Raw genomic sequence first — 72,089 nt, 5'->3', positions numbered from 1 at the left:
AAAAATTAGTAACTCGAAACAGGAGGTACAGAATAAATAGAGACTAGTTAAGGGTGAAGTGACGATGTGTGTTGGAAGTGGTTCCAAGATTGATATGATCATCATCGCACACTCCCTATACTTTCGGGATTAATGTAAAACCTAAATAAATGTTATGTGGTGTTTGCGTTGAGCATGAATATGATTTGATCATGTTTATTGCAATACGGTTATTCATTTAAAATCAGAGAATAATTGTTGTTCTGTTTACATGAATAAATCCTTCTATGGTTATACACCCAATAAAATTGGTTTGTTGCATCTCGACCGTAGTGATACACATATTCATAATATTGAAGCCAAAAGATGCAAAGTTAATAATGATAGTGCAACTTATTTGTGGCACTGCCGTTTGGGTCATATTGGTGTAAAGCGCATGCATGAAGAAACTCCATGCTGATGGGCTTTTGGAATCACTTGATTATGAATCAGTTGATGCTTGCAAACCATGCCTCATGGGCAAGATGACTAAGACTCCGTTCTCCGGAACAATGGAGCGAGCAACAAATTTGTTGGAAATAATACATACTGATGTATGCAGTCCAATGAGTGTTGAGGCTTGCGGTGGGTATCATTATTTTCTGACCTTCACAGATGGTATGAGCAGATATGAGTATATCTAATTGATGAAACATAAGTCTAAAACATTTGAAAAGTTCAAATAATTTCAGAGTGAAGTGGAAAATCATCGTAACAAGAAAATAAAGTTTCTACGATCTGATCGCAGAGGCGAATATTTGAGTTACGAGTTTGGCCTTCAATTAAAACAAGGTGGAATAGTTTCACAAACTCATGCCACCTGGAACACCACAGCGTAATGGTGTGTCCGAACGTCATAACCGTACTTTATTTGATATAGTGCAATCTATGATGTCTCTTACCGATTTACCACTATCGTTTTGGGGTTATGCATTAGAGACAACTGCATTCACATTAAAAAGGGCACCATCTAAATCCATTGAGACGACACCATATGAACCGCGGTTTGGCTAGAAACCTAAGCTGTCGTTTCTTAAATTTTGGGGCTGCGATGCTTATGTGAAAAAGTTTCAACCTGATAAGCTCGAACCCAAATCGGAGAAATGTGTCTTCATAGAATACCCAAAGAAAGCTGTTGGGTACACCTTGTATCACAGATCCAAAGGCAAGATCTTTGTTGCTAAAAGTGGATCCTTTGTAGAGAAGGAGTTTCTCTCGAAAGAAGTGAGTGGGAAGAATGTAGAACTTGATGAGGTAATTTTACCTTCTCCCGAATTGGAAAGTAGTTAATCACAGAAATCAGTTCTAGTGATCTCTACACCAATTAGTGAGGAAGCTAATGATGATGATCATGAAGCTTCAGATCAAGTTACTGCCGAACCTCGTAGGACAACTAGAGTATGTTCCGCACCAGAACGGTGTGGTAATCCTTTCTGGAAGTTATGTTACTAGACCATGATGAACCTACGAACTATGAGGAAGCAATGATGAGCCCATATTCCGTGAAATGGCTTGAGGCCATGAAATCTGAGATGCGATCCATGTATGAGAACAAAGTGTGGACTTTGGTTGACTTGCTCGATAATCGGCAAGCCATAGAAAATAAATGGATCTTCAAGAGGAAGACAGACGCTGATAGTAGTGTTACTATCTACAAATCTCGAATTGTCGCAAAAGGTTTTCGACAAGTTCAAGGTGTTGACTACAATGAGAGTTTCTCACTCGTATCTATGCTTAAATCTGTCCGAATCATGTTAGCAATTGCCGTATTTTATGAAATCTGGCAAATGAATAAACAAAACTACATTCCTTAATGGATTTATTAAAGAAGAGTTGTATATGATGCAACCAGAAGGTTTTGTCAATCCTAAAGGTGCTAAAAAAATATGCAAGCTCCAGCGATCCATCTATGGAATGGTGCAAGCATCTCGGAGTTGGAATATACGCCTTGATAAGTTGATCAAGGCATATAGTTTTATACAGACTTGCGGTGAAGCCTGTATTTACAAGAAAGTGAGTGGGAGCACTACATCATTTCTGATAAGTATATGTGAATGACATATTGTTGGTCGGAAATAATGTAGAATTATTCTGCAAAGCATAATGGAGTGTTTGAAAGGAGTTTTTCAAAGAAATACCTCGGTGAAGCTGCTTACATATTGAGCATCAAGATCTATAGAGATCGATCAAGACACTTGATAAGTTTTTTTAATGAGTACATACCTTGACAAGATTTTCAAGTAGTTCAAAATGGAACAGTCAAAGAAAGAGTTCTTGCCTGTGTTACAAGGTGTGAAATTGAGTAAGACTCAAAGCTCGACCACGGCAGAAGATAGAAAGAGAATGAAAGTCTTTCCCTATGCCTCAGCCATAGGTTCTATAAAGTATGTCATGCTGTGTACTAGATCTATTGTATACCCTACACTGATTTTGGCAAGGGAGTACAATAGTGATCTAGGAGTAGATCACTAGACATCGGTCAAAATTATCCTTAATGGAATAAGGATATGTTTCTCGGTTATGGAGGTGACAAAAAAGGTTCCTCGTAAAGGGTTACGTCGATGCAAGTTTTGACACTGATCTAGATGACTCTAAATATCAATCTGGATACATATTGAAAGTGGGAGCAATTAGCTAGAGTAGCTCTGTGCAGAGCATTGTTGACATAGAAATTTGCAAAATACATACGGATCTGAATGTGGTAGACCCGTTGACTAAACTTCTCTCACAAGCAAAACATGATCACACCTTAGTACTCTTTGGGTGTTAATCACATAGCGATGTGAACTAGATTATTGACTCTAGTAAACCCTTTGGGTGTTGGTCACATGATGATGTGAACTATGGGTGTTAATCACATGGTGATGTGAACTATTGGTGTTAATCACATGGTGATGTGAACTAGATTATTGACTCTAGTGCAAGTGGGAGACTGAAGGAAATATGTCCTAGAGGCAATAATAAAGTTATTATTTATTTCCTTATATCATGATAAATGTTTATTATTCATGCTAGAATTGTATTAACCGGAAACATGATACATGTGTGGATACATAGACAAACAGAGTGTCACCAGTATGCCTCTACTTGACTAGCTCGTTGATCAAAGATGGTTATGTTTCCTAGCCATAGACAAAGAGTTGTCATTTGATTAACGGGATCACATCATTAGGAGAATGATGTGATTGACTTGACCCATTCCGTTAGCTTAGCACTTGATCGTTTAGTTTGTTGCTATTGTTTTCTTCATATCTTATACATGTTCCTATGACTATGAGATTATGCAACTCCATTTACCGGAGGAACACTTTGTGTGCTACCAAACGTCACAACGTAACTGGGTGATTATAAAGGTGCTCTAGAAGGTACTTGTTGGGTTGGTGTATTTCGAGATTAGGATTTGTCACTCCGATTGTCGGAGAGGTATCTTTGGGCCCACTCAGTAATGCACATCACTATAAGCCTTGCAAGCATTGTAACTAATGAGTGAGTTGCGGGATGATGTATTACAGAACGAGTAAAGAGACTTGCCGGTAACGAGATTGAACTAGGTATTGATATACCGACGATCGAATCTCGGGCAAGTAACATACCAATGACAAAAGGAACAACGTATGCTGTTATGCGGTTTGACCGATAAAGATCTTCGTAGAATATGTAGGAGCCAATATGAGCATCTAGGTTCCACTATTGGTTATTGATCAGAGATGTGTCTTGGTCATGTCTACATAGTTCTCGAACCCGTAGGGTCCACACGCTTAAAGTTCGATGACGGTTATATTATGAGTTTATGGTTTTTGATGTACCGAAGGTAGTTCAGAGTCCCGGATGTGATCATGGACATGACAAGGAGTCTCGAAATGTTTGAGACGTAAAGATCGATATATTGGACGACTATATTTGGATACCGGAATGGTTCCGGGTGAATTCGGGATAATACCGGAGCACCGGGAGGTATATGGGCCTTAATGGGCTTTAGTGGAAAGGAGGGGAAAGGAGCAAGGGAGGGGGCGCCCCCCCAAGCCCAATCCGAATTGGGAGGGGGGCCGGCCCCCCTTTCCTTCCTCCCTCCTTCCTCTTCCTTCCCTCTCCCTCTCCAAATAGGAAAAGGAGGAGTCCTACTCCCGGTGGGAGTAGGACTCCCCCCTTGGGCGCGCCTCCTCCCCTTGGCTGGCCCTCTCCTCCCCTCCTTTATATACGGAGGAGAGGGGCACCCCATAGACACAACAATTGATCTCTTGGATCTTTTAGCCGTTTGAGGTGCCCCTCTCCACCATAGTCCACCTCGATAATATCATAGCGGTGCTTAGGCGAAGCCCTGCGACGGTAGAACATCAACAATCACCACGCTCATGCTGATGGAACTCTCCCTCAAAGCTCGGCTGGATCGTAGTTCGAGGGACGTCATCGAGTTGAACGTGTGCAGAACTCGGAGGTGCCGTGCGTTCGGTACTTGATCGGTCGGATTGTGAAGACGTACGACTACATCAACCGCGTTGTGCTAACACTTCCGCTTTCGGTCTACGAGGGTACGTGGACACACTCTCCCCTCTCGTTGCTATGCATCACCATGATCTTGCGTGTGCGTAGGATTTTTTTTGAAATTACTGTGTTCCCCAACACTAGAAGCTATGTGTTTGATCTCTCTCTCTCTCTCTCTCTCTCTCTGGTGTTCTTGATTCGACACGATCTTGATGTATCGCGAGCTTTGCTATTATAGTTGGATCTTGTGATGTTTCTCCCCCTCTACTCTCTTGTAATGGATTGAGTTTTCCCTTTGAAGTTATCTTATTGGATTGAGTCTTTAAGGATTTGAGAACACTTGATGTATGTCTTTCATGTGCTTATTTGTGGTGACAATGGGATATTCACGTGATCCACTTGATGTATGTTTTGGTGATCAACTTGCGAGTTCCGTGACCTTGTGAACTTATGCATAGGGGTTGACACACGTTTTCATCTTGACTCTCTAGTAGAAACTTTGGGGCACTCTTTAAAGTTCTTTGTGTTGGTTGAATAGATGAATCTGAGATTGTGTGATGCATATCATATAATTATACCCACGGATACTTGAGGTGACATTGGAGTATCTTGGTGACATTAGGGTTTTGGTTGATTTGTGTCTTAAGGTGTTATTCTAGTACGAACTCTGGGATAGATCGAACGGAAAGAATAGCTTCGTGTTATTTTACTACGGACTCTTGAATAGATCGATCAGAAAGAATAACTTTGAGGTGGTTTCGTACCCTACAATAATCTCTTCGTTTGTTCTCCGCTATTAGTGACTTTGGAGTGACTCTTTGTTGCATGTTGAGGGATTGTTATATGTTCCAATTATGTTATTATTGTTGAGAGAACTTGCACTAGTGAAAGTATGAACCCTAGGCCTTATTTCAACGCATTGCAATACCGTTTGTTCTCACTTTTATCATTAGTTACCTTGCTATTTTTATATTTTTATATTACAAAAACCTAAATATACCATCCATATTGCACTTGGATCACCATCTCTTCGCCGAACTAGTGCACCTATATAATTTACCATTGTATTGGGTGTTTCGGGGACATAAGAGACTCTTTGCTATCTGGTTGCAGGGTTGTTTGAGAGATACCATCTTCATCCTACGCCTCCCACTGATTGATAAACCTTAGGTCATCCACTTGAGGGAAATTTGCTACTGTCCTACAAACCTCTGCACTTGGAGGCCCAACAACGTCTACAAGAAGAAGGTTGTGTAGTAGAGATCAAGCTCTTTTCTGGCGCCGTTGCCGGGGAGGTTAGCGCTTGAAGGTATATCTTTAGATCTTGCAATCGAATCTTTTAGTTTCTTGTTTTATCATTAGTTTTGGCTATAAAAGAAAACTAGAAAAAATGGAATTAAGGTTGCCTCATATGCTTCATCTTTTTAATGTCTTTCGTGAAAATAAGGATTCCGATAATTGTGCCAAAGTGTTAGAAGAAGAATGTATTAAAATGTTTGGCACTAAATCTTTGGATGATGAGCATGATTGCAATGATGTTAGTATGAATTCTTTGAATATCCATGATGCTAATGATATGCAAAGCCAGAAGCTTGGGGATGCTATGTTTGATGAAGATGATACTTTTTGTCCCCCAAGTTTTGATGAGCAAATTTACTATGATGAAAGAATGCCTCCTATCTATGATGATTATTGTGATGACACGTATGCTATAGAGAATAATGATAACAATGAAACTTGTCATCTTGATTTCAATTTTCAACCCCATGATAGTTATTTTGTTGAATTTGCTCCCACTATTCCAAATGAGAAGAATTTTGCTTATGTGGAGAGTAGTAAATCTTCTATGCTTATGAATCATGAAAATAATGCTTTATGTGATGGTTATATTGTTGAATTCATTCATGATGCCACTGAAAATTATTATGAGAGAGGAACATATGCTTTTACATATTGCAATAATATCAAGTTTCCTCTTTATGTGTTGAAAATCTTGAAGTTATCATTGTTTTACCTTCCTGTGCAAGTTGATTCTTGTTCCCACAAGTTGTTTTCTCACAAAATCCCTATGCACAAGAAGTGGGTTAGACTTAAATGTGCTTGTCATATGCTTCATGATGTTCCTGTTATGTTTCAATTCTTATCTTTTATGTGAGCATCATTGAAACCATCATGCCTGGCTAAAAAGGCATTAAAGAAAAGAGCTTGTTGGGAGACAACCCAATATTTACCTTTACTATTTTTGTGTGTTCACATGATTAAACTACTGTAGTAATCATGTTTTATAGCCTTTTGTTTCAATAAAGTGTCAAGTAATACCTTTGGGATGATCTATGGTGATAGTTGTTTGATCTTGCTGATAAAAACAGAAAGTATGCGCTCACGAAAATAATTATCAATATACTTTTTATCCTGGTCGTCCTAATGTTTCAGAATTTTTGGAGTTAGAGAAGTATTCGAAACCTCCAAATTACTACAGTCTGTCCTGTTTTTGACTGATTCTGTTCTCGATGCATAGTTTGCTTGTTTTCTAGTTTCTATGGCTTATATTGCTTAATATAAATTGTAGAAATGATAGGGAACAGTAGGCATCATGTGAGAAAAATTATGAATCTTGTCTTGACAGTACCTAAGTGGTGATTTGCTTTCTTATACTAGCGGAGCTTATGAGTTTTCTGTTAAGTTTTGTGTTGTAAAGTTTTCAAGTTTTGGATAAAGACTCGATGGACTATGGAATAAGGAGTGGCAAGAGCCTAAGCTTGGGGATGCCCAAGGCACCCGAAGGTAATATTAAAGGACAACCAAGAGCCTAAGCTTGGGGATGCCCCGGATGGCATCCCCTCTTTCGTCTTCGTTCATCGGTAACTTTACTTGGAGCTATATTTTTATTCACCACATGATATGAGTTTTGCTTGGAGCGTCATTTTGTTTTATTAGGATTTTATTGATGTTATTTAGAGTAATGGATTGCATCTTTTAGTTCAATAAAAAGGTCAAGTATAGCCTTTACCATGCTTATTTTTCAAGTCTATATGTTGCTGTTTTAAAAACAGAAAGTTTGCTCCTATGTTTTGAATATTTGTGAATAGTCAGAACATGATAAAATCTTGAAATTTTTACCAATGAGAAAAAACAAATTATCTACAGTGTGGTAATTTTTTAGAATTTTTGGAGTTAAAGAAGTATGATTCCTCTTGCATTCTTTACAGACTATCCTGTTTAGACAGATTGCTGTTATGATTGCATTGTTTGCATATGTTTGCTTGTTTAATGATTCTATTTGAGGATATGAGTGTTAAATATGCAGAGGCAATTAGTAGGCAATGTTTAATAATAATGTTAGTGATTTGCTAAAGTAGAGAATGATAAGGTTTAGCATGGATTTAGACTAACTTATCTCATGAGTTCTTGTTGAGTTTTGTGTGGATGAAGTTTTTAATATTTAGGAAAACTGCGATATGAAAGGAATTAAGGAGACACAAAAGCTCAAGCTTGGGGATTCCCAAGGCATCCCTAATTAATATTTCAAGAAGTCTCAAGCATCTAAGCTTGGGGATGCCCCGGTTGGCATCTCACCTTTCTTCTTCAACAACTATCAGTCAGTTTTGGTTGAGCCTAAGTTTTTGCTTCTTTACATGATATGTGCTATCCTTGCAATGTCATTTTATTTTGTTTTGCTTGCTGTTTGAATAAAATACCAAGATCTGAAATTCTTAAATGTTAGAGAGTCTTCACATAGTTGCATAATTATTCGACTACTCATTGATCTTCACTTATATCCTTTGGAGTAGTTTGTCATTTGCTATAGTACTTCACTTATATATTTTTTAGAGCATGGCGGTAGTTTTATTTTGAAGAAATTGTTGAACTCTCATGCTTCACTTATATTATTTTGAGAGTCTTTAACGGCATGGTAATTTGCTTTGGTTATGAATTTAGTCCTAATATGATAGGCATCCAAGAGGGATATAATAAAAACTTTCATATAAAGTGCATTGAATACTATGAGAAGTTTAATTCCATATGATTGTTTTGAGATATGAAGATGCTGATATTAGAGTCATGATAGTTGAGTAGTTGTTAATTTGAGAAATACTTGTGTTGAAGTTTGCAAGTCCCGTAGAATGCATGTATGGTAATCGTTGTGTAACAAATTTAAAGCATGAGGTATTTCTTTGATTGTCTTCCTTATGAGTGGCGGTCGGGGACGAGCGATGGTCTTTTCCTACCAATCTATCGCCCTAGGAGCATGCGCTTAGTGCGTGGTTTTGATGACTTGTAGATTTTTGCAATAAGTATGTGAGTTCTTTATGACTAATGTTGAGTCCATGGATTATACACACTCTCACCCTTCCACCATTGCTAGCCTCTCTAAAACCGCACAACTTTCACCGGTATCATAAACCCACCATTTACCTTCCTCAAAACAGCCACCATACCTACCTATTATGACATTTCCATAGCCATTGCGAGATATATTGCCATGCAACTTTTCACCGTTTCATTTATTATGACACGCTTCATCATTGTCATATTGCTTTGCATGATCATGTAGTTGACATTGTATTTGTGGCAAAGCCACCAATCATAATTCTTTCATACCTGTCACTCTTGATTCATTACACATCCCGGTACGCCGCCGGAGGCATTCATATAGAGTCATATTTTGTTCTAAGTATCCAGTTGTAATCCTTGAGCTGTAAATAAATAGAAGTGTGATGATCATCATTATTAGAGCATTGTCCCGTGTGAGAAAATAAAAAAAAGGAGAAAGGTCAAAAAAAGAGAAGGCCCAAAAAAACCAAAAAAAATGAGAGAAGGGGAAATGCTACTATTCTTTTACCACACGTGTGCTTCAAAGTAGCACCATGATCTTCATGATAGAGAGTCTCCTATGTTGTCACTTTCATATACTAGTGAGAATTTTTCATTATAGAACTTGGCTTGTATATTCCAATGATGGGCTTCCTCAAATGCCCTAGGTCTTCATGAACAAGCAAGTTGGATGCACACCCACTTAGTTTTCTTTTTGAGCTTTTATACATTTATAGCTCTAGTGCATCCATTGCATGGCAATCCCCACCCACTCACATTGATATCTATTGATGGGCATCTCCATAGCCCATTAATACGCCTAGTTGATGTGAGACCATCTTTCTCCTTTTTGTCTTCTCCACAACCATCAATTTATTCCACCTATAGTGCTATGTCCATGGCTCACGCTCATGTATTGCGTGAAAGTTGAAAAAGTTTGATAATACTAAAGTATGAAACAATTGCTTAGCTTGTCATCGGGGTTGTGCATGATCTGAATATTTTGTGTGACGAAGATGGAGCATAGCCAAACTATATGGTTTTGTAGGGATGAACTTTCTTTGGCCATGTTATTTTGAGAAGAGATGATTACTTTGTTAGTATGCTTGAAGTATTATTATTTTTATGTCAATATTAAACTTTTGTCTTGAATCTTATGGATCTGAATATTCTTGCCACAATAGAGAAGATTACATTGATAAAAATGTTCCGTAGCATTCCACATCAAAAATTCTGTTTTTATCATTTACCTACTCGAGGACGAGCAAGAATTAAGCTTGGGAATGCTTGATATGTCTCCAACGCATCTATAATTTTTGATTGATCCATGCTATTATATTATCCATCTAGGATGTTTTATATGCATTTATATGCTATTTTATATGATTTTTGGGACTAACCTATTAACCTAGAGCCCAGTGCCAGTTTCTATTTTTCCTTGTTTTTGAGTTTTACAGAAAAGGAATACCAAACGGAGTCCAATTGACGTGCCAATTTTTGATGATTTTTTATGGACCAAAAGAAGCCCCCGGAGTAAAAGAGTTGGGCCAGAAGAGTCCCAAGCCATACATGGGGGTGGGGGGCGCGCCCTACCCCCCTGGGCGCGTCCCCCTATCTCGTGGACGACTCGGAGAGCCCCCTGACGTGAGACCTACGCCAAAATTCCTATAAATACAGAAACCTCCAGAAAATAACCTAGATCGGGAGTTCCGCCGTCGCAAGCCTCCGTAGCCACCGAAAACCAATCTAGACCCATTTTGGCACCCTGCCGGAGGGGGGAATCCCTCACTGGTGGCCATCTTCATCATCCCGGTGCTCTCCATGAAGAGGAGGGAGTAGTTCACCCTCGGGGCTGAGGGTATGTACCAGTATCTATGTGTTTGATCTCTCTCTCTCTCTCTCTCTCTCTCTCTCGTGTTGTTGATTTGGCACGATCTTGATGTATCGCGAGCTTTGCTATTATAGTTGGATCTTATGATGTTTCTCCCCTTCTACTCTCTTGTAATGGATTGAGTTTTCCCTTTGAAGTTATCTTATCGAATTGAGTCTTTAAGGATTTAAGAACACTTGATGTATGTCTTGCATGTGCTTATCTGTGGTGACAATGGGATATTCACGTGATCCACTTGATGTATGTTTTGGTGGTCAACTTGCGAGTTATGTGACCTTGTGAACTTATGCATAGGGGTTGGCACACGTTTTCGTCTTGACTCTACGGTAGAAACTTTGGGCCAATCTTTGAAGTTTTTTGTGTTGGTTGAATAGATGAATCTGAGATTGTGTGATGCATATCGTATAATCGTACCCACAGATACTTGAGGTGACATTGGAGTATCTGGTGACATTAGGGTTTTGGTTGATTTGTGTCTTAAGGTGTTATTCTAGTACGAACTCTAGGATAGATCGAACGGAAAGAATAGCTTCATGTTATTTTACTACGGACTCTTGAATAGATCGATCAGAAAGAATAACTTTAAGGTGGTTTCCTACCCTACAATAATCTCTTTGTTTGTTCTCCTCTTTTAGTGACTTTGGAGTGACTCTTTGTTGCATGTTGAGTGATTGTTATATGATCCAATTATGTTATTATTGTTCAGAGAACTTGCACTAGTGAAAGTATGAACCCTAGGCCTTGTTTCAACGCATTGCAATACCATTTGTGCTCACTTTTATCATTAGTTATCTTGCTATTTTTATATTTTCAGATTATGAAAACCTAAATCTACCATCCATATTGCACTTGTATCACCATCTCTTCGCCGAACTAGTGCACCCATACAATTTACCATTGTATTGGGTGTGTTGGGGACACAAGTGACTCTTTACTATTTGGTTGCAAGGTTGTTTGAGAGAGACCATCTTCATCCTACGCGTCCCACGGATTGATAAACCTTAGGTCATCCACTTGAGGGAAATTTGCTACTGTCCTACAAATCTCTGCACTTGGAGGCCCAACAACGTCTACAAGAAGAAGGTTGTGTAGTAGACATCAGCAGTGAGAGGTCGCGTCCGCCCTGAGCCGCCTTCATTGCGGAGCGGCACACCCTACAACGGCATGAATACGGGTAGCTGGCGCCGAGCGGAAGGCGCACGAGAGGAGGAGGGTTTTTGGTGGACCAGGGCGGTTAGAAGCGGGCTTGAGATCGGTCCGGACTCGCACAAACCTCCCCTATATTTCTCTCCAGTTTGCAGAAGAAATCGCATCCAGACCGCGCCATGAACCGATACATGACTGTGTTGGATGGCTTTCATGGTCCAGACAGTTTCGAAAGATTTGAGGGTCGGCATTAAAGATGTCCTTACTTCCTCCGTTTAAAAATAGATGAGAAGTATTAGTTAAACTTAGCTTTAGACTATGAAGCTTAGAAAACAAGTTCATTATATATACTGGAACCTGAAGAGGCATGTAAAATCCTAACAGTACCGTATAGCCGTTGTCTTCTTTCTCACCATCAAGGCACATTTCTTTTAAAGACACGTCTAACAAGAAAGAAAATGTACAATATTACTAACTAACTAACTAGAGCAACACAATTTTTTTTACAAGGGAACACATTAAAGTTAGTAATTAACCAGACAAGCTAAATACCCGTGCGTTGTGGAGACAACTTTACTCTAGTGGTTCACAACAACAACAACAACAACAACAACAACAACAACAACAAAGTTAGTAATTAACCAGACAAGCTAAATACCCGTGCGTTGTGGAGACAACTTTACTCTAGTGGTTCACAACAACAACAACAACAACAACAACAACAACAACGACGACAACAACAACAACAACAACAACAACAACAACAACAACAACAACAACAACAACAACAACAACAACAATAACAACAACAAAGCCTTTAGTCCCAAACAAATTAGGGTAGGCTAGAGGTGAAACATATAAGATCTCGCAACCAACGCATAGTTCTGGCACATAAATAACAAGCTTCCATTCACCCCCCGTCCATGGCTAGTTCTCTGGTGATACTCAAGTTCTCCAGATTTGTCTTGAAGGACTCCTTCCATTATCGTCACGCTTTAGCCGTCCGCTATGCACTGGCGCTTCTGGAGGCCTATGTTGAATATGTCCAAACCATCTCAAATGATGTTCGAGAAGCTTCTCTTCAATCGGCACTACCCCAAGTCTATCTTGTATATCATCATCCCGGACTCGGTTTTTCCTTGTGTGGTCACGCATTCATCTCAAAATACGCATCTCTGCCACACCTAAAGGTTGAACATGTCGCATTTTAGTCGGCCAATACTCAGCGGCATACAACATAGCGGGTCGAACCATCGTCCTATAGAACTTGTCTTTTAACTTTTCTGGCACTCTCTAGCTTGTCACGGAGAGTACCAGAAACTTGACATCACTTCATCTATCTGACTTTGATTTGACTAATTCACATCTTCATTGATATCCTCATTCTTCTACATCATAGAACCCAAAGGCATGGAAAAAATTAATTGGGTTGAGATTGAGATATGCTCTGGTGGGTGAATCCATGAGTGAATTGCAAAAAACCACCACATTTGAAGTTGAAGCATCCAATTGCCACCACATTTGTTGCGCGTCCCAAAAATCCACCACTTGACTTGTAAATTTTCTCAATAAAAACAAATGACCGGTTTGTCGCAGTTAACACGATTTCTGACTAGGCTGGCCCACCCGTCAGGTGCCACGTGGGCGAGGCCAGACGGCGAGTGGGTTGACGGCCGTTAGGGCACGCGCGTGGTCAAAGCGCTCGCGGCTCTGACTGCTTGGCCCATTCTCCCTTCTTTCCCCCGTCACTCTCTGTCCTGCGATGGCGGCGGCAGCTAAACCTAGCGGCGGCGAGTCAGCAGGTGGCGGAGGGACTGGAGGCGATGGTGATGGGTTCTCGGAGGTGGACAACTGGTTCGGAAGCAGTAGCTTGCCGATGCAGCGGGCTCCTTCACCGGAGCGATCCCCTTCGCCCCCTCGCCACCGGAGTGGGACATTGAGTGCCGTGCGGCGGCGGCCCTAGCATGCAAGATCAGGGCTTCAGGCGTTGGAGAAGGCCATCAGTGGGCTTCATGGTTCGGTGGCATGTGGTAAGATTTCTTCCCCCTCCACCCCTCTCTTCATTGGATTCACTGGAAATTTTAGGGTTGTTAGATTGCATATAAACCTATCATGTTACAGTAGAGCTGTTAGATTTTAGGAAATTTTAGGGTTGTTAGATTTTAGGAGATTTTAGGGCAGTTTGATTTTAGGGCTTTGTTTACTGAAGATTATTGTTTGTTTACTCAAGTGTTGTAGCTGATATAGTTAATATATTTTCTGTATAACATGTTTCAGTAGGAAATATAGCTCTGGGTTTATAGTTTTATGCATGAATGCTTTGTTTACTCCTTATTGACAGTGAAGATAGTGCTAATATCTTGTCTGAATAACATGTTACATTATAAAAACAGAATCAATCAAGCACTAATTCTCCTCAATTTTATGTAGTTTGGATGATGATATATGGGAAATAAGGTACCATTTTCAAGGGAGAGACAACTTGGAGAGGACCATTTCTTTGTCAGAAATTACTTTTATGAACATGTTAGCACTGTTAGAGACTGAAGAGGGATATACTGTAGCTGACTACATGTTCTATATGAAAGAAGAAGGAAAGGGGGCAGCAGGAATGCAGGTTATTGACAGTGAAGATAGTGTTGAAGAGATGCTAGACTATTATGCTGAGCAGAAGGTGCTCAACATAACTGTAGTTAAGGCTAATGAGCCTAATCCAGGAGAGTTTAACAGGTCAAATATTGTGGAGGAACAAGTGCCTATAAGTAATGTGGGGGATTCCAACATTATTTCTATAGATGAGGCAGGAGTATTGTTCCCTATTGCTGTTGAAGACACAGTTGAAGAGTTGTATGCTGTGCCTATTGCTGTTGTAGAGCCAGGTCAAGAGTCTGCATATATTAACACACAACAGAGCATGAATTTGAAGAAAGCAAAGGGCAAAGAGAAAGTACAGGAATATGTTGGCCCCTCTGATGATGAAGTGTTTGTTGATTTGAACTGCTGTGAGGAGGAAGATGAAATCATTGAGAAGGAAGATGAAATCATTGAGGAGGAAGAGCATGACATAGGTAATGAGGAGGAAGATGAAATCATTGAGAAGCTGAAGCAGAAAAGGAAACAAAGAGAGGATCCTATGCATCACTTTGAAGGAGACACAGAAGTGGAAGAGATGTGTCCAGAGGCAGAGGACTCAGACACAGAACCTGAGACACCTCTTCCTCAAACATTCAAGAAAGTAGGCAAAGCAGGCCCCACTGCAAGGTCACACCATGAAGCTGACATTGAGGTAATTCCTGATTTCATTCCATCTGATGATTCTGCTTGTTTCCCTGGGGACTATGGAATTAGTGATTCAGATGATGAATCAGGTCTACCACTCCCTTGTGGAAGGAAGAGTCAAGCCAAGAGGGCCAGGACTAGGATCTGGTATGATGAGAGCAAGCCAGATGCTCATGACCAACTTTGCTTGAGTATGTGATTCACTGATGTGTATCAGTTTAGAAGAGCACTTAGGAATTTTCATATCAGAATCCTTAGAAATTTCCAGTACCATAGGAACTGCAAGGAAAGGATCATTGTGCATTGCACAAAAAGGGACAATGGGTGTCCTTTTTTCATGACTGCATCCACAATTGCTCATGAGAAGACATTCTGCATCAAGAAGATGCAGTTGTTGCAAACTTGTGGTGCACATGGAGAAAAAGCCAAAGTGACAGTTGACTGGATGGCCAGAACATGTGAGCAGCAATTGAGAGATAATCCAAGGGCTGGTGTTGATGCAATTTTAAAAAGAACAAAGACTAAGTATGGGCTAGAAGTGCCAAAGACCAAGGCCTACAGGGCAAGGTCATTGGCCATTGAAGTGGTGGAAGGTGACATGAAGGGACAATACACAAGGTTTAGGGATTATCTTCAAGCTGTGCTTGATACCAACCCTGGGAGCAGATGCATTGTGACTACCAGAGAGCTTGAGCTCCATCCTAGCCCAAATCCTAGGTTCCACTACATGTTCTACTGTCTGAATGCTTCAAAAGAAGGTTTCTTGAATGGGTGTACTTAATAATGCACTGATTTCACTACCCAATGCTTTAATACAGGTTTAGATGGTTGCTTTATCAAGCTTTCTACTGGGCAACAGATACTTGCAGCCACTGGTAGGGATGGGAATAACAACATATTCCCTATTGCAATTGGTATTGTTGATAAGGAGGACAAGGAAAGTTGGACTTGGTTTCTTAGCCAATTAAGAGCTTGCATTGGAGAGGGGAACAAGTGGGGCACATACACAATCATATCTGACAGACAGAAGGTATATTTTTCATTTCACAATTGAATAAGCAATTTCTAGAAATAATAATTTGTTATACTTGCTGCAATTGTGAAGTAATATGATTAATAATTTGTAATACTTGCTGCAATTATGAAGTTATATGATTAATAATCTATATAATGACTTAAACAGGGGCTGTTGAATGCAATTCAAGCAGTGTTCCCACACTCACCTCAAAGATATTGTCTTAGACATATCTATGCAAATTTCCAGTCAGCTGGCTTCAGAAGTGAGGAGTTGAAGAAGCATATGGACAATGCTGCATATTCATACACCAAGAATGGTTTTGAGGTTGCAATGAATGAACTGAGAAAGGAGGATAAAGATGCTTGGAAGTGGCTTTCTAATATCCCTAAAGAGACTTGGGCAAGGCATGCTATGGATCACACATGCAAGACAGACCTAGTAGTCAACAATCTTAGTGAAGTATTTAACAAGATGATACTAGATGTGAGGAACAAGCCAATAAGGAGCTGTGTAGATGGATTCAGAACTAAGTTGATGGTTAAGTACCAAGCAGTTAGAGAGAAGACAGAGAAGAGTAAGTGGGAGATAACACCCACTTATATGGAGAAGTTGGAGGAGTCAAAGAAGTACTCAAGGCAATGCACTACATACATGGCAGGTCCTAGTATTTGGCAAGTCACTAGTGGGGAGTCTACCTACTGTGTGAACCTTGATAAGTGGACCTGTGACTGCAAGAAATGGGACCTATGTGGTTGGCCATGTAACCATGCAGTTTCTGCCATTACAAGAGTGAAGGGATAGCCAGAAGACTATGTGCATGAGTTCTTCAAAAAACCATTGTATAAGGAAACATACAAGCACATCATCTATCCTGTACCAGGGCCAGACTGTTGGCCTAGGACACCAACTGTTGACATAGATCCACCAGTGTTCAAAGAGAAGAAGGGCAGGAAGCAAACAACTAGAAGGAAGGGGCAATTTGAGGTCCCAACACAGAAGGATACATTAAGGATGGCAACTATCACCTGCAGCAACTGCAATATGCAGAAACATAGGTACACCTACTGCCCTCAGCCCCTGAAGCCTCATCTTCAGGCAAGAAAGGACAAGCACAAGGTATGGAATATGCACACTATTGTCATTGTTTTAATCATTTGATTCAACCTAATTGTTGGGCTATGATGTGTGCTTTCTTAGACAACCAGAACTCACTACCATGGAGCTGGGGGAAGTTCTACTGCTACTGCACAGCCTGCAACCAGTGCACCACCTGCTGCATCTACTAGGGTTAGAAGAACAACTGCTACTGTTCATTCCCAGCCTGCTACATCTACCAGGGGAAGAAAATCAAATGCTACTGGTCATTCCCAGCCTGCTACATCTACAAGGGGAAGAAAATCAACTGCTGCTTCTACTGGTCCTGCCCAGCCTGCTGCTTCTACTGGTCCTGCCCAGCCTGCTGCTTCTACAAGGCCAAGAAGAACAACTGCTGCTTCTAGAAGGGAAAGCATCACTAGTGATGCTTCTACTACTCCTTCCCAGGCTGCCACAAGAGCTTCAGGTTCAAGCAATGCAGCCAGCAGGAGAGGTGGAAGGCCCTACATGGCACCTAGGGCTGCAACTACAATAGAGGGAGCAACAGTAGGGTCTAAAAGGAAGAGGTTCCAGAGCACCAGGATGAGGGGTTACTTTTATGCCAGTGGCAACTAGTCAGTGCACAATTTGGCTGTTGTCTTTTAAATCGCCTGCCTTAAGTATTTCTAAATTTTAGAAACTATGCCTGAGAACTGCTATGTGTGAACTGCTATGTGTAATCAGTATTTAGCCTGAGAACTGCTATGTGTGAACTATGCTTGAGAACTTGTTTGTGTTACCATGCTAAGTTTGAGAACTTGTATGGATGATGAATCTTATGGTTGAGAACATGTTTGTTTCATCAACAATTTACTTGTTTGATTTTATGCTTTTTGCTATTTTATGATATTTTGACATTTGATGGTTAGTTTGGAGTGGTGGTTTTGTCGAGCCCGAGCCACCCTAAAGCCTAAATGATAGGTTGAGTGGCTTTGTCGAGCCCGAGCCACCCTAAAGCCTGAATGATAGGTTTGGTTGGTTTTGTCGAGCCCAAGCCACCATACAGCCTAAATGATAGGTTTAGGGTGGCTTTGTTGAGCCCAAGCCACCCTAAAGCCTAAATGAGCCTAAATGATATGTTTAGGGTGTTTTTGTCGAGCCCAAGCCACCTTGAAGATTTAATGGTGGTTTGGGTGGTTTAGTCGAGCCCAAGCCACCATACAACCTAAATGAGAGGTTTAGGGTGGCTTTGTCGAGCCCAAGCCACCCTAAAGCCTAAATGATTGTTTTAGTTGGCTTGGGTTAAAATTCAGTTTAGTTAAAATTCAAAGCCAATTAAGGAGGACAAGGAAAGTTGGACTTGGTTTCTTAGCCAATTAAAAGCCTACCTAACAGCATTAATCTATTTCCTACCTACCAGCCACCATTTCTACTATATAAGGCACCCCCCAATTGCCACACACAAAATTCAAACCCAAACACAATCACTTCTCCTCCCCCAGCCGCCAGAGCAAACCCTTTGAGAGATGGATCTTGGAGAGGTTGTCGATGAAGAAGAACAGTTGCCCAGGGCCAGGCGTAGAGAGGCAAGAAGGAGGGAGAGAAGGAAACTAGCTCAGCGGATCCTTGCAGCACACAACCGCAAAGACATGGAGCAGTTCGTGGAGGCATTCCCAGTTGGCTCCAACCCTACTGATGATGATATCATCTACTGGGCAAGGAGGAGGTCCAATTTCCATCCTTTTCAGGTTACTAGGATGAGGTGGAGTAGGATTCTGTATCCAGATGAATGATATGTTAAGTTTCACTGGTCCTAGATCTACCTTGCTATCTATCTACGTATCAAATCAGTTGATGAGTGCAATGTAATAAATCCTAGATGGTGAGTGCACTATGCATATTTTTGGATTATTAGGATTCTGTACCCTATAGGTTAAATGCATATCTTTGTGCTTTATGTGATCAACAATTTACATCATGTAAGCATTTGCCCAATTTGGCCATGCCCAGTTGGTCTTGACCATTCACCATGTAGTCCAAAGAAGCAGATTCATAATAGCATAGCTCTTACTATAGAAAGCTAACAACATTACATAACTGGGGTAGTTTTGCAGCTAGTCATTACATACATTACATAAATTAACTGGAGGTAGTTTTGCAGATAAACATCACAATCATTACATAACTAGGGGATTCCCAAAATATACAACCCCAAGGCCAGCTATATTGTTCCAAGGCCACATATTAGCTTAACATAACTGAAGTGATGAACAACAATTTTCGCTCATCAAGGATTGACTTGATCTTGGCAAGCTTGTCCTTGTTGCCATGACTAGCTTTCATAAGATCACCCACCAGAAACTCCAGCTTCTTCTTCTCCTCTATCAGCCAGTCCCTCTCTTTCTTCATCTCATCCCTCTCCTTCCTTGTGTTCCTAATGATCTCCCCCTGAGACCTAAGAATGCACTTCATCTCCTTCAGCTCCTGAGCCTGCTTCTCCATCTGCTTCATCTTGCCAAAGTCAGCAATATCCTTCTCCTTGCTGATAGCTAGCTTCTCCATGTCCTTGTCCACATCCATCTGCTTCTGCTTGAACTCTTCATCACTCATGACCCTGTTGTTCTGATCTTCCCAATCAAACATATTGGTGACTTCCTCAACCAACTAACTGTACTGATCCCCAAGTGTATCCAACTGCTTGTTCACCTTGTCCAACTCTTTCTTATACTTAGCATGGTCAATCACTCTGCCACAATTCTCCTCATGAAACATCTCCCATTTCTTCTCCAAACATCTTTGCAGAATAGAAGGCCATGGGGCATCAACCCACTGAGCAACTCCACAGTCAATACCATCCTGCATCAAGTATTAGAAAATAAAGATGCTAACTTCAAAAATAAAATAGATGAGATATCCAGTGATTCAGTCATACTTGCAGATACAATAGACATTCAGGAAACTTCAAGTTCAAATCAATGTCCTAAACATGTTTCATTTACTCAATTTACTGACACAAACTGATGCTTGCAAAATCACTGTTAAAAACATGTTTCATCAACTACAGACAGTCCAAAATGACTGAATTTACTGAATTTACTACAGACTAACTACCACTAACACAATTAATTGAATTTACTGACAGCAACTACAGATAGTCCAAATTTACTACATACTAACTACCAAATTTACTGCAAACAGTGCAAATTTACTGCATACAAACTAACATTTCATTGTTGCAACTGCAGATAGCCCAAATTAACTGAATTTACTGCAGACTAACTACCATTAACACAATTAACTGAATCTGCAGACTAACTACCACTGAATTTACTGACCTGAGGAACAGCACATCCATAGAACCTCCTCCCAGTGTCCCTTCCTTCAAATGTAACATATTTCATGCATGGGGCCAAGTGCAGTCTACATGTGATGCTTGCATCTGCAACTCTACCACAGAAGGATGCATCTATAGTGGTGCCAGGGTTCGCCTGCATTGTAGCACACTAGTGAACCGCAGAAAAGATAGGAACTACTCCAAACATGGTCTCAGATGAAAGATAGGAACAGCGCCTGCTCCAAACATGGTCTCAAATCGAAGAACACTTTAACCCTAACCCTAACCCTAGGTGCAAAGTAGATATCTTACCCCACTACAAGAAATATGTCAACTTATGACCTTCTGTCAGTGACCCTCGAAGAATTGGTCATAAATTTATGACCATTTTAGACCAATTGGTCAAAAGCTGTTCAGGGGGCTCCAAACCCTAAACCATTGCGACCATTTTGGTCAAAAAGGTCGTAATTTCCTTACACGAAATGGTCACAAAGCAAACAGTGCTAGTCCGCTGCCTTATTTCTAGTTGTTAATGACCAATATAGATGGTCATAGCCTTGTAGATTGTGATGGGTTGTGATGACTAGGCGCCATCTCATCAGTTTTGCCTATGTGTCATGTCCATGTGGCAGTTTTTGCCCTAGGTTGTGAAGCAACCTATATTTCTATCATTCCCAAAATTCCCAAAAAAATCTCATAAATTCTTTGGGGCATATCTTCATCAAATATGTAAAAATCCTTCCTTGCCTAGTTCAAAACTAATTCAACAATATTCATTTTCCTATTCTGTTCACAACAACACTTTATGAAGGAAGTGCTATTTATATATTCTTGATTGCCCTCGGAATTTTTGGGCACTCTTTCCTATCCAAATCATTACCGCATGACAAAATTCAGCTCCATTTGCCTAGCAAATCTTCTTCGGCAAATTTCCAAAGTTTTTGTCCACCTAGAAGCATTGTGAAGGAAGTACCTTTTTTATATCTCTAAATGACATGAAATTTATACAGTTCCTTCATATGCCCAAATTATCACCCTCCTCCAAATTGCAGCTCATTCAAATCATCTATGTGAGCCCAGTTTCAATTTATATTTATGGCCAAATTGGCACGTTGCAAAGCAAGTGTTATATAGACCCCTCCTATTACCCTCAAACTTTTCGGGCACTCTTCCATACCCAAATCATTGCCACATGATAATATTCAGCTCAATTTTCCTAGTAAATCTTTCTCGGGAAATTTCCAAAGTTTCTACCTTGAGAGAAGCTTTGTGAAGTAAGTACTAGCTAGGCTTACCGAAATGATCTGAAAATTTACCAGCGCATGACCATACCTAAGTAACTTACCTACACCAATTTTGAGCTCATTTCATTCATCCAATCTCTCTCACTGTTTTCCCAAGTTTCTGTCCATAGAAGAGCATTGTGAAGGAAGTACTACTTTGGCATGTCCAAATAGTATCCATTTTCTACAGTGCTTTCCTATGCCCAAATAACCATCCTCCACCAAATGCCAGCTCAATCCATTTATTATTTTGAGCCGAGCTTCAACACTCGTAGTCATGTCCAGCGTGGTAGTTTGCAAAGCAAGTACCACCTAGGCTCCTCCTTTTGAGCTGAAAATTTGTGAAGACGGTCTCCTTAGTAACTGATCATCCTCAGCCAAAATTCACGCCCATTAGCCATGTACATTTCCCGTACCGCTAATCAAACACTTGGCTGCTAATTCATGTTTGAGCATCGATCGGTCTCCTCGTGAGAATCTTATGTTGTAATTTTCTTCCTAGCACCTACCTGGGGAGTGCCCAACCCACTAGACATGCCTAGGCCGCCCAGAACACATGGCAACACCACAGTCACGCGGTGACCACGCGGCGGGCATGCGAGTTTACGCGCTCTAGAGTTGGGGCCCTCGGCCGACGTATCGCCACCAAACCATGTATTTGTGATTAAATAGGTACTTATGTAACTAGAAATGATTTTTGGAAAAAATAAATAGCAAACTATGAGGCAGCTGCAGTTCAAATTTGACCCGCTTCCATCTGAATCGGCGGAAATTTGTCTTTTTCACGAGAGGTGGATAAAAACATTTTACACCCAACCATTTTGTCAGTTGTGCATTAATTATGGCCTAGTATTTTATAAAAATGATTTGGTCCAATTTTGCAACAATTATTTGGTAGTCCCTTCACAAAAAAACCTCCTTTTGGGCACTCAAAAATGGAAAATGGTTTTTTCGTCCAAAGAAAATAAAAACTTACTTAGGCAACATTGTTTGCCATTCCAATATGCACCCTTGTGCACAATATGAGATCATTTGAACAAACTATGCCATGGATGTGGCCATAAGATTGATCATTTGGCTTGAAAGCCATTGATCTCCACACATGATAGCTCGTTTCTGAGAACACTTTTTTAAAATAATTGCCGTATTACAAGTTTGTTATTTTTCATAGGAACTTGGCCACATATGATGACACAATGCGAAGGTTTCCCAATTTTTTGATTTTTTTTGAATTTTTTATGCCCGTTTCAAAATGCGGTCAAAACGGCGGGAATGACCGTTCCTAGCTAGTGGTTGAATCTTGGAATTTTGTTGGTGTTTCTCTGATAAAAAAGATACTTATGTACCTAGAAATGATTTTTGGAAAAAATAAAGAGCAAACTACGAGGCGGCTACAGTTCAAATTTGACCCACTTCCAGCTGAATCGGCGGGAATTTGTCTTTTTCACGAGAGGTGGACAAAACTTTTTACACCCAACCATTTGATCAATTGTGCATTAAATATTGACTAGTATTTTATAAAAATGATTTGGTCCAATTTTGCAACAATTATTTGGTAGTTCCTTCACAAAAAAACCTCCTTTCGGGCACTCGAAAAATGGAAAATGGTTTTTTCGTCCAACGAGAATGAAAACTTCCTTAGGCAACATTGTTTGCCATTCCAATATGCACCCTTGTGCACAATATGAGATCATTTGAATAAACTATGCCATGAATGTGGCCATAAGATTGATCATTTGGCTTGAAAGCCATTGATCTCCACACATGATAGCTTGTTTCTGAGAACACTTTTTTAAAATAATTTCCGTATTACAAGTTTGTTATTTGTAGGAACTTGGCCACATATGATGACACAATGCGAAGGTTTCCCAATTTTTTGAATTTTTTTGAATTTTTTATGCCCGTTTCAAAATGCGGTCAAAACGGCGGGAATGACCGTTCCTAGCTAGTGGTTGAATCTTGGAATTTTATTGGTGTTTCTCTGATTAAAAAGATACTTATGTACCTAGAAATGATTTTTGGAAAAAATAAAGAGCAAACTACGAGGCAGCTACAGTTCAAATTTGACCCGCTTCCAACTGAATCGGCGGGAATTTGTCTTTTTCACCAGAGGTGGATCAAAACTTTTTACACCCAACCATTTGTTAAATTGTGCATTAAATATGGCCTAGTATTTTAGAAAAATGATTTGGTCCAATTTTGCAACAATTATTTGGTAGTTCCTTCACAAAAAAACCTCCTTTCGGGCACTCGAAAAATGGAAAATGGTTTTTTCGTCCAACGAAAATGAAAACTTCCTTAGGCAACATTGTTTGCCATTCCAATATGCACCCTTGTGCACAATATGAGATCATTTGAACAAACTATGCCATGAATGTGGCCATAAGATTGATCAGTTCGCTTGAAAGCCCTTGATCTCCACACATGATAGCTCGTTTCTGAGAACACTTTTTTAAAATAATTGCCGTATTACAAGTTTGTTATTTTTCCTAGGAACTTGGCCACATATGATGATACAATGCGAAGGTTTCCCAATTTTTTGATTTTTTTTGAATTTTTTATGCCCGTTTCAAAATGCGGTCAAAACGGCGGGAATGACCGTTCCTAGCTAGTGGTTGAATCTTGGAATTTTGTTGGTGTTTCTCTGATTAAAAAGATACTTATGTACCTAGAAATGATTTTTGGAAAAAATAAAGAGCAAACTACGAGGCAGCTACAGTTCAAATTTGACCCGCTTCCAGCTGAATCGGCGGGAATTTGTCTTTTTCACCAGAGGTGGATCAAAACTTTTTACACCCAACCATTTGGTCAATTGTGCATTAAATATGGCCTAGTATTTTAGAAAAATGATTTGGTCCAATTTTGCAACAATTATTTTGGAGGTCCTTCAAAAAAACCTCCTTTTGGGCACTCGGAAAATGGAAAATGGTTCTTTCCTCCAAAGAAAACGAAAACTTCCTTAGGCAATATTGTTTGCCATTCCAAGATGCAAACTTGTGCGAAATATGGAATCATTTGAGCAAACTATGAGGCAGCTGTAATTAAAATTTGACCCGCTTCGTAGTGAATCGTCGAAAATCCCACCTAGTATGAAACTACCTCTAGTTATTTGAGGGAACCGTACTTAAACATTGTCATAAAAAGAGAAGGGAACTTACCGCCGGGTGTCGTGGTGCTGCGTTGGATCTCCTCGACGCTGCAATGGAGCTTTTTCATGCTCGGTGCTGTCGTGACATATTGATGTGATCGAATGATAGCCAATGCGCAGATCGGGCGGCTAGCTAGGCGGATGATTTATAGACAAAATCATCTGGCTGAGTCATAGTTCTTTGCTTATTGTTAATCGATTAAGACCAATTTACATGGTCATAACATCATCAAAGCCTATACTTCCTTTTGATTGGTCCTGGATATGTTCACGCGGATCAAGCATCAGAGACCGTCAGATACTCACAGATCCAACGGCCCACACCCACCTCACCCTCTCATCCCTCGTCCCACCCGCAGTCCAACCACCCAAACCCTAACTCAGATCCCCGCCCACTCCAGCCGCCGCTGCCCCCTTCTCCCTCCCAGATCCAATCCAAGTCAGAACCACTCGCCCTCCCGCCCCCGACCTCCGTCTCCATTCTTGCGTGCATCGGCCACCTCCCTCCGGCAGAGCTCAAGCCCCACCCCCAAGCGCCGCTGCTCCACCCTCTCCCGCGCCCATCCACTGCGCGCGTCGTCGGACTCACCATCCTTTGCTGCACCGTGGAGATGGGCGCGTGTGTGTCCGCCCTCTCGGTGGAGGCAGAGGGGCGCCGCGGCGATGATGGGGAACAAGATCGCGTCGCCAAATACATCCACCGAATCCTCGAAACCCTAGCAGCAAAATCGACTCGATCAAAAAAGTTCTTCGTCTTCCTTGATTTGGTGCTGATTGTGGTTTGTTGGCGCGCGCGCAGGAGGATGTGACGGTGGAGAGGACGCCCAAGGAGGAGGAGGCCAGGCTGAGGTAGCTCGAGTTCGTGCAGCAGGCGGCCGCGCAGGCTGTCTTGCTGGTCGCCGCGGCCTACGCGTATGCCAAGCAGGGCGCCGGTCCGCTCTGCCCCGACGTCGACTACATCAGGGGACCGTCAAGGCCATCGTCGGCCCCGTCTACGACCGCTACCACGTCGTGCCGCTCGATCTCCTCAAGTTCCTCGACCACAACGTGAGAACCTCAACTTTATTTCTTAGCTGTATGCAAGGATCTATTATCCGATTATGTTCCTGGCCGTTGCTTTTCGCCACTGGAGCACCTAGGTGTTCTCTGTTTCTTAATTTCCCGTCGCATCTGCATAGTGTTATCAGTTGTTCCCGTCGCACGGGTTTGAGTCCTGTGTAGCTCAATTCCACTGAGCTATGTGTAAACGCGTCTCGTTCGGAATCAGCAGTTTACTGCTCCCAAATTTGGATCGAAGCCTCGTTTGGGCCATACTTAGTCGTGCCATTAGTTCAGCAGTTCGTAGAATTAGTTGAGGTGTACGTGTGGAGAAGTTGGAGCCTATTACAATCACTGGTTCCATTTACAGATAATTTTTAGGGGTTTCCAGTTTATTCAATTTGGTTGCACGATTGCCACTGATTGCTACTATGGTATAGAGTATATGCTACAGTCATATTTGCGCCAAGGTTTATTGGTGCGAGTGTGGTTGGCATGTAAGGGAGCCACTATGAAGATGGATAAGACAAATTCCACCTGCACAGGGGATGTGGATATGTGATGGTGAAATGAGGAAATGTGGTTGTAGTATTTTCTGCACATTTTCCTCGTGACTCCATCACGGCCTCTTTGTAGGTTTAATTTCCTTGAGACTCCATGTAGCTTCCTTCTGAAGGATGGCAATGTTGCACACATCTTAGAATGAAAGCTGAACCATTCTTATACACTTTTAAGTCCTGTTAATAACTATTCAGGGGGGCATATTCGTTTCATGAATCATCTATAAATATCATTCACATGGTACCGAGTCAGTTTCTAGCTACCATTTCTATACACATTATCTGTGTGTGGGCGCCAGTAGCTTCATGACTTGCTATTCTTATCCAAGTGGACGAACTAAGTCATTTTTATTCAGTTTGCATTCTGCTATGCCAAAGCCGGCAATATGAGCATCACTGTACACTTTTCACCACTCCACTCCCTCCCATGCAAAATCATCCTCTCAGCTCTCACCCGTCGATGGGGAATTTTCCAATCGACACTTCATTTCGTTGCTAGTACGTATTACACACACATGCTCCACAGCAAATCCAACTGCATGCTCCCAAACTTTCTTCTATTCTTGTGTTTGAAATGAGTTTTTTTAGTAATAGGGGTCATGTATCTTAATGGCTGAGCATGGAGCATAACATCAGTTATCAAATTGTGTACATTCTCACATGTGAAGCATGTACCATTTGCTAGTACTACGTAGTTGCTAGCGATGGCTAGCCTGTGTCTGGTCTTTTTGACTGGATCACATCCATATGCTCCGGTCCAATGCGCCCAGCTATAGCCTCATTTTTAAATACGTTATTTTTATTTTCCAGCATTTGTTTTTTAGCTACCTCAACATTTCTTGAAATGATTTTTATTCTAAGCATTTTTGTCATACTCAATAAGCTAGTTCCTGAATCAAATTTGTTAATGAAATGTTTTTGTAGCATGCTATAGTTAATTAGTTGGCAAGTCTGATGTCCATTCGCCTGATTCCGTCGCCCGATTCCAGACACCTCCTCTGTTTTTTGCAGGTCTGGCAGCACCGCCGCGTCGACGAAGAAGGTGGTGACCGCGGCGGCGAGCGGCGCGAGTTGGTGGCTGCGGGACTCGACGGCACGGCTCATATATGTGCTTTCGACTAATCCAGCTTTTGGTCTAGTTGGGCATTACTTTCGGTTAATTAGCTTTCGGCTCATATATGTGCTCTCTATGATACTGATGGTTCCCTAGCTAATAATATGATGATTTAATCCCCTAAGCATTGATGCATCCCATATCACCATGGCTGTTGTTTGCTGTCAAGATTTGCTTAGCCTGAATACATGGTTATGTTTTTGTGTACTGCTATCCTGTTGTCTCTGTTGGATGGACAGCATCCCAGTACAAGTACTTGCTAGGTTTTACCTGTTCGTGCAAATCTTGTTGTGTGTTGCAAGTCGTTTTAGTACTACCTAATTAAGTCATCTACTGTCATGTGCCTGCGCAATGTTTCCTCCTTATATCACCTTTAATCCAAGGCAAAATCTGGACCAACGAGTACCTATTGCACTAATGGGTGATTAGTACGCTGACAGAGATATTTGGAAATAGGAATTCTAAAGCGCATACTATTCAGAGCAGAACGGTAATTTCCTTAATGAAGTAGGTGACTGTAATTTGTATAATAACCACACATGCTACTTTAATTAATGTTTCCACTTTTCTTTGATGAAATGGTTTAGTTTTGATTAATAACTCATTGGATTTTAAATATGGTAGTAAGAAGTTGCAACAGCGCTATGTGGCGTTTGCACAAATTCCTTGATTTTCTAGCATAGCAGGTGCTGGGACTTGTCAAACAAGAGCTTAGTTTCCATAGAAGTATACTCAGTTATATGAGATACTTGGTTGGCATAGTAAACCAAACCATGTTACTGATAATTTTTTTGTTCCTTCTCAGGACTACTCCCGTGTGGTGGCCTCCTTGAGACTTGGCACTTAGCAGCAGAATCTAATTAATTATACTGATTTTTTTGTTCTTCCAGAATCTTGGCACTTTGCTTGTCTATGGATCATCTTCCACTTGAGAGCTGGCAGGAGGTCATTATTCCATTGCTGCCTCATCACTTACCTCCAGTTCTGAATTTGTGTGATAAATGCTTCTGAATTCCAATGACAAGTGCTACTGAAAATTTTCTGTTCTTGTTCCTTTAATACGCATGTTCATGAATAATCGCTTCAGTTATTTGTTCTTCTGAAAACTTCAGTATGCAAGTACCTATTCCTGGTACAGCAAGTACCAGTTCTTGAGCATTTGCACAATTTTCATTATTTGCTCTGAAAATTTGCTCTAGTGTGAATCATAAGAGTATGCACTAGCAGCAATCTGTCAATGTTTGATTCAAGCCTACTCTCGTTATAATGTATTGTGTAGTTGTTGTTTCAAACTGTTCTGCTACAAGTACCATAATTTGCATTGAAGATATTGTATTCTGTTGCTGTATCATTGTTTAATAAAACCACAGCATGATGCTCACATGAGATATCCACATGTTTCTGTGCTGTTTCTTTCCAGCATGATGCTCTCGTTATAATGTATTCTGTTACTGTTTTGCTACAAGTTGTGTGTTGATTTGATAACAGGAGTTTCCTTGTCCTGGTCCTATACTGCATTTTGACTCCTATGTTTCTGTGCGTGTGTGTTTAATTGATGTTGTTTCAACTTTGAACTGCTTCTGCATATGGCCTATACTGCAATTGAGATTTAAATTTGTGGTTGTTCCTCTTTTACAGATGCTCAAGTGTGAAGTGTGAAGCAAGTGTGAAGCCGTGAAGTGTGAAGCCGTCAAGTTCTACTTAGTGAAGAGTAGCATATTGTTAGCATATATGTGTTGTAAAGATTGTAATAGATTTATTTAGTGGTATATTTGATGAAATTTATGTGTTCTTTTTGATTATGTATGTGATCTGAAAACTTGTGAAATGGAAACTTGACCAATGGGTCCACTTATGAAAATAATCTGTCAAATTTGTACATTTCTGACATGTGGGACTAATTTGAGAGATGATCATGACAAGTGGGACCCATCTGACTAGTGGGACCAGCTTGAATATATAATGGCTGAAATAGAAAAGCAATAAATAATAAAAGGTCACGGGCCAACAATAAAAAAGGCTACAACGTTGGGCTTGGCCCATGAAGCCGACCAGAATTACCAAGGAAAAAAATAATAAAGGCTGAATTAATGGGCTCGGCCCATGTAAAACACCTAATCGGACCGGGCTGAATCTTGTGCCACATCAGCTTGCCACGCTGGATGCCTACATGGCCTGGGGAGGTTGCTAGTGACCAAAACGCCACAGTAGACGTATTTTTGTCATAAACGTCTACGACCATTCCAGAAGAAAGGTCGCTATAGTCAGTTTACGACGGCCAGCTTTTGACCTTATGTTTTTGGTCACAAAAAGGTCACAAATGGAAATTTGTGACCATTCAGTGACCAATAGTGGTGGTCACAAGTTGACATATTTCTTGTAGTGCCCAGTGCTGCTCCAGATCCATGCCGAGCAGCTCCTCTCCATCCTTCCACGACGGCATCTTCTACGGCGGGGAGGGAACCGTGCCTCCGGCGGCGGCGAAGAACTCCGGCAGCGGCAACAGGGGACAGAGCAGAGGAGTGAGAGTGAGAGAGTGTGCGAGTGGAGTGGAGTGTGAGCGGCGGGGAGTGGGGGCTCTGTTTTGTACCGCGTGCCCTAGCGGCCGTCAACCCACTCGCCGTCTGGCCTCGCCCACGTGGCACCTGACGGGTGGGCCAACCTAGTCAGAAATCGTGTTAACTGCGGCAAACCGGTCATTTATTTTTATTGAGAAAATTTACAAGTCAAGTGGTGGATTTTTGGGACGCGCAACAAATGTGGTGGCAATTGGATGCTTCAACTTTAAATGTGGTGGTTTTTGCAATTCACTCGTGAATCCATAGGCAAAGATTGAGATTGAGATGTCACAGACGGCATCCAATTCCAGCATACCAGCCAAAGACTCGGTCATGCACCATGCATGCAAATGGCAATATTTAACGTCATGTGGCCGTTGGAATATCATTTGGGCGGTCGACGCTACAACTTAAGCATTTATTTCTTTTGCGGGTAACAACTTAAGCATTGACATTGATCATGTTGTTGCGTCTAGCGATGGAGGAAGAACGGATCAACAGCCGGAAGGTTCTGTACGCCCAGGAAATTTCGCCATCGCGTGGCTAGCGATGTAGCTACCCCTCTGCCACGGCTATGTTTCACCTCGCTCGCCACGCGGCACGCATCAACATATATACACGACGGACCGGTACATGCACGCCACACCAACTCGATCAGCAAGCACGTTACACCGAATCAGTACGCAGTGAGAACTCAACCGCGGGCGCGCTCTCATGGAGGGGCCGGCAGCTGTGCTCGTGCTCCTCTCTTTGCTCGCGCTCTGGAGCAGCGCCGGCGCCGTCGCATCGTTGCCTGGGGCGGTGGTGCCGGCGCCGGTGAGGGTGGGCGTGGTGCTGGACCTGAGGAGCGACGTGGGAAGGGAGAGGCGCGCCTGCATTTCCATGGTGCTGGACGACTTCCACGCCGCTCACGCCGGCTCCGGCGATGCGCGGGTCGAGCTGCGTGTGCGGGACTCGCGCGGGGATCTCGCCACGGCCGCACATGCTGGTAAGTTTAAATCTTTATACCATGAGCTGAATAAAAGCATGACATACAAGTTCATTCTCAATACACAACTTGTTTCCTGCGATAATTGCACTTCCGGACAAGGGCCTTAAATTAGCTGAAATGATAAAATCTGAATGTCAGGTTTTTTTACCACGGCAAATCAAACTTCTTTATGGCAATTTTAGTTGACACGAAGATGGCAAGTTTAGTTGGCAGGCACACTAATTTTCTAGCAAGAAACAAACTGAGGACGCTTTTTATCATGCTTACTAACTAAACTTGCCATGGTCAATAAATATAAATTACCATAAAAATTGTTAGATTTGTCATGGTCAAATCCCGTTCTGGACCCAACGGCGTCCTAAATTTGTGGTATCACTAAGATAGAATTTCTTAATGCCGTACTTGTATCAGCATGTATCAATAAGGGCATCTCTACCCGATCCTCTAAAACCGATTAGAGAATGTTTACTCTTCTAAACTCGACCTAGTCAATCATCTAAAATCGTTAGAATAGTAAAATATTTACTCTGAGTGGCATCCAAGGAGAAAAAGTACTCCGTCTCTCGGCCACAGAGTAAACATTTTCCCTCCCACACGCCACGCAAACCATCGCCCCTACAGCCCAATCCACACACCCGCTCCACCTTGCTGCCCATCCACCCACCCCCGCAGGCGACATGGCTGGATCCGGGGGCCGCCGGTCCCCACCGCCCATCCGCAGCGCGCGGCCGGTGGATCTACGTTGTGGCGCCTCAGCCTCCTCCTCCCGTGTCGGCAGCTCACCCGTCATCCCCGACCTCCCACCGCTTCTGCCACCGGTGCCAAAATACCTCGGTGTGCGGCAGTGCCAATAGAGGACTTGGGGCGGAAATAATGACTGCGACACTCGGAAGACCCACTAGGAACATCAGGTTGGGAACATCAATTCTAGATGTCGACCCAACATGTAGTTGATTGTTCGGTTGCCCTCTATCAAAAGTATTAGTGTTGGGAGTAGCGGGGGAAGTAGGGTGCGGGGAGGAGGCGGGGGGATGGTCATAGGGAGGGTTGTCTGACCTTGGTGGCAATTGACACCAGTGAGTAACACAAGAACTCCAAGATTAGAGGGATTCACTAGGGCACTGACCAAATAGATCCAGTGGAATAGGGAATATGGAGCGTCGCGATGGTGGAGCTAGTGAGAGGAGGTGAAGTAAGGGAGGAGAAAGAATGAATGGATGTGGTCTTGGAGAGAAGGAATGAAGGATAGCATGAGGAAGAAGCAATCAGACGAGGAGAGGAAGGAAGGTCGGACTCTGGTGCTTGATCTCTTAGGACCTCTTTATACAGATTGCGGAGCGCTTCATTCTTTGGGAATTTTTCCCGTGGAGCATGTTTTGGTTTCTAAAGTCAGAAGATTCATGTTTTATGGCTACTTTGCACTCCCCTCGTCCAGAATTACTTGTTTCAGAAATAAATGCACCTACATGTATTTTAGTTCTAAATACATTTATTTTTATTCATTTCTGCGACAAGTAATTCGGGACGGAGGAAATATGTAATATCATAGGAGAATTTCCATTGAATACAACGTCAAGATTATTATTATTTGTTTCTATGACAACCATGACATGCACCTACCTATACAAAAAATTCCTGCATTTTCCCTTCAACCAAATAATTTCTTAAATTTTACAAAGGGATATAATTGAGTCATGATGTTGATTCCTCCACACAACAATTTGTTAACGTGTAGCAAGCAGCAAGAGGAAGAAAAAACCGACTAGAACCATTGGGAGTCAATCTGAAATCCGTAACCGGTTTTTTTTTGGGTTAATCCAAAATCCTTAAACAGTTCGGCCAGTGCAAAGCCGGCCCGTGCAACGCACCAATCTAGGGCCCAGGCCCAAACACCCACTCGCTTCCGCAGCCGCTCTCTCGGCTCCTCGCAAAGCAACGCACTCTGTCCGTCCAGCCGCCATAACCCCAGCACCGGCGGCCGTCGCCGGCCTCCGGTGGGTGGCGTACACGGCACGACATCGCCTCAGTGTCCGTCGCGCTGTTCCCGCCCAGCGCCGATATGCGGAGTCCTTCCTCCGTCTGCGGCCCTACCACCACTCGGATGGCCATGGGCGATGTCTGTACCAACCTACTACCGCTCTGATCTATGTTGATGCAGTGCGCTGCCATGACCTCCATCTTCGCTGCAGCTAGCACCCATGCCCCCTTCGCTCTCACCCAGTAGACCTGAGAACGGTTTGAAGATCCCCACCTTCAGCCATGGATTGACTCAATGCAGCCAGCGTTTCAAATCAAGGGTCGTCACACAATTCGTGATGATGCAGTGAAGATGTATAAGGGAATGAAGAAAGATATCGAATTAGAGCTACAAAATTTGGATTCTCGCATTTGCTTAACATCTGACATGTGGACATCATCACAGGACTTGGACTACATGTGCATCACCGCCCATTATATCAATGCAGAATTCAACTACAAGAAGAAGACCATAAGTTTCGCAGAAGTGAAGTATCCCCACACAGGCTATGCGATAGAGGAAGAAATAGTTCGCTGCTTAACAGAATGGGGAATAAGAGGCAAATTATTCACTTTGACACTAGATAATGCCAGCAATAATACTAATGCATGTGAGGAGTTAATAAAATATCACAAACATGAGCTGCTCCTTGAAGGTCAACATTTGCATGTCAGGTGTTGTGCGCACATTCTTAATATCTTGGTTCAGAATGGAATGAAAATAATCCATGAAGCTATTGACATGATACGTGAGTTGATGAAGTATATTGACTCTTCTCCTTCAAGACTTCAAGATTTCAATACAATTGCAAGTGGGATGGGTCTACGTGCAAAGAAAGGCATCTCTGTTGATACACCAACCAGATGGAATTCAACCTGGAAAATGCTTGTAGAAGCATTGACGTACAAATCTGTTCTCACTAGTTATGCCAACAGAAAGATGATAGATTCTCCAAGTGAGGAGGAATGGGAGAAGGCAAAAGCTATTTGTGAGTTTCTAAAAGCTTTCGAAGAGCTTACTTTGATTGTTTCAGCTCATAGGAAGCCAACTTCACATAAGTTTCTACCAGTTGTGCTTTCTATTCGCCATGCATTGAAAGATCCGGGTTGGCAGACCTCTGATGTGTTGAAGGAATTGGCGGCAGTGATGCAAACGAAGCTTGATAAATATTGGGATCCCGAGGAGAAGGAGAATGCAGATCCTAACCGTCATAGAAAAAGCAAGGGCATTGAGTTTAACCATGCACTTGTCATTGCTACATTCCTGGATCCAAGGAGGAAAGAAGATTACTTGGATTTCTTCTATTGCAAGTTGTCTACCGACGGGGAGCAAATTACAAAACAAGTGGAGATTGCTTTAGAATGGGTGAGAAAGTATGTCAAGGAATATGAGCTACTTGCAGCGGCAAGCACTGCACACTCGATACCTTCTAGTCAAGGCAATACCATTATTGGATCACCTGTTGCAGGGAAAAGGAAGTTGGAAGAAGAGTTTGCCCAGCACAAGTCTCGTCGGAGGTCACGTGTACACAAATCCGAGCTTGATGCATACTTGGAAGAAGCATCCGAGAAGGTCGGTGATGACTTTGATGTCTTAGGTTGGTGGAAGAGGCATGGCGAAAAGTTTCCTATATTGGCATCTATGGCCCGTGACTTTCTTGCAATTCCTTTGAGCACAGTGGCATCTGAATCAGCCTTCAGTTGTGGTAAGAGGATACTAGGTGACAAGAGAAGCTCTTTGAACCCTGATATGCTGGAAGTTCTTGTTTGTGCTAAAGATTGGTTGTTCAAACCAAAGGAGGGTGAGTTAACCGCTTACATTTTGGTTCTAGTACTTGTGTAGAATGGGATATATAAAACTTGCAGTATAGAAGTGTTCATATGCCTTTAAATTAATCCTTTGTTTCATTTACAGGAGATGGACAGTAAGCACACGACTAAAAACATGAAACCAAGAAAAGGTAAAAATATGATCCTAATCATCGATTTACCTTTGCCTTGCTCCTTTTTTCCGTTATAGTGATTGGACAAGCAAAACCACTGTCGCTAAGCGAGTAACCATTGCCAAGACTAGTCTGTAGAACTATTGGACTTTGGTTTGATATGACACTCTTGACAAGAAGTGAGTGATGAATAAAGGAGTGATGAATCAGCTAGTCCATAGGCATGTCATAAGTTCATTGAATTTGTTGGCTGGAACACAGCCGGGTCTTGTTGCCCTATTTCTTCCTCTGTTCTTGGAATGAGTGTTCATTTCGTCTAGCACGTAATAAATCCACCAAAACCTGTAATAGGAGTTTCCAGCACTATTTTTCGTTTATATATATATATATATATATATATATATATATATATATATATATATATATATATATATATATATATTCTAGGCTTCGGGTGATAAGCAAGTGTTTTTGAAGTGAAATGATGTCCATGTTATTTTGCAGGTCATGGCCATTCTCATGTTCTCGGGTGCTTGTGTCGGGGCCAGCGTGATGATCTTTTTCATGAAGGATGTGAACTTCTGCGCCGAGTACTAGCGGCTGCCGTAGCCATGGCCAAGCTTGTTACATAGATTGTCTATTTGATAGCCCATCTTTGTTTAGATGATGTGGATTCCTGATGCTCTGGTTACTTGTGTTGTTTCTTTGTTAATTTCATTTCTTTAGAGGTCCGAGGAGTACAACTAGAACCCCGTCTCTGGATGCCCGGTCTGCCTGCATGTCTGGTTTAAACCACACACTAACTGAAATCCACTACCCCCTAGAGTTGAACTGTCAGTCTTAAGTGCAGGACACAGTCATTGCGCTATGTTATGTGAACGTTCTGAATTTCTGCTCACTCTTTTATAATCTGCAACTCTTTTTTCTCTTCCTTTTTCCTGCTAGTTCTGTTACAATCTGTATTTCTCTTTGCCTTTCAGTATGTCTGTCTGTCTGTAAACATTCTGAATTTCTTCTCGTTCTTTCTATGATCTATGGCCCATGCTTTTCTTCTTCTGCTCATTCTGCTATAATCTGAATTTCCTTTGGTCTGTCTCTCTTAGTCTGTACTCCCTCCGTTCCATAATCCGTGTCCATGGTTTTAGATCAAACTGAACTAAAACCACGAATAACAGAGCTTCTATCTGTGCCTCTTCATCTCTTCTTCACATCATTGAGGGGATGATCCTGTTTGGGGCTACATCTGCAATCTGTGAGGCTAAACCCTTACGTTGCTCTTTCCGCATTCTGCAATTTTCTTCTTCTGTTCAGGCTTCAGGCTGGAGAGGGTCTGAACCTTTCCATAGTTCACTGAATCTGCTAACCTTTACGAGATCAAGGGCATCCATTGACAACCTGCCCGAGGTCAGCATCACCGACGGCAGTAAGTTGGTTCAGTGTGCTTGTTGTTTTTTGGTTGACTGTTAATATAGTGCTTAACCCATTTACAAACGGTTCTGAACCCATTTATGCAAACAGTTTCAACCCATGGTTGAAGGCTTGGTTTAGTTTGGTTTGGTTAAAATTCCCAACAAGTTTGGTTTTAGTTGGGTGGCAAGAGAGCTATCATGGGTTTAGTTTAGGTTCAAGTGTCAAGCTAGCTCACGTGAGTTTGGTTGAGTTATGGTTCAGGTATCAAACTTTTCTCAGATTTATCGCCCACAAGGTATTTTTTCTTGCTTCTCCACTGGCTGGTACAGAGCGGCTGGCCCAAATTTTCTCTTTCGTTATTTTTGTAGGGGCCGAAGTTAGGAAATCAGACCAGGATCCCTGACTGATGCGGAGGCACGACACCTAGTGCCTCACGTTGCATACGAATCTTCAATGAATGATGCAAAAAACTTTGATGAATATTGCGAAAACTTTGATGAATAAGAATAATGCATCAATAGACCTATAGTATTGTTTTTAGATTATATGTTATTTGCCTGTCTAATTTTGTGACCTGTATGTGTTTCGCAGCCGAGGACCTGATCAAGAATGGGCAAGTGCAGGCCATCATATGGGGCCTTGGGACACTGAGCAAATCAGATCACGCCGCGCACCTAGGCCACCGCTACAACCATGTTCCGGTTCTCTCCTTCTCTGGTGTTTCTCCAGCATTGTGTGCCTTCTGGACAGAAGATCCTGTAGCAGCCTGAGGAGGCCATGCCATGTTCGGATTTACACTTGGAAGTGACACTATAACCTTTCCTAGTCCGAGAACAGGCAGAAGAATTAGCAGAAAACTAGCTACAAGGAAATCAAGGAAGAAATGCAGAGGCAAGACGGGGCTTAAGATTGCCGTGCCGCTGAAACTGGGCTTTCAAGTTTTTGTGAATGTTATTGATCCTGTTTCCAAGAAACAAAACGTCACTGGCTACAACATTGATATCTTCGAAGCTGCTATGAGGAATTTTCATCCTCGTCCATGCTACAATTTTTTTGTCTTTGGTGGTACTTATGATGAGCTAGTAGGCAATGTGTCTTCCGGGGTAAGTGTCGGTGTCAAAACCGACGGATCTCGGGTAGGGGGTCCCGAACTGTGCGTCTAGGCCGGATGGTAACAGGAGGCAGGGAACACGATGTTTTACCTAGGTTCGGGCCCTCTCGATGGAGGTAAAACCCTACGTCCTGCTTGATTAATATTGATGATATGGATAGTACAAGAGTTGATCTACCATGAGATCAAGGAGGCTAAACCCTAGAAGCTAGCCTATGGTATGATTGTTGTCTATGGAGTTGATGAAGTTGTCCTATGGACTAAAACCCTCCGGTTTATATAGACACCGGATAGGGTTAGGGTTACATAGAGTCGGTTACAATGGTAGGAGATCTTGAATATCCGCATCGCCAAGCTTGCCTTCCACGCCAAGGAAAGTCCCATCCGGACACGGGACGTAGTCTTCCATCTTGTATCTTCATAGTCCTGGAGTCCGGCTGAAGGTATAGTCCGGCTACCCGAACACCCCCTAATCCAGGACTCCCTCAGTAGCCCCCGAACCAGGCTTCAATGACGACGAGTCCGGCGCGCAGATTGTTCGGCATTGCAAGGCGGGTTCTTCTCCAAATCCTGTGTACCTGTAGGAATAATGTCCGATTTTTGTAATGCAGTGCTCCTCGGCTTCTACGCCCAATAATGGCCGTCTTCCACGTGTCAAACAAATGCGAAAAGCCGGGGCGTTTTTACATCCACACCCCTAGCCGTATAAACGAGTCGCCTATTTAACGGGATGGGGATTTAGGTCCAAACCACATCTTCTCCTCTCCGCGAGTTATCATCAGAGCGCTTTCAGCAAAGGTCCATTCCAACATGTCCAGCCGTCGCAGCTCCTCCCCTCGCCCCTCCGGCACCAAACCCGGGGACTGGGAGAGTTGCACCATCCCGCATAGCGAGTTAGTGTCGCTTCAGGCCAAGGGATTTCTCCCTCAGGCATACATGGTTCCGGTCTGAGCCGGTCTCGCCACCTACAATGGCGGAAAACAAGCGGAGAGCACCCCCAATCCTTCTAAAGGAGAGCGGGTGTGCCTCGTCCCCTATCTAATAAGGGGACTGGGATTTCCAATTCATCCATTTATCCGCGGGCTTCTGGAGTTCTACGGCCTCCAGCTGCACAATCTCACGCCCGCCTCCGTATTACATATTGCAGGTTTCGTTGCCCTTTGCGAGCTATTTTTAGGCGTTGAGGCTCATTTCGCGCTGTGGAAGAGGTTATTCTTCCTGGTGCCCCGTTCTCAAGAGGGGTCTATATACCAAGTGGACGGAGCCAAAGTATGGCGCATCGCCGGGACCGGATACCTATCCGGAACCCCAAAGAAGGCGTCTGAAGACTGGCCTTAGGAATGGTTTTACATAGATGACGTTCCGCTACCGGACCCTATCCGGGTCGGTCTCCCTGAGTTCAACAGTGCTCCATTGAAGAAACGCTTGAGCTGGCGTCCGCGGAGCTGTCAGAGAGAAAGTGACAGAGACGTCCTTTACCTGATGGGCCGGATAAGACTGTTGTCTCATTCCGGACTAACCATGATCGGAGTCATGGCCACATGCATTATGCGGGGGGTGCAGCTGCTTCAATATAGAGGCCACCCCATGTGGGACTTCAACGGGGAGGATGATGCCACCCGTTGCGGTCGTAAGGGGCCGGCCTCAGCCGCCGCCTTAGTAAAGATCTTATCCTCTTTGTACAAGGGAGAAAAGGAGGAATTCCTCTGCGTCAACCCGTGGGCCGGATTTAGTATGTACGATCCTCCAAGTTGGGTAAGTGAACAATTGCGCTTGCCCGTTTGTTTTATACTCCCACGGTTAGGTAGTCTAACGACTTCAATGCAGGAACTGCGACAGGAGGTAAAGGATATAAACAGCCGTCCTCCACAACCCGAGGACCCAGAACGGTCCCTCGATCCGGACTCCGAAGAGGATCCGGACATATCGATGGAGCTTATCGACGGGGTGTTCCATCAGCTAAGCAAGGACAATACCTTGGTGGCCATTACGGCGGATTACCCAGGATTAATCCCGGCCTCCCAGGTGACAGAAACCGGAGTCCCATTCCCTTGAAAGAGATTCCACTCTTACGTATTCCGGTGTTTCTGACGACAACCGCGTTTTGCAGGGGAGATTTCCGAGGCAGGAGGCCGAACCTGCGGCGGCTAGCCAACGAGGGGCCGCAGGGCCCCGTGGGGCAAAAAGGAACGCAGTCCGGACTGAGATGCCGGCGCAAAGGTATAGCGCACCCTCTGTTTCCCTGGAGTTATTTTGTTAGGGCATATTAACGTTCGTGCTATCTTCAGAACAAAGAGACCTCGCCGGACTACATCCGGAGAGGCTGCCAATCGCGCCTCCACCAGCCAGGCTCCAACGTCTGGCCAGGAAGCGGATGCAAGCACAAGGCGCGCACCGAACGCTCCTCCGACAAAGGATGCGGACAGGCTGTCTGCCACAAATTCTGAAGTGGAGAGTGCCATGAACCACAGGCGTCGCCGGACAGTTCTACGCGACGCTTGTTTCTCCCAAGAGGCTTTAGATGCCTTTAATACGGGATATGCGTACCTCCGTGCCGCTCAAAATGGTTTAGCCAGAGCCACGGAGCAGTATGTAAAAGACATACGGGTAAGAAAATTTTGGTTAAATATATATATATGCTAGTAGCCCCCGAGACTTGAAGCAGTTAGAGCAACTGATTTAAGGATCATTTAACATGCATGTTCTTACAGAGAAGAATACCGTACTATCCCAGGAGCTGGAAAAGTGCAAAGCCCAACTAGAGGTCGCACTAGCCACAGTAGGGGAGCCCAAAGAGACCCCCTCAGGTAAGATACACTTCAAAAGATTAGTATTATGCGGTGTGGGTGCAAATCTGACGGATCACATTGCAGATGACGCCGGTCTCGATCCCGATAAGCAACAACTCTTACGCCGGCTAAAGGCCGGTGAGAGTGTGTTGACAAAGGTGAGGCGGGAGAAGAATGATCTTCAGGATGCCAACACCAAGCTGGACGTTGAACTTAAAGATGTTCGTGGCCAGCTGTCGGACTCCACGAAGGAGAATCAGCGGCTTCGACGCGGCATATTTAGTAAGTGCTTGAACGAACTTTGAAAAAAAAGTTCGGCGAGGAAGTCGACTAACAGAGTAATGTCTGTAGGTATGCTCACAGGTCGTCCTGCAGAGGAGATTCCCGGTTCAATGGGTGACCTTCTTCCCGAACTCTTGCAACTGCACGAGCGAATTCGGTAGGCGATGCGAGGTATTGCCCAAGCCTTATGGCCTGCCCACTCTGTGCCCGAGGGCCTTGGAGAGCTTGCGAAGAACTGAAGGGAGCTCGGCGGCGCTTCCGGTTGTGGATGATATCGACCTGCCGACAAGGCGCTAGGGAGGCCTGGGCCATGGTGAAGACCCATTTTACGAAGTCTGACCCAAACCACATGGCCGAGGTCGGACCAGTGGGGCCTGACGGGAAGGAGATCCCTGTAAGCTTAGTATACGGCCAAGTAGAGTTGGCCACAAAGTATTCCCAGCATGACTGTAAATTAGACAGCCTGTTAGATGGTATAGAAGAGGAATACAATCAGTCAGAATGACTGTGTAATTTTAAATTAACATGTGTAATGCCTTCTAGCCGGATTGTAGATCGTTTGTCGTTGCCGACCTTTTCGCTTCAACCTCAGGACCTGACGGTCCGGAGTGTGTCCGAATACCCTAGCGGTTATATAAGAACCGGGGTATGCGTGGAGACCAGGCGTAGGGGTCATCAGTGCTTTATCAGACAAGTGCCCAACTAGTTATGTTATATTACATGGTTAGTAAGAAACATCTTCCAGAGAGAATAGTTCCGTTAAGGGTTCCTTTCGCTGGGAGGCATGCCCTAAGGTGCATGTCCGGACTGCGTGAAGAGACGCAGAAAAAAGCATCTGGGGGCGCATAAAATGAGTAAAAAGATCATCTTTTATTTCACCGACCGAATATTCCCTTAAGAACGCTAGCTTTCGGCTTCACCCAGTCTGAGGTACACATCCGGCTGACCTGGCAGTAACAATCGCAGAGGTGCTCCCTTTACCGCCTAGCCAAACAATCGGGAACGTAGGGGTAAGCACAGGAGCCAGGCAACCCAGCTTGGCCAAAACTTAAGTCATATCGATGCATATAATGGTGAAGAAAAAGGTACATGCGGAAGTTTAACGCATGTGTTGGGCGTGAAGCCCTTATAAATAAGCTTCTATTAAAGAAGCCCCCAGGTTTAATGAGCGCGGGTTGCGCGTCACTAGATGAGCCTTTAAGGGCTATAGAAGAAAAAATGGGAAGGAGAGAAATGTAAGACAGAAAAATTCAAAAAAGAATGGACAAAGGAAGGAGACGAACACAGAGTCCGGCGCTAGGCATAGAATCTTCAGAGACGGGCGGTGTTCCACGGGTTCGGCTCGAGTCGGTTGTTCGACGCATCTCGCAGGTGGTACGCCCCACCAGTCAGGACTTGGTCGATTATGAATGGACCTTCCCACTTGGGCTTGAGTTTGTCCTTTTTCTTATCCGGCAGGCGTAGAACTAGTTCGCCAACATTGTAATTTTTGGCCCGTACTTCTCTGCTTTGATATCTTCGGGCCTGCTGTTGATAAAATGCGGAACGGGCTTTTGCCACATCACGCTCCTCCTCCAAGGCGTCCAAGTTGTCCTGCCGATCGAGCTCGGCTTCTCTTTCTTCGTACATGCGCACTCTAGGTGAGTCATGAATTATGTCGCAGGGCAGAACTGCTTCTGCGTCGTACACCATAAAAAATGGTGTGTATCTGGTGGTGCGATTTGGCGTGGTCCGCAGCCCCCATAGCACGGAGTCGAGCTCCTCTACCCAGTGCGTGTTAGATTCCTTGAGGGACTGCACTAGTCTGGGTTTAATGCCGCTCATGATAAGACCATTTGCACGTTCGACTTGGCCGTTGGTTTGTGGGTGATAGACGGAAGCATAATCGAGCTTGATGCCCATGTTTTTGCACCAGAGTTTTACCTCGTCAGCGGTAAAGTTTGTGTCGTTATCGGTTATGATGCTGTGGGGGACGCCATAATGGTGTACAACCCCGGATATGAAGTCTATCACAGGTCCGGATTCGGCCGTTTTAACAGGCTTGGCTTCTATCCATTTGGTGAACCTATCCACCATGACCAGTAAGTATTTATTCTTATGGGTTCCACCTTTGAGGGGTCCGACCATGTCAAGCCCCTAGACCGCAAAAGGCCAGGTGATGGGTATAGTTTGGAGTGCGGTGGGTGGCATATGGATTTGGTTGGCAAAAAGTTGGCAACCAACGCATCGTTGGACTAGGTCCTGAGCGTCTGCCCGGGCCGTCGGCCAATAAAAGCCTGTACGGAAAGCCTTGCTAACAAGGGACTGAGCAGCGGCGTGGTGACCACCGAGTCCGGCATGAATTTGAGCCAGAAGGTTCCGCCCTTCCTCTTCGGAGATGCACCTTTGAAGGACTCCGGTAGTGCTTTTCTTATAAAGCTCTCCCTCATGGACTCGGTAGGCTTTAGATCGCCGCACTATGCAGCGGGCCTCGTTTTGGTCCTCCGGGAGTTCCTGCCTAATGAGGTAGGCTAGGAATGGTTCTGTCCATGGGGCGATAACCGCCATTATTATGTGGGCTGAAGGTGTAATTTCGTTGGCAGAGCCTCCGATTGTGTCAGATTGTTTTGCGTCGAGTGGTGCGGCTGGCTTCGAGCTGTTGTTTGCAGGTTCCCCCTCCCATGCTACGGATGGCTTGAACAATCTTTCCAAAAAGATGCTGGGGGGGACTGCATCGCGTTTTGCTCCGATGCGTGCTAGGACGTCCGCCGCTTGATTGTTTTCTCGGGCTATATGGTGAAACTCCAGCCCTTCGAACCGAGCTGACATTTTTAGGACGGCGTTGCGGTAAGCTGCCATTTTTGGGTCCTTGGCGTCGAAGTCTCCATTTATTTGGGATATCGCGAGGTTTGAATCCCCGCGTACCTCTAGGCGCTGGATACCCATGGATACTGCTATCCGGAGGCCATGTAGGAGGGCCTCATATTCGGCTGCATTGTTGGAATCCGTGTACGTGATCTGGAGCACATATTGGACTGTGTCTCCTATGGGGGATGTCAGGACGACGCCGGCCCCCAGTCCGGCCAACATTTTGGAGCCGTCGAAATGCATGATCCAGTTTGAATATGTGTCGTACTCTTTAGGGAGCTCGGCCTCCGTCCATTCTGCGATGAAGTCGGCCAAACTTGCGATTTAATAGCTCGCCGTGGCTTATAGGTTATATCGAACGGGAGAAGCTCGATGGCCCATTTTGCAATCTGGCCCGTTGCATCGTGGTTGTTGATAATATCGTTGAGTGGTACTTCCGAGGCTACTGTTATGGAGCACTCTTGAAAGTAGTGTCGTAGCTTCCGGGATGTCATGAATACCGCGTATGCACTCTTTTGATAATGCGGGTACCGTGATTCGCATGGAGTGAGGACAGTGGACATGTACTAGACCGGCCTTTGAAGGGGGAATTTGTGTCCGTCCGTTTCCCGCTCGACAACGAGCACTGCGCTGACAACTTGGTGTGTTGCTGCAATGTACAATAACATTGGTTCGCCGGTGTTTGGCGCGGCCAGGACTGGGTTTGTTGCCAATATGGCTTTTATTTCATCAAGTCCTGTCGTCGCAGCATCCGTCCACTCGAAGTGTTCGATGCGCCGAAGGAGGCGATAGAGGGGTAGTGCCTTTTCTCCCAAGCGGGAGATGAAGCGGCTTAAAGCCGCCACACATCCGGTTAATTTTTGTATTTGTTTAAGGTCCTTTGGGACATCCAATTGTGACAAAGCTCGGATCATGGCTGGATTTGCTTCAATTCCTCTACCGGATACAATGAAGCCCAAGAGCTTTCCGGCTGGAACGCCGAAGACGCATTTTTCTGGATTGAGCTTGATGTCGTATATTCGGAGGTTATCGAATGTAAGCCTCAAGTCGTCTACTAGAGATTCGACATGTCTTGATTTGACGACCACATCATCCACGTACGCCTCCACTGTTTTGCCGATTTGGTTTGCCAGACATGTCTGGATCATGCGCTGATATGTTGCGCCAGCGTTTTTCAGCCCGAAGGGCATTGTGTTGAAGCAGAATGGGGTGTATGGTGTGATGAATGCTATTGCAGCTTGGTCTGATTCTGCCATCTTGATTTGATGGTAACCGGAGTATGCATCGAGGAAACACAACGAATCGTGTCCTGCGGTGGCATCGATAATTTGATCGATACGGGGGAGGGGGAAGGGATCCTTTGGGCAAGCCTTGTTAAGGTCTTTAAAATCGACACATAGGCGCCAGGATTTGTCCTTCTTTGGTACCATCACCAGGTTTGCTAGCCAGTCTGGATGTTTTATGTCTCTGATGAATCCGGCCAATAGCTTGGCTAGCTCCTCTCCCATAGCCTGTCTCTTGGGTTCGTAAAAATGCCGAAGGGCTTGTTTGACAGGTTTAAATCCTTTTTGGATATTTAAGCTGTGTTCGGCTAGCCTACGTGGGATCCCTGGCATGTCTGAAGGGTGCCAGGCGAAGATTTCCCAGTTGTCTCATAGGAACTCTCGCAGTGCGGCATCTACATCACGGTTCAGTCGTGCCCCGATGGAAGCTGTTTTATTGGGGTCCGTTGGATGGACCTGGAATTTGACTATTTCGTCAGCTGGCTTGAAGGATGTGGATTTGGATCTCTTGTCGAGTATCATGTCATCCCTGTTAACTATGGAGCATAGCGCAGTCAGTTCCTCGGCAGCTAAGGCATCGGATAGTGCCTCAAGGGCTAATGCGGCTGTCTTGTTTTCGGCGCAGAGTGCTATGTCCGGATCACTAGCTAGAGTGATAATTCCGTTCGGCCCGGGCATCTTAAGCTTCATGTACCCGTAATGTGGTATTGCTTGGAAGATTGTGAATGCTTCCCGCCCTAGTAAAGCGTGATATCCGCTCTTAAACGGGGCCACCTGAAACGTAACTTCTTCGGACCTGTAATTATCCGGCGTGCCGAACACCACATCTAGTGTGATTTTTCCTATGCAGCGCGCTTCCCAACTGGGGATTATTCCTCTAAAGCTTGTGCTGCTTCGCTCGACGCGGTTCCAGTCTATTTCCATTTTTTGAAGGGTTTCCTCATAAATGAGGTTCAGTCCGCTGCCTCCATCCATGAGCACCTTGGTGAGGCGGAAGCCGTCCACTATGGGACTGAGGACCAATGCGGCTGGTGCTCGGGCTGTTCGGAATCTAGGTTCATCACTTGCGTTGAAGGTAATGGCAGTGTCGCTCCATGGATTTATTGTTGCAACTTGATAGACTTCGGCGAGGCTGCGGAGTGTTCTTTTTCGCACATTTTTTGATGCGAAAGTCTCGAAGACTATGAGAACGGTACTGGTGTCCTTGGGCTGGCTTTCTGCGGCCTCCGGAATTAAGAGGTCCTCGCCGATCTTGGCCACTTGTCGGAGTATCCAACATGCTTTAAGGCTGTGAGTTGGTGTGGCATCCTCTGTACTGTGAATTCTACAGGGTCCATTGAGCCATCTTTCCAGTACGGTTCCATGCCCTTTAGAGGGTTTTGGCTTTTTGGTGTTTATCCCGGGTGTCCTATGATGATGCACCCTCTTAGTTCGGACGGGGTTAGTATTCAAGGCCGGATTATCCCAATTTTTTTTTCAGTTTTCCAGGCGCTTTCCATCGCACAGTATTTTTGTACTATGGACGCCAAGTCAGCGAAGCGTGTAATATCACGATGACTTACGGCGTTAAGGATTCCCTTGTCCGTGCAATTACTGCAGAAAATTGAGATTGCGTCTTCCTCATGGCAATCCTTTGTCCTGTTCATAACCAGGAGGAATCTGGTCCAGTAATGATGTACTATTTCGTCGGGCCTCTGCCTGATTTGGGAGAGATCGCTTATGATCGGGTGGGCGGGTGTCATTAAATCTAAAACCTTACCCAATCCAAGATTCAGAGGCCAAAGAGTTTCCGAACTATGAAGTTCGGATTCTTGGATGTTGTCCAATGAATCTGGCCCGTTGCCTGATCCTAAGCTCAGGTCTTGAGTTACATCTCCCCCTCCGCGGGTATCCGGCTTGGAGGGGTCGGGAATTTGGATGTAGCTAGTCCTTAAAATAGATGAAGGGTCGCCGCACTGCATCTCTACCACGGCAACATGGTGGGTGACCTGGGGAGAGTTAATTTCTCTTAGGTCGGGTTTAAGCCCAACCTGGTCGTAATCCGTAGCGACCCCCATGGCGGCGATGCGATCCAAGAGCTCGTTTACGGAAGAGAGCTCCATTGGATCTAGCTGCTCGACGAGCTCCGAGCTAACGTGTAGGTTGCTTTTGATGACCCGAGAGGTCACCGTCGGTGCAACAGCCGAACATGCGGTCATGAGGAAACCACCTAGCCGGAGAGTCTGGCCGACAGCCAAGACTCCCTTAGTAACGATGCTGTCTTTAAAGACGGGAGGAGGCATCCTTCCTGATTGCGACGGCACAGAGGAACTCTCAATGAAAGCACCAATGTCGGTGTCAAAACCGGCGGATCTCGGGTAGGGGGTCCCGAACTGTGCGTCTAGGCCGGATGGTAACAGGAGGCAGGGAACACGATGTTTTACCCAGGTTCGGGCCCTCTCGATGGAGGTAAAACCCTACGTCCTGCTTGATTAATATTGATGATATGGGTAGTACAAGAGTTGATCTACCACGAGATCAAGGAGGCTAAACCCTAGAAGCTAGCCTATGGTATGATTGTTGTCTATGGAGTTGATGAAGTTGTCCTATGGACTAAAACCCTCCGGTTTATATAGACACCGGATAGGGTTAGGGTTACATAGAGTCGGTTACAATGGTAGGAGATCTTGAATATCCGCATCGCCAAGCTTGCCTTCCACGCCAAGGAAAGTCCCATCCGGACACGGGACGTAGTCTTCCATCTTGTATCTTCATAGTCCTGGAGTCCGGCTGAAGGTATAGTCCGGCTACCCGAACACCCCCTAATCCAGGACTCCCTCAGTAAGGCTTATCCTACACCACTTTCATCTCATCCTTATACGAGTACTATTTTGTCAACATTGTAATTTCTTGTAGTACCTAAATACCTTCTCATCTCTGCTAATTTTCATCTATCCTAAACAGATGTATGACGGTGCAGTAGGCGATGTGACCATAACCGCGGAACGAGTCACTACCACAGACTTTACAATGCCATACACACAGTCAGGTGTGTCTATGCTTGTGCTTGCCGAGGATGAACTGGATACAATCCGTTGGACATTTGTAAAGCCACTAAATGGGAGGCTTTGGTTTGCAACAATTGTCTTCTTCTTCTATACTAGCTTTGTTGTGTGGATGATTGAACTGCCCAAAAATCAGGAGTACCAAGGATCAAGATCGAGACAATGTAGCACTACCCTCTACTTCATTTTCTCAACTTTGACATTTTCTCATGGTGAGTACTTTAAGCTTAAACTTCCTGACAGAATTAATTTGAGGCTTTATAATAAGTATTTTAATTAGTTTCTCATCATAGTTCTAAGATTATATAATCTTTTGGTTATTCCATGCACAGGTCCTATTATTAAAAGCCCCTTGTCAAAAATTGTTGTGGTGGTATGGTGCTTTGTGGTGCTGATTCTTGTACAAAGCTACACAGCAAGCCTGTCATCCATACTGACCGCAAAGAGGCTCCGTCCTTTGATGACAGATCTAGACTAGCTCAGGAGCAGTGGTGACTTTGTAGGATACCAAGATGATTCATTTGTGTGGTCCTTCTTGGTCAATCATAATTTCAGTGAAAGCAGGTTAAGGAACTACACAACGAAAGAAGAATATGCTACTGCTTTGAAGATGGGGTCCAAGAATGGAGGGGTGTCAGCTATCATAGATGAGATCCCTTATTTAACTTCTTTCCTCTCTGACCGTCGGTACATAAATGATTTTAGGATGCTTGGATCCATATACAAGACTTCGGGATTTGGCTTTGTAAGCTACTCAACCTTAATGCCTTGGTATATTCCTGATTTGTTCATGCAGTGCTATGCTGCAATCTAGATACAAAATAAGTTGCTGACATCGTGTTCTTATCTCCAGGCATTCCGTCTAGGTTCTCCGCTAGTGCACAATCTTTCGACTGCTATCCTGCACCTAGCAGGAGGGGATGAGGGCTCACGAATCGAAAGAAAATGGTTCGGCTCAGCTTCACCTCCAATGGGTCCTAGCATGGTCCCTGACATGGGCTCCACGCCTCTGACTTTCCAAAGCTTCTCCGGTCTCTTCATCATCACAGTATCCATTTCAACTCTAATGTTGTTGATAAGCATTATGAGGTCAATTCATGCCAAATGCACTGGGTTGACAAAGGCCGAAGATGAGTCTCGTCCGTTGCAGAATACCATGGGTGGCGACCCCAGCCCTGTTCCACAACCCTTCCCTGTAGATGGCAGTGATAATTCCGGGGGTGTCGAAGGAAGCAGCGAAAATGTTGGGGGCATAGAGCCTGACCCGGTGCAGCAGAATGGCATCCAGGATGCATCTGTGCATGCAGGACACATTCAGACTCAAATTGAGTTGAGCAGTGTGTGAGGTGAAGGGGAGTGCCAGATGCTCGCGAGTATGTCTCTCGTCATTGAAGTGATGCTGCATTCCAAACGTTGGACTAGGTAGATTAGTTATTTCTCTCGTTCCCTCTATTTTGGAAAAGAAGAGACAGATGTTCAGTGTGCATATTCTCTTTAGACTGATAATTCTTATGCTTTTGAAGTAGTACATTCTTTAACCCCATTTGTAAATTGATGGTGATTTAGACATAGGTATAGTCCTCAACATGCAAAGGTAGTATTTGTATTGCACAACTGACCCGAATGTTTGAAGTTGGAGTAGTTCATGATTTCTCTACTGTCTCCTGTAATCCGAACAGAAACAGTATTGCATATGCAGTGTATCAAAAGGTTTTTTTGTTCATGTCCATATTTTACCGAGCCTACATGGTCACAAACTTAAGGTAATCACGATCTGCTAAGTGTTACAAGGATGAGAATAATAAGTATATATTTGTGAAATAGTTTCAGTGATATTCAGAATAGTTTCGAAAGGAATCGAAAGCGTTTCAGGGTCATCGGAAGGGTTCAGAGTTTACCGGGCAAAACCGGTTATTACTGATAAATAATATATAGGTGGAAAATGTTTTCAGAGATGTTAAATTAATAATAAAAGGCTCTAATAATATTTAGGACGCTTTTAGACTTAATTAAATATCAACGGGCCTTAAAAATCCAAGTGGTGGAAGGAGAATTGGACCACAAGGGCCCAGTAGGGGGAGCCCCCCCCCCCCCCTTTCCCACTTGGGAGGCTGAATTGGAGTGGGACAGGACTCCTCCTCCCTAGGCCGGCGGAAGGAGGGGAACTCCTTCCCTCTTTGTGGCGCCCCCCGTTGGAAATATGCCCTAGAGGGAATAATAAATTGGTTATTGTCATATTTTGCTATTCATGATAAATATTTTTTTGCGGGAATTGTATTGACCGGAAACTTAAATACATGTGTGAATACATAAACAAATACTATGACCCTAGTGAGCCTCTACTAGACTACCTCGTTGATCAAAGATGGTTAAGGTTTCCTAACCATAGACATGAGTTGTCATTTGATAACAGGATCACATCATTAGGAGAATTATGTGATGGACAAGACCCAACCATAAGCTTAGCATTCGATCACATCAATTGAGTTTATTGCTATAGCTTTCTTAATGTCAAGTATCTATTCTTAAGACCATGAGATCATGCAACTCCCGGATACCGGAGGAATACCTTGTGTGCTATCAAACGTCGCTTCATAACTAGATGATCATAAAGATGCTCTACAGGTATATTCGAAGGTGTCTATTGGGTTGCACGGATCGAGACTAGAATTTGTCGCTCCGTGTGATGGAGAGATATCTCTGGGCCCTCTCGGTAATACAACATCGTAAAGAGCTTGCAAGCAATGCGGCTAATGAGTTAGTAACCAGACATTGTATTACGGAACAACTAAATAGACTTGTCAGTAACCAGATTGAACTAGGTATGAAGATACCGACGTTCGAATCTCGAGCAAGTAACATATCGCCGGACAAAGGGAATTGCATATGGGATTAACACAATCCTTGGCATCGTGGTTCAACCGATTAAAGATCTTCATGGAATATGTAAAAACCAATATGGACATCTAGGTTCTGCTATTGATTATTGACCGGAGAGGTGTCTCGGTCATGTCTACATGATTCTTGAACCCATAGGGTCCGCACGCTTAATGTTCGGTGACGCTAGAGTAATATTGGGATATGCATGTTGGTGACCGAATGTTGTTCGGAGTCCCGGATGGGATCCAGGACGTCATGAGGAGCTCCGGAATGGTCAGAAGGTAATGATTTATATATGGAAAGTTGTTTTCAGGGTTCTGGAAAAAGTTACAGTTCTTTCGGGATTGTACCGGGAAGCTTCCAAAAGGTTCCAGAAACTTCCGGAGGAGTCCGGAAGTCCACCAATGGTTCCACCACGTTCCAAGGGTCAGCATGGGCTAAAGGGAGGCGCACAAGTCTCTCACGGCCCTGTGGCTTGGGAGAGGTGGAAAGTCCACTGGTGTATGGAAAAGGATGGAATTGGACTAGGAGTCCAACTCCCCCCTTGGTGTGCCCCTAGGGCTTGGAGGGCTGGCTAACATACCCCTCCACCTATATATAGAGGAGAGGGGGCGCCCCCAAGAGCACACACAAGCCCTTGGCCCCCTCTCCCTCCCGTTACTTTATAACTCCTCCGTCTTCGTTGTTTCGGTAGCGCTCGGTGTAGCCCTGCCGGAATCACTCCACCGCCATCACCGTCCCGCCCTCATGCTGCCGGCAATCCCATCTACTTCTCCTTCCTCGCTTGCTGGATCAGGGAGGAGGAGACATCATCGAGCCGTACGTGTGCTAAACGCGGAGGTGTCACCCGTTCGGTACTTCATCGACTTGGATCGCGATTGGATCATGACAAGTACGACTACATCAACCGCATGATATACACTTAGCTTAACGGTCTACGAGGGTACGTATACACACTCTCCCCTCTCTTTGTTATGCTTCTCCTAGATAGATCTTGGGTGTTCATAGGAATTTTTTTTGATTTCATGCAACGTTACCCAATAGTGGCATCATGAGCTAGGTTTATGCGTAGATGTATATGCACGAGTAGAACACAAAGAGTTGTGGGCATTGAAGCTCAAATTGTTTACCTCTCTTGTATTATTTGGATTCGGCGGTATTGTGGGATAAATAGGCTCGGACCAAATTTACATGTCCTCGCACATGAGACCGGTTCCATCGACTGACATGCAACTTGTTTTGCATAAGGTGGCTAGCGGATGTCTATCTCCCCTACTTTAGTTTAATCTAATTTGACAAAGGCGGTCCTTGTAGAAGGTTTAAAGGCAAATTTATTATCACCGTTGTGGCTTTGCATAGGTGAGAATAGTTCTTGCTAGTTGCCCATAGCAGCCACATAAAATTAGCAACAACAAAGTAGAGGACATCTAACTTATTTTTGCAGAGCATGTTGTGATGTGGTATGGCCAAAAACGTGATGTGATATATGTTGATGTGTGAGATGATCATGTTTTGTAATAGGTTAACGACTTGCATGTCGATGAGTTCTACAACCGGCAGGAGCCATAGGGTTGTCTTTAATTTATTAATTGTCATGTAATTGCTTTACTTTATCGCTACGCGTTAGCAATAGTTGTAGAAGCAATAGTTGGTGAGACGACCACGTGACGACACGATGATGGAGATCATGGTGTCATGCTGGTGATGATGGAGATCATGTCGGTGCTTTATTGATTGCATGTGATATTTATCTTTTTATACATCTTATTTTGCTTAGGACGACGGTAACATTATGATATGACCCCTTCACTTAATTTCAAGAAATCGTGTTCTCCGTAAGTATGCATTTTTGCAGAAGTTCGTCGTTCTGTAGCACTTCATGATGATCGAGTGTGATAGACTCTACGTTCGCATACAACGGGTGTAAGCCAGTTTTACACATACAGAATACTTGGGTTCAACTTGATGAGCCTAGCATGTACAGACATGACCTCAGAACACAGGAGACTGAAAGGTCGAACATGATTCATATAGTAGATATGATCAACATGGAGATGTTCACCATTGATGAGTACCCCATCTCACGTGATGACCAGACATGGGTTAGTTGATTTGGATCATGTATCACTTAAACGACTCGAGGGATGTTGATTTAAGTGGGAGTTCATCAGTAATTTGATTAACTCAACTAATTATCATTGAACTTAGTCTTAACTATCTTTGTAATTGTGTTGTAGATCAATGGCCCGCGCTTTAATTCCCCTGAACTTTAATGCATTCCTAGAGAAAGCTAAGTTGAAAGATGATGGAAGCAACTATGCGTATTGGATCCGTAACTTGAGGATTATCCTCATTTTTGCACAGAAGGCTTATGTCCTTGATGCACCTCTAGGTGCCGCACCCCTTCAGCATCGTTTGTGGATGTTGTGAACATCTGGCAGGCACGTTTTGACGACTACTCGATAGTTCAGTGCGCCATGCTTTACGGCTTAGAACCGGGGCCCTGAGGACGTTTTTAGCACCATGGAGCATATGAGACGTTCCAGGAGCTTTAATTGGTATTTCAAGCTCACACCCGGGTTGAGAGGTATGACACCTCCGACAAGTTCTTTAGCTGCAAGATGGAGGAGAACAGTTCTATTAGTGAGCATATACTCAGAATGTCTGGATTTCACAATCTCTTGACTCAGTTGGGAGTTAATCTTCCAGATGACACGGTCATTGACAGAGTTCTCCAGTCACCGCCACCAAGTTATAAGGGCTTTGTGATGAATTATAATATGCAAGGGATGGAGAAAATGATTCCCGAGCTCGCGATGCTTAAGGCCGCGAAGGTAGAATTCAAAAAGGAGCATCAAGTGTTGATGGTTAGAAAGACCACTAGTTTGAAGAAAGGCAAGGGAAACTTCAAGAAGAATGGCAAGACAGTTTCCACTCCCGTGAAGAAACTCAAGGCTGGAACCAAACCTGAGACTGAGTGCTTCTACTGCAAGGGGAATGGTCACTGGAAGCGAAACTGCCCCAAGTACTTAGCAGATAAGAAGGCTGGCAACGTCAACAAAGGTGTATTTGATATACATGTTATTGATGTGTACCTTACTAGTGCTCGTAGTAGTGCCTGGGTATTTGATACTGGTTCAATTGCTAATATTTGTAACTCTAAACAGGGGCTATGGAATAAACAAAGACTGGCTAAGGACGAGGTGACGATGCGCGTCGGAAATGGTTCCAAGGTTGATGTGATCACCATCGGCACATTACCTCTACATCTACCTTCGAGATTAGTTTTAAACCTAAATAATAATTATTTGGTGCCTTCATTGAGCATGAACATTATATCTGGATCTTGTTTATTGCGAGACGGTTATTCATCTAAGTCAGAGAATAATGGTTGTTCTATTCATATGAGTAATATCTTTTATGGTCATGCACCCCTTGTGAATGGTTTATTCTTGTTAAATCTCGATCGTAGTGATACACATATTCATAATACTGATGCTGAAAGATGCAAAGTTAATAATGATAGTATCACATATTTGTGGCACTGCCGCTTAGGTCATATTAGTGTAAAGTGCATGAATAAACTCCATGCCGATGGACTTTTGGAATATATTGATTATGAATCATTTGAGACATGTGAACCATGCCTCATGGGCAAGATGACTAAAACTGCGTTCTCTGGAACAATGGAGCGAGCTAGTGACTTATTGGAAATAATACATACCACTATATGCAGTCCGATGAGTGTTGAAGCACGCAGCGGATATCGTTATTTTCTTACCTTCACAAATGCTTTGATTATATATGGGTATATTTACTTAATGAAACACAAGTCTAAAACATTTGAAAATTTCAAGGAATTTTAGAGTGAAGTGGAGAACCATTGTAACAAGGAAATAAAGTTTCTATGATCTGATCGTGGAGCTGAATATTTGAGTTACGAGTTTGGTATGCATTTAAGACAATGTGGAATTGTTTCACAGCTCACGCCACCTGGAACACCAAAGCATAATGGTGTATCTGAACGTCGTAATCGTACTCTATTGGATATGGTGCATTCTATGATGTCTCTTGCCAATTTGCCACTATCGTTTTGGGGTTATGCATTAGAGACAACCGCATTCACTTTAAATAGGACACCTTCTAAATCCGTCGAGACGACACCGTATGAGTTGTGGTTTGGCAAGAAACCTAAGCTATCATTTCTTAAAGTTTGGGGATACGACACTTATGTCAAGAGACTTCAGCCTGATAAGCTCGAACCCGAAGCGGAGAAGTGCTTTTTCATAGGATACCCTAAAGAGACCATTGGGTATACCTTCTACCACAGATTTGAGGGCAAGATCTTTGTTACCAAGAATGGGTCCTTTCTAGAGAAGGAGTTTCTCTCGAAAGATGTGAGTGGGAGGAAAGTAGAACTTGATGTGGTAATTGTACCTTGTTTCGATTTGGAAGGTAGGACATCACAGAGAGCAGTTCTCGTGATGCCTACACCAACCAAAGAGGAAGCTAATGATGATGATCATGAAACTTCGGATCAAGTTACTACTAAAATTCGTAGGTCGACCAGGGTAGGTTCCGCACCAGAGTGGTATGGTAGTCTAGTCCTGAAAATCATGTTGTTAGACAACATCGAACCTATGAACTATGTAGAAGCTATGATGAGCCCGGATTCCGACAAATGGCTTCAGGCCATGAAATCCGAGATATGATCCATGTATGAGAACAAAGTATGGACTTTGGTGGACTTGTCCGATGATCGACAAGTCACTGAGAATAAATGGATCTTTAAGAAGAAGACAGACGGTGATGGTAATGTCACCGTCTATAAAACTCGACTTGTCGCAAAGGGTTTTTGACAAGTTCAAGGTGTTGACTACGATGAGACTTTCTCACCCATAGCAATGCTTAAGTCTGTTAGAATTATGTTAGCTAGTGCCACATTTTATGATTATGAGATCTGGCAAATGGACATCAAAGCAACATTCCTTAACGGGTTTCTTAAGGAAGAGTTGTATACGATGCAATCAGAAGGTCTTGTTGATCGTAAGGATGCTAACAAAGTATGCAAGCTCCAACGATCCATCTATGGACTGGTGCAAGCATCTCAGAGTTGGAATATTCACTTTGATGAGGTGATCAAAGCTTTTGGTTTTATACAAACTTACAGAGACACTTGTATTTACAAGAAAGTGAGTGGGAGCGATGTAGCATTTCTAATATTATATGTGGGTAACATATTGTTGATTGGAAATGATATAGAATTTCTAGAAAGCATAGAAGGATATTTGAACAAGAGTTTCTCATTGAAAGACCTTGGTGAGCTACTTGCATATTGGGCATCAAAATCTATAGAGATAGATCAAGATGCTTAATAGGACTTTCACAAAGCAATACCTTGATAAAGTTTTGAAGAAGTTCAAAATGGATCAGTCAAAGAAAGGGTTCTTGCCTGTATTGTAAGGTGTGAAGTTGAGTAAGACTCAAAGCCCGACCACAACATAAGAACGAGAAAGGATGAAAGTCATTCCCCATGCCTTAGCCATAGGCTCTATAATATATGCCATGCCGTGTACCAAACCTGATGTGTGCCTTTCCATAAGTCTCCATGGAGGTAACAAAGTGATCTAGGAGTAGATCACTAGACAACGGTGAAGAACATCCTGAAGTTCCTGAAAAGGACTAAGGACATGTTTCTCGTTTACGGAGGTGACGAAGAGCTCGTTGTAAAGGGTTACGTCGATGCTAGCTTTGACACAGATCTGGATGACTCTAAGTCTCAAACCAGATACGTATTTATATTGAATGGTGGAGTGGTCTGTGGTGCAGTTCTAAGCAGAGTGTTGTGGAGGGATCTACATGTGAAGCGGAGTATATACCTGCTTCGAAAGTAGTGCAAGAAGGAGTCTGGATGAAGGAGTTCATATCTGATCTGGGTGTAATAACTAGTGCATCGGATCCAATGACTATCTTTTGTGACAACATTGGAGCTATTGCTGTTGGGTAACGTAGTAATTTCAAAGAAATTCCTACGCACACGCAAGATCATGGTGATGCATAGCAACGATAGGGAAGAGTGTTGTCCACGTACCCTCTGATACGTCTCCAACGTATCAATAATTTTTGATTGCTCCATGCTATATTATCTACTGTTTTGGACATTATTGGGCTTTATTATCCACTTTTATATTATTTTGGGACTAACCTATTAACCGGAGGCCCAACCAAGAATTGTAGTTTTTTTTGCCTATTTTAGGGTTTCAAAGAAAAGGAATATCAAACGGAGTCCAAACGGAATGAAACCTTCGGGAACGTGATTTTCTCACCGAACATGATCCAGGAGACTTGGATCCTACGTCAAGAAACAAAGGAGGAGGCCACGAGGTAGGGGGGCGCGCCTACCCCCCAGGCGCGCCCTCCACCCTTGTGGGCCCCTGTTGCTCCACAGATGTACTCCTTCCTCCTATATATACCTACGTACCCCCAAACGATCAGATATGGAGGCAAAAACCTAATTCCACCATCGCAACTTTCTGTATCCACGAGATCCCATCTTGGGGCCTATTCCGGAGCTCCGCTGGAGGGGGTATCCCTCACGGAGGGCTTCTACATCAACACCATAGCCTCTCCGATGAAGCGTGAGTAGTTTACCTCAGACCTTTGGGTCCATAGTTATTAGCTAGATGGCTTCTTCTCTCTTTTTGGATCTCCATACAATGTTCTCCCCCTCTCTTATGGAGATCTATTCGATGTAATCTTCTTTTTGCGATGTGTTTGTTGAGACCGATGAGTTGTGGGTTTATGATCAAGTTTATCTATGAACAATATTTGAATCTTCTCTGAATTCTTTTATGTATGATTGGTTATCTTTGCAAGTCTCTTAGAATTATCAGTTTGGTTTGGCCTACTAGGTTGATCTTTCTTGCAATGGAAGAAGTGCTTAGCTTTGGGTTCAATCTTGCGGTGTCCTTTCCCAATGACAGTAGGGGCAGCAAGGCACGTATTGTATTGTTTCCATCGAGGATAACAAGATGGGGTTTTATCATATTGCATGAATTTATCCCTCTACATCATGTCATCTTGCTTAAGGCGTTACTCTATTTTCATGAAGACTTCGATGCCAAGGATCCAAAAATGGCAGCTTACCGCAACGCCGTCCTAAAAATGTCAGCTCGGTTCGAGGGGCTTTAATTTCACCATATAGCCCGGGAAAATAATCAGGCGGCAGATGTCCTGGCACGCATCGGTGCAAAATGTGATGTAGTCCCCCCCAACATCTTCTTGGAGAGGCTGTTCAAGCCATCCGTAGTATGGGAAGGGGAGCCGAACAATAACAGCCTGGACCCAACCGCACTGCCCGACACCGAGCATTCTGACACAATTGGAGGCTCTGCCAATGAAATAACACCCTCAGCCCATGTAATAATGGCCCTCATCGCCCCGTGGACAGAACCATTCCTCTCCTACCTTACTAGGCAGGAACTCCCTGAGGACCAAAATGAGGCACGCTGCATAGTGCGGCGATCCAAAGCCTACAGAGTCCACGAGGGAGAGCTTTATAAGAAAAGCACTACCGGAGTCCTTCAAAGGTGCATCTCCGAAGGGGAGGGGCGGAACCTCCTGGCTGAAATTCACGCCGGACTCGGCGGTCATCACACTGCAGCCCGGTCCCTTATAAGCAAGGCCTTCCGTACGGGCTTTTATTGGCTGACGGCCCGGGCTGATGCTCAGGACTTAGTCCAACGATGCACCGATTGCCAGCTCTTTGCAAACCAAAGCCATATGCCACCCACCGCCCTCCAAACTATCCCCATTACTTGGCCCTTCGTGGTCTGGGTGCATGACATGGTCGGACCCCTTAAAGTCGGACCCCTTAAAGGCGGAACCCGCAAGCAAAAATACTTACTGGTCATGGTGGATAAGTTCACCAAATGGATAGAAGCCAAGCCTGTTAAGACGGCCGAATCCGGACCGGTGATAGACTTTATATCCGGGGTTGTACACTGTTACGGCGTCCCCCACAACATCATCACTGATAACGGCACGAACTTCACGGCCGACGAGGTAAAACTCTGGTGCAAAACCATGGGCATCAAGCTCGATTATGCTTCCGTCTATCACCCACAAACTAACGGCCAGGTCAAACGTGCAAATGGTCTTATCATGAGCGGCATCAAACCCAGATTAGTGCGGCCCCTCAAGGAATCTAACACGCACTGGGTAGAGGAGCTCGACTCTGTACTCTGGGGGCTGCGGACCACGCCGAATTGCACCACCGGTTACACACCATTCTTTATGGTGTACGGCGCAGAGGCAGTTTTGCCTTGTGACATAATTCATGACTCACCTCGAGTGCGCATGTACAAAGAAGGAGAAGCCGAGCTCGATCGGCAGGGCAGCTTGGACGCATTGGAGGAGGAGCGTGACGTGGCAAAAGCCCGTTCCGCATTCTATCAACAGCAGGCTTGAAGATACCAAAGCAGAGAAGTACGGGCCAAAAATTACAACGTTGGCGAATTAGTTCTACGACTACCGGAAAAGAAAAAGGACAAACTCAAGCCCAAGTGGGAAGGTCCCTTCATAATTGACCAAGTCCTGACTGGTGGAGCGTACCGCCTGCGGGATGCATCGGATAACCGACTCGAGCCAAACCCATGGAACGCAGCCCGTCTCCGAAGATTCTATGCCTAGCGCCGGACTCTGTGTTCGTCTCCTTCCTCTGTCCATTTTTTATATTTTCTGTCTTACATTTCTCTTCTCTTCTCTCTCTCTCTCTCTCTCTCTCTCTCTCTCTCTCTCTCTCTCTCTCTCTCTCTTATAGCCTCTAAAGGCTCATAAAGTGACGCGCTATCTGCGCTCATTAAACCTGGGGGCTTCTTTAAACAGAAGCTTATTCATGCGGGCTTCATGCCCAACACATGTGTCACACTTCCGCATGTACCTTTTATTCACCATTATATGCATCGATATGACTTAAGTTTTGGCCAAGCTGGGTTGCCTGGCTCCTGTGCTTACCCCTACGTTCCCGATTGTTCGGCTAGGTGGTAAAGGGAGCACCTCTGCGATTGTTACTGCCGGGTCAGTCGGACGTGTACCTCAGACTGGGTGAAGCCGAAAGCTAGCGTTCTTAAGGGAATATTCGGTCGGTGAACTAAAGATGATTTTTTTTATCTATACGCCCCCAGATGTTTTTCCTACGTTTCTTTTCGCAGCATGGACATGCACCTTAGGGCATGCCTCCCAGGGAAAGGAACCCCTAACGGAACTATTCTCCCTGGAAGATGTTTCTTACTAACCATGTAATATAACATACCTAGTTGGGCACTTGTCTGTTCACGCCCTAATGACCCCTACGCCTGGTCTCCATGCATTCCCTGGTTCCTATATAACCGCATGGGAATTCGGACACACTCCAGACCGTCAGGTCCCGAGGCTGAAGCGAAAAGGTCGGCCATGACAAATGATCTACAATCCGGCTAGAAGGCATTATAAATGTCAATTAAATTACATAGTCATTTTGACTAGGTGTATTCCTCTTCAATACTATCTAACAGGCTGTCTAATTTATAGTCCTGCTGCGAATACTTTGCGGCCAACTCCACTTGGCCGTATACTAAGCTTACAGGGATCTTCTTCCCATCGGGCCCTACAGGACCGACCTCGGCCATGTGGTTGGGGTCAGCCTTTGCGTACCGCATCTTTACCATGGCCCAGGCCCCCCTAGCGCCTTGACAGCAGGCTGATATCTTCCACAATAGGAACCGCCACCGTGCTCCCTTTAGCTTCTCCGCAAGCTCTCCAAGACCTTCGGGCATGGAGACGGATGGCCACAGGGCCTGGGCGATGCCTCGCATCGCCTGCCGAACTCGATCGAGCAGTTGTGAGAGCTCGGGAAGAAGGTCACCCGTAGAACCGGGCATCTCCTCTGCAGGACGACCTGTTAGCATATCTACAGACATTGCTTTGTTAGTCAACTTCCCCGCTGAACCTTCTTTCAAAAGGTTCGCTCAAGCACTTACTAAATATGCCGCGCCGAAGCCGCTGATTCTCCTTCACGGAGTCTGACAGCTGGGCACGAACATCTTTCAGCTCGATGTCCAGCTTGGTGTTGGCATCTTGGAGATTGTTCTTCTCCCCCATCACCTTTAGTAGCACCCTCTCACCAGCCTTTAGCTGGCGTAGGAGGTGTTGCCTTTCCGGATTCAATCCGGCGCCATCTGCAATTTATTTGTCAGATTCGCACCAAAGCCGTGCTTCGCAAAATACTTATCTTTCGAAGTGTATATTACCAGAGGGGGTCTCCTTAGGCTCCCCTGCCGCGGCTAGTGCGGCCTCAAGTTGGGCTTTGCACTCTTCTAGCTCCTTGGAAAGTAGGGAATTCTTTTCCGTAAGAACCTGCATCACAAATGATCCTTAAATCAGTTATTCTAACTGTTTCAAGTCTCGGGGGCTATTGGTATATATATATAATTACCAAAATTTTCTTACCCGTATGTCTTTTACATATTGCTCCGTGGCTCTGGCTAGACCATCTTGAGCGGCACGGAGGTACGCATCTCCCGACTTGAAGGCATCTAATGCCTCTTGGGAGAAACAAGCGTCGCGAAGAATTATCCGGCGACGCCTGTGGTTCATGGCACTCTCCACCTCAGAGTTGGTGGCAGACAACACGTCAACATCCTCCATCGGAGGAGCGTCCGGTGCGCGCCTTGTGTTCGGCCCCGTTTCCGGGCCAGGCTTTGGAGCCTGGCTGGTGGAGGCGCGATTGGCGGTCTCTCCAAATATAGTTCGGCGAGGTCTCTTTGTCCTAAAGAGAGCACAAGTGTTAATATGCCTTGAAGGTATAACACCTGGAATAAGAGGGTGCGCCATACCTTTGCGCTGACGCCCCGGTCCGGACTGCACCTCTTTTCTGCCCACAGGGCCCTGCGGCCCCTCGTTGGCTTGTCGCCGTAGGTTCGGCCTCCCGTTTCTAGGAGGCCAGAATTAGCCCTGGATAATCAGCCGTAATGGCCACCAGGGCGTTGTCCTTGCTCAATTGATGGAACACTCCATCAATCAGATCCACCGAAAGGTCCGGATCCTCTTGAGAGTCTGGGTCAAGGGACCGTTCTGGGTCCTCGGGTTGTGGAGGAGGGCTGTCTATGTCTTTGACGGCCTGGCGCAGTTCCTGCGTCGAAATCACTAAGATGGAATATTTAACAATGGGGATATAAAACGGATGGGCAGGATGTGACCACTCACCCAGCTTGGAGGATTGTACATGGAAAATCCACCCTTTGGGTCGACGCGGAGAAAATCCTCCTCTTCTCCTTTGTACAAAGCAAACAAGGTCTTTATTAGAGCCGCAGCCGAATCCGGCCCCTTAGGTGGTAGCGGGTGGTGTCGTCCTCCCCGTTGAAATCCCACATGGGGTGGCTTCTATACTGTAGCGGCTGCACCCCTCGCATGATGCATGCGGCCATGACCTCGATCATGGTTAGTCCGGATTGAGCTAACAATCTTATTCGGCCCATCAGGTAAATGATGTCCCTGTCACTTTCCCTCTGAGGGCTCCGTGGGCGCCGGCTTAGGCGCTTCTTTAAGGGAGCACTGTTGAATTCAGGGAGGCCGATCCGGACAGGATCCGGCAGCGGGACGTCTTCTATATAGAACCATTCCGAGGGCCAGTCTTCGGACGCCTTCTTTGGGGTTCCGAAAAAATATCCGGTCCCGGCGATGCGCCACACTTCGGCTCCGCCCACTTGATACATTGACCCCTTATTGGGACGGGGCACGAGGCAAAACAACTCCTTCCATAGTCCGAAATGAGCTTCAACACCCAAGAACAGCTCCTAGAGGGCCACAAAGCCCGCGATGTGCAATATTGAGGCAGGCGTGAGATGATGTAGCTGGAGGCCGTAGAACTCCAGCAGCCCCCGGAGAAACGGGTGGATTGGAAATCCGAGCCCCCTTATTAAGTAAGGGACAAGGCACACCCGCTCTCCTTTGGAGGGATTAGGGGCATTCTCTGCTTGCTCTCTGCCGTTGTAGACGGCAAAACCGGCTCGAACCGGGACCATATAGGCCAGGGGGAGAAATCCCTTGGTCTGGAGCGTCACTAGCTCACTATGCGGGGTGGAACATCTCTCCCAATATCCAGGCTTAGGGCTGGAAGGGCGAGGGGAGGAGTTGCGACGGTGGGCCATGGTGGAATGGACCTTTGTCGGATGCGCTTTGATGAACACTCGCGGAAGGGAGGAGGTGTGGATTGGATCTAAATCCTCGCCACCTTAAATAGGGCGGCTCCTTCTCGCGGCTAGGGGTGTGAATGTAAAAAGACTCAGACTTTTCATATTCGTTTGACACGTGGGAAGCGGTCATTATTGGGCGTAGAAGCCAAGGAGCGCAACATCTACAAGAAACTGGACTTTATTCAGACAGGTGCACGGAATTTGGAGGAGAACCCGCCTTGCAATGCCGAAGACAATCTGCGCGCCGGACTCATCGTCATTGAAGCCTGGTTCGGGGGCTACTGAGGGAGTCCTGGATTAGGGGGTGTTCGGATAGCCGAACTATACCTTCAGCCGGACTCCTGGACTACGAAGATACAAGATTGAAGACTCTGTCCCGCGTCCGGAAGGGACTTTCCTTGGCGTGAAAGGCAAGCTTGGCGATACGGATATGAAGATCTCCTACCATTGTAACCGACTTTATGTAACCCTAACCCTATCCGGTGTCTATATAAACCGGAGGGTTTTAGTCCGTAGGACAACATACATATCAACAATCATACCATAGGCTAGCTTCTAGGGTTTAGCCTCCTCGATCTCGTGGTAGATCTACTCTTGTACTACCCATATCATCAATATTAATCAAGCAGGACGTAGGGTTTTACCTCCATCGAGAGGGCCCGAACCTGGGTAAAACTTCGTGTCCCTTGTCTCCTGTTACCATCCGGCCTAGACGCACAGTTCGGGACCCCCTACGCGAGATCCGCCGGTTTTGACACCGACACTGGGTGCTACAATCACTTAAATCAAGTGGGAGTTAAACTTCCATATAAGATAGTGATTGATAGAGTTCTCTAGCCACTATCACTAAGCTACTAGATCTTCATGATGAACTATGACATGCAAGGGATGGAGTTGATCCCGGAGCTGTTCGCGGTGCTTAAGACCGCAAAAGGTAGAAATTAAGAAGGAGCATCAAGTGTTGATGGTTTAATAAGACCACTGGTTTCAAGAAGGGCAAGGGCTAAAAGGGAAACTTCATGGATGGCAAACCAGTTGCCGCTCCAGTGAAGGAATCCAAGGTCGAACCCAAACCCGAGACTAAGTGCTTCTATTGTAAGGGGAACCGTCACTGGTAGCGGAATTACCCCAAATGCATGGTAGATAAGAAGGTTGGCAACTTCAACAAAGTATATACGTGTTATTAATGTGTACCTCACTAGTACTCCTGGTAGCACCTGGGTATTGGATACCGGTTCAGTTTCTATTATTGGTGACTTGAAGCAAAAGCTACGGACTAAACGGAGACTGGCTAAGGGCGAGGTGACGATGTGTGTTGGAAGTGTTTCCAAAGTTGATCAGATCACCATCGCACGATCCATCTGCCTTCGGGATTAGTATTGAACCTAGATAAATGTTATCAGGTGTCTACGTTGAGCATGAATATGATTAGATCATGCTCATTGCAATACAATTATTCATTTAAGTTAGAGAATAGTGGTTATTCTGTTTACATGAATAATACCTTTCATGGTCATGCACCCTATGTGAATGGTTCAGTGAATCTCGGTCGTGGTAATACACATGTTCACGCCAAAAGATGTAGATAGTACCACTTTCTTGTGGCACTGCCGCTTAGGTCATATTGGCGTAAGATGCATGAAGAAACTCCGTGTCGATGGATGTTTGGAGTCACTTGATTTTGAATCGCTTGACACATGTGAGCCATGCCTCATGGGTAGGATGACTAAGACCCTGTTTTCAGGTACAATGAAACGGGCAAGTGACTTGTTGGAAATCATACATGCTGATGCGTGTGATCCAATGAGAATTGAAGCGTGCGGTGGATATCGCTATTTTCTCATCTTCACTGACGATTTGAGTAGATATAGGTATATTTACTTAATGAAGCACAAGCCTGAAACATTTGAAAAGTTCAAGCGGTTTCAGAGTGAAGTTAAGAATCATCATAACAAGAAGATCAAATTCCTATGATCTGATCGATGAGAATTTCTGAGTTATGAGTTTGGCAATCACTTAAGACATTATGGAATTGTTTCACAGTTGAAGCCACCTGGAACACCATAGGGTAATGGTGTGTCCGGACATCGTAATCGAACCTTATGAGATATGGTGCGATCTATGATGTCTCTTACCGATCTACCATTTTCATTTTGAGGATATGCGTTAGAGATAGCTGCATTCACTTTAGATAGGACACCATCTAAGTCCGTTGAGACGACGTCGTATAAATATGGTTTGGCAAGAAACCAAAGTTGTCATTTCTTAATGTTTGGGGCTGCGGTGCTTAAGGCTTTAGCCGGAGAAGCTCGAACCCAACAGCGAACAAACACATCTTCATAGGATACCCAAAGGTGACTGTTGGGTATACCTTCTATCTCAGATCCGAGGGCAAATTGTTTGTCGCTAAGAACGGGTCCTTTCTCGAGAAGGAGTTTCTCTCGAAAGAATTGAGTGGGAGGAAGATAGAACTTGATGAGGTTGTCGAACCTTTACTTCAACCAGAGAGTGATGCAACACAGAAAGATGTTTTCTGTGGCGGCTACATCTGTTGAATAGGAAGTTAATGATAGTGATCATGAAGCTTCGGATCAAGTTGCTATCGAACCTCGTAGGTCGACAAGGATATGTACTACTCCTGAGTGGTACGGTAATCTTGTCTTAGATATCATGTTGTTAGACAACAATGAACCTACGAGCTATGGAGAAGCGATGGTGGGCCCGTATTCCGACAAATGGTTAGAAGCCATGAATTCCGAGATAGGATCCATGCATCAGAGCAAAGTATGGACTTTGGTGGACTTGCCCGATGATCGGCAAGCCATTGAGATAAATGGATCTTTAAGAAGAAGACGGACGTGGGCGGTAATGTTACCGTCTATGAAGCTCAAAGAGTCTTTTCACAAGTTCAAGGAGTTGATTATGATGAGAATTTCTCACCCGTAGCGATGCTTAAGTCCGTCGGAATAATGTTAGCATTAGCCGGAATATATGCTTTGATGGAGTGATCAAAGCTTTTAGGTTTATACAATGTTTGCTAGAAACTTGTATTTACAAGAAAGTGAGTGGGAGCACTACAATATTTCTGATAAGTATATGTGGATGACATATTTTTGATTCGAAATAATGTAGAATTTCTGGAAAGCATAAACGGTTGTTTGAAGAGTGATTTTCAAAGGAAGACCTGGATAAAGCTGCTTACATATTGGGCATCAAGATCTATAGAAATAGATCAAGACGCCTGATGATACTTTCAAAGAACGCACACCTTGACATGTTTTTGAAGGAGTTCAAAATAGATCAGTCAAAGAAGGGGTTCTTACCTGAGTTGTAAGGTGTGAAGTTGAGTAAGACTCAAAGCTTGACCACGGCAGAAGAAAGAGGAAGGACGAAGGTCGTCCCCTATGCTTTTGTCATAGGCTCTATACGGTATGCCATGCTGAGTACCGCAGCTGATGTGTGCCTTGCCACATGTCTGGCAAGAGGGTACAAAGGTGATCTAGGAGTGGATCACCAGATAGCAGTCAAAATTATCCTTAGAGGAATAAGGAAATGTTTCTCGATTATGGAGGTGATAAAGAGTTCGACGTAAAGAGTTACGTCGATGCAAGCTTAACACCTATCCGGATAGCTCTGAGTAGAGATACCGGATACATATAATGGAGCAACAATTTGGAATAGCTCCAAGTGGAACGTGGTAGCAGCATCTATGATATGACATAAAGTTTTGCGAGTTACATAGGGATCTGAATATTGCAGACCCGTTTACTACAACCTCTCTCACAAGCATAACATGATCAAACCCAGAACTCATTGAGTGTTAATCACATAGTGATGTGAACTAGATTATTGACTCTAGTAAACTCTTTGGATGTTTGTCACATGGCGATGTGACCTGTGAGTGTTAATCACATGGCGATGTGAACTAGATTATTGACTCTAGTGCAAGTGGGAGACGGTTGGAAATATGCCCTAGAGGCAATAATAAATTAGTTATTATTATATTATATTTCATTGTTCATGATAATCGTTTATTATCCATGCTAGAATTGTATTGATAGGAAACTCACATACATGTGTTGATACATAGACAACACCATGTCCCTAGTAAGCCTCTAGTTGACTAGCTCGTTGATCAATAGATGGTTACGGTTTCCTGACCATGGACATTGGATGTCGTTGATAGCGGGATCACATCATTAGGATAATGATGTGATGAACAAGACCCAATCCTAAGCCTAGCACAAGATCGTGTAGTTCGTATGCTAAAGCTTTTCTAATGTCAAGTATCATTTCCTTAAACCATGAGATTGTGCAACTCCCGGATACCGTAGGAGTGCTTTGGGTATGCCAAACGTCATAACGTAACTGGGTGGCTATAAAGGTGCACTACGGGTATCTCCAAAAGTGTCTGTTGGGTTGGCACGAATCGAGACTGGGATTTGTTACTCCGTGTAAACGGAGAGGTATCTCTAGGCCCACTCGGTAGGACATCATCATAATGTGCACAATGTGACCAAGGAGTTGATCACGGGATGATGTGTTACGGAACGAGTAAAGAGAGTTGCCAGTAACGAGATTGAACAAGGTATCGGGATACCGACGAACGAATCTCGGGCAAGTATCGTACCGATAGACAAAGGGAATTGTATACGAGATTGATTGAATCCTTGACATCGTGGTTCATCCGATGAGATCATCGTGGAGCATGTGGGATCCAACATGGGTATCCAGATGCCGCTGTTGGTTATTGACCGGAGAGTTGTCTCGGCCATGTCTGCATGACTCCCGAGCCCGTAGGGTCTACACACTTAAGGTTCGATGATGCTAGGGTTATAGGGAAAGTATGTACACGGTTACCGAATGTTGTTCGGAGTCCCGGATGAGATCCCGGACGTCACGAGGAGTTCCGGAATGGTCCGGAGGTAAAGATTTATATATGGGAAGTCCCATTTTGGTCACCGGAAAAGTTTCGGGTGCTATCGGTAACGTACCGGGACCACCGGGAGGGTCCCCGGGGTCCACCAGGTGGGGCCACCAGCCCTAGAAGGCTGCGTGGGCCAAGTGTGGGAGGGGACCAGCCCCAGGTGGGCTGGTGCGCCCCCCACCAAGGCCCAAGGTGCAAGGGAGAGTGGGAGGGGGCAAACCCTAGGTCCAGATGGGCCTTAAGGCCCACCCTAGGTGCGCCCCCTCTCTCCCCCCTTGGCCGCCACCCTAGATGGCTTTTGGGGCTGCCGCCACCCCTAGGGAGGGAACCCTAGATGGGGGCGCAGCCCCTCCCCTTCCCCTATATATACTTGAGGTATTGGGGGCTGCAAGACACAGGAGATCATCTCCCTCTTGGCGCAGCCCTACCTCTCTCCCTCCTCGTCTCTCATAGTGCTTGGCGAAGCCCTGCTGGAGTTCCGCGCTCCTCCACCACCACCACGCCGTCGTGCTGCTGCTGGACGGAGTCTTCCCCAACCTCTCCTTCTCCCCTTGCTGGATCAAGGTGTGGGAGAAGTCACCGGGCTGCATGTGTGTTGAATGCGGAGGCGCCTTTGTTCGACGCTTAGATCGGAATCAACCGCGATCTGAATCGCTGCGAGTACGACTCCTTCATCCGCGTTCTTGCAACGCTTCCGCTTAGCGATCTACTAGGGTATGTAGATGCACTCCCCTTCCCCTCGTTGCTAGATTACTCCATAGATTGATCTTGGTGATGCGTAGAAAATTTTAAATTTCTGCTACGATCCCCAACAATAGTAGTAGATGCAGGCAGGAGTCGGTCCACTTGTCTCGGACGTCATGCCTATATACATGATCATACCTAGACATTCTCATAACTATGCTCAATTCCGTCAATTTCTCAACAGCAATTCGTCACCCACCGTAAAATACTTATGCTCTTGAGAGAAGCCACTAGTGAAACCTATGCCCCCCGGGTCTATCTTCATCATATTAATCTTCCAATACTTAGTTATTTCCTTTGATTGTTTACTTTGATTTTATTTTACTTTGAATCTTTATCACAAAAATACCAAAAACATTATCTTATCATATCTATCAGATCTCACTCTCGTAAGTGACCGTGAAGGGATTGACAACCCCTTATCGTGTTGGTTGCAAGGAGTTATTTGTTTTGTGCATGTACTAGGGACGTGCGCGCAATCTCCTACTGGATTGATACCTTGGTTTTTAAAAACTGAGGGAAATACTTATGCTACTTTCCTGCATCATCCTTTCCTCTTCAAGGAAATCCAATCCAGTGCTCAAGAGGTAGCAAGAAGAATTTCTGGCGCCGTTGCCGGGGAGGTTCGCGCAAGTCAAGATTTGACTCCCGACAATGAGCCATTTCTGGCGCCGTTGCCGTGGAGTCTACGCAAAAGTCAACATACCAAGTACCCATCACATACCCTTATCTCCCGAATTACATTATTTTCCATTTGCCTCTCGTTTTCCTCTCCCCCACTTCACCCTTGCCATTTTATTCGCCCTCTCTCTCTATCCTCCCTCTCTTTCTCTATTTGCCTTTTTTACCCGCTTGCTTTTTGTTTGCTTGTGTGTTGGATTGCTTGCTTGTCTCGATGGCTCTTCCCCGATTTGGTGATCTTCACCTTAAAAGGGTAGAAGAAATCAAAAACAACGTTAGGAGTTTTATGGTCCTGCAATTTGAGCATAATAGTTTCTTTAGAAACGAGCTTAAGGAACAAAAAAGTTTTATGAGTTTTATGAATAAAGAGCTCGATGACATGTCTAAAGAATTTGATGGTTTAAGATCCCAAATTGCTCGTCTTGAGAAATTGACTGCTGAAATTTCGGATAAGCAGGCTACCTTAGTTAATAGGATGGCTGCTAAACCGGATTTCTATGAAAATAAAGATGAAGATCTAAAAGTTAATGATGTGTCCCCTATTAAATCTTTGTTTTGCAATATGAATCTTGATAATGTTATTGAATATGATCCACCTTTACCTAGAAGGCGTTCCAAAAAATTCGGAGTCTTTAGATCTTGATGCTAAATTTGATGAAAGTGGGATTGAAGAAATTAAAACCCTAGATGTTGCTAAACCCACTATTTTAGATTTCAAGGAATTTAATTATTAAAATTGCTCTTTGATTGATTGTATTTCCTTGTTGCAATCCGTGCTAAATTCTCCTCATGCTTATAGTCAAAATAAAGCGTTTACTAAACATATCGTTGATGCCTTGATGCAATCTTATGAAGAAAAACTTGAGTTGGAAGTTTATATCCCTAGAAAACTTTATTATGAGTGGGAACCAACTATTAAAATTAAGATTAAAGATCATGAGTTCTATGCTTTATGTGATTTGGGTGCTAGTGTTTCCATGATTCCAAAGACTTTGTGTGATTTGTTAGGTTTCCGTGATTTTGATGATTGCTCTCTAAACTTGCACCTTGCGGATTCCACTATTAAGAAACCTATGGGAAGAATTAATGATGTTCTTATTGTTGCAAATAGGAATTATGTTCCCGTAGAGTTTATCGTTCTTGATATAGATTGCAATCTTTCATGTTCTATTATTCTTGGTAGACCTTTCCTTAGAACGATTGGTGCAATTATTGATATGAAGGAAGGAAATATTAGATTCCAATTTACATTAAGGAAAGGCATGGAACACTTTCATAGAAAGAAAATTAAATTACCTTATGAATCTATTATGAGAGCCACTTATGGATTGCCTACCAAAGATGGCAACACCTAGATCTATCCTTGCTTTTTATGCCTAGCTAGGGGCGTTAAACGATAGCGCTTGTTGGGAGGCAACCCAATTTTATTTTTATTCCTTGATTTTTGATTCTGTTTAGTAATAAATAATTTATCTAGACTCTTTTTTGGTTGTGCTTTTTGTGTTTAATTAGTGTTTGTGCCAAGTAGAACCGTTGGGAAGACTTGGGGAAAGTCTTGATATCTTGCTGTAAAAAACAGAAACTTTAGCGCTCATGAGAACTGCTGCCATTTTTATTGAAAAGTGCTATTTAGTTAATTCTTTATGAATATGATTAATAGATAAATTACTCACGTCCAGAAATTTATTTTAGATTTTTTGGGGTTCCAGATCTTGCGCTAGCTACAGATTACTATAGACTGTTCTGTTTTTGACAGATTCTGTTTTTCATGTGTTTTTTGCTTATTTTGATGAATCTATGGCTAGTAAAATAGTTTATAAATCATAGAGAAGTTGGAATACAGTAGGTTTAACACAAATATAAATAAATAATGAGTTCATTACAGTACCTTGAAGTGGTCTTTTGTTTTCTTTCGCTAACGGAGCTCACGAGATTTTCTACTTTGAGTTTTGTGTTGTGAAGTTTTCAAGTTTTGGGTAAAGATTTGATGGATTACTGAACAAGGAGTTGCAAGAGCCTAAGCTTGGGGATTCCCATGGCACCGCCAAGATAACCTAAGGACACCTAAAAGCCAAAGCTTGGGGATGCCCCAGAAGGCATCCCCTCTTTCGTCTACTTCTATCGGTAACTTTACAGCTATATTTTTATTCACCACATGATATGTGTTTTGCTTGGAGCGTCTTGTATTATTTGAGTCTTTTCCTTTTATTTTACCACAATCATCCTTGCTGTAAACACCTTTTGAGAGAGCCACACATGATTTGGAATTTGTTAGAATACTTTATGTGCTAGGCTTATATCATTTGAGTTATATAATTTTGCTCTAGTACTTCACTTATATCTTTTAGAGCACGGTGGTGGATTTGTTTTATAGAAACTATTGATCTCTCATGCTTCACTTAGATTATTTTGAGAGTCTAAATAGCATGGTAATTTGCTTAAATAATCCTAATATGCTTGGTATACAAGATTAGTAAAAACTTTCTTATGAGTGTGTTGAATATTATGAGAAGTTTGATGCTTGATAATTGTTTTGAGATATGAAGATGGTGATATTAAAGTTGTGCTAGTTGAGTAGTTGTGAATTTTAGAAATTCTAGTGTTAAAGTTTGTGATTCCCGTAGCATGCACGTATGGTGAACTGTTATGTG

The 72,089-nt window shown here is 44.0% G+C and overlaps 1 pseudogene; it reads left to right on the top strand.

Annotated features, from left to right (window-relative positions):
• The first annotated feature begins 30,971 nt into the window (after positions 1-30,971).
• Positions 30,972-49,318, top strand: LOC119327943 (annotated as a pseudogene).
• The last annotated feature ends 22,771 nt before the right edge of the window (positions 49,319-72,089 follow it).

This window comes from Triticum dicoccoides, chromosome 7A, assembly GCF_002162155.2.
Source record: "Triticum dicoccoides isolate Atlit2015 ecotype Zavitan chromosome 7A, WEW_v2.0, whole genome shotgun sequence".
Lineage (NCBI taxonomy): Eukaryota > Viridiplantae > Streptophyta > Magnoliopsida > Poales > Poaceae > Triticum > Triticum dicoccoides.
Note: the sequence above shows the minus strand (reverse complement) of the source record. Positions and strands in the feature narration are given on the sequence as shown.